This window comes from Camellia sinensis, chromosome 10 (assembly GCF_055761805.1).
Source record: "Camellia sinensis isolate YWXY chromosome 10, ASM5576180v1, whole genome shotgun sequence".
Taxonomy (NCBI): Eukaryota; Viridiplantae; Streptophyta; class Magnoliopsida; order Ericales; family Theaceae; genus Camellia; species Camellia sinensis.
The window spans coordinates 181,668,737-181,740,825 of record NC_138970.1 but is presented as its reverse complement, the minus strand read 5'-3'; the positions used below and the strand labels follow the sequence as shown (position 1 = coordinate 181,740,825).

At 35.2% G+C, this 72,089-nt stretch overlaps 3 protein-coding genes across 3 annotated transcripts; 1 reads left to right on the top strand and 2 right to left on the bottom strand.

Moving 5' to 3' along the window:
• Window positions 1-12,321: 12,321 nt before the first annotated feature.
• Window positions 12,322-14,541, bottom strand: LOC114283627 (uncharacterized). Its single transcript, XM_082890680.1, has 3 exons — window positions 13,807-14,541; window positions 13,467-13,518; window positions 12,322-13,367 (listed from the first exon to the last, which is right to left on the bottom strand). The coding sequence occupies exons 1-3, from the start codon at window positions 14,539-14,541 to the stop codon at window positions 12,322-12,324; spliced, it is 1,833 nt and encodes a 610-aa protein (XP_082746806.1).
• A 12,699-nt stretch (window positions 14,542-27,240) lies between these two features.
• Window positions 27,241-30,671, bottom strand: LOC114283545 (protein CURLY FLAG LEAF 1). Its single transcript, XM_028226409.2, has 2 exons — window positions 28,506-30,671; window positions 27,241-27,725 (listed from the first exon to the last, which is right to left on the bottom strand). The coding sequence occupies exons 1-2, from the start codon at window positions 28,722-28,724 to the stop codon at window positions 27,378-27,380; spliced, it is 567 nt and encodes a 188-aa protein (XP_028082210.2). The 5' UTR covers window positions 28,725-30,671; the 3' UTR covers window positions 27,241-27,377.
• Window positions 30,672-50,608: 19,937 nt separating this feature from the next.
• Window positions 50,609-56,457, top strand: LOC145801463 (leucine-rich repeat protein 1-like). Its single transcript, XM_082893065.1, has 7 exons — window positions 50,609-50,777; window positions 52,881-53,013; window positions 53,132-53,203; window positions 55,245-55,388; window positions 55,477-55,557; window positions 56,047-56,093; window positions 56,220-56,457. Exons 1-7 carry the CDS (start codon window positions 50,708-50,710, stop codon window positions 56,258-56,260), a joined length of 588 nt encoding a protein of 195 aa, XP_082749191.1. The 5' UTR covers window positions 50,609-50,707; the 3' UTR covers window positions 56,261-56,457.
• The last annotated feature ends 15,632 nt before the right edge of the window (window positions 56,458-72,089 follow it).

The window sequence follows — 72,089 nt, the reverse complement described above, 5'->3', positions numbered from 1 at the left end:
GTGATGCGCACAACATACAAGTATAGACTGGGTCGCCTGAATTGGAACAAAACATTTCATGTTTGTTTGTTTGAAAATGGTTTGATGGTGCTACTCGCAAGTAGGCTAAGACGTGGATTTGCCACCCTCGGGTGGGCTTAGAAAAACATGATTTTGCCACTATCTAGTGGGCTTAAAACTCACAATTAATGAATTGTTCCAATTCAAATAACCCAACCTTCACCCACAGGCATTCAGGCAGTTATATCACATAAGCAATTAGCCTCATGGTAAGCATGCTATTCATGGCAATCACTCACACGCATGCAAGGATGCTAAAACATAAAACTTACCAAGTACTCCAAGCCAAAACAGAAGCTCATTAGAAATCCATGCATGATCCTAACTATACAGAGATGCCTAATGCAACACATGCAAAAATGCAACTATAGCAGGCTCGGCTATTCTAAACATGGCATATGAGGTGCAACAGCTAACATGTATTCAACTTGAAATTGAAAATACAATGCAGTTAGTATGATGCGTCGAGCCCGGTGCATGCAAAACAGATGAATGAATGCAAACATGCTATCATACTGTATGCTAATTGAAACATGCCCTAATCTAACCATCATAAGCTGGTAAATAAAAGGGAGAAAGACATGGGGTTGGAAGACATACATCACACACACGCACACTTATTACAGTTGTGCCCTCGCTCGGAGGGTCCGAATAAATAATATAGTCCCAAATAGAATAATTACAGTCCCGAATATGTACAAAAATCCTAATTAAATAACAAATTTAACTAGGAAAGCAGTAAACTAGCATGCAAGCTAGGGACTGCCTCGACTCTGTTCCGAATGATGGATGATGCATGCTTGGGTTGCTTGGCATGGAAATCCACTGCGATGCCCCAATGAGCCTCTGTTTGCGATTGATGCCGGAATGCTGTGCAAGGCCTTTGAAAGGCTACTGATTCTTGATTCGCTGCAACAGAGAGCAGGAAAAGGGCATGGCAATGTATTTTCACAAATGTATGCATGCCTCGATCCTCGTGCCACCAATCACGCATATCGATGCATGATGGCCGAGGAGTCGAATTGCACGACTCAATATGAAATGAATGCACATATAAACACAACAAAACCTAAACTCCATCATGGATAATCCGGAGTGTCGGCGACTGGGAATTGAGATACGTTCCGTCACTCGGAGTACGAAACGTACCTCGTTTCCCGTGCTTGGGCTAGCACCTATCCCAAGCATGATGCAATATGCATGATATGCATGAAATGCAACTAAGATACAACCTAGCATAAACAATGTTATGAAATGGCATACACAATGCACGAGGTAACAAGGCATACACAATGCGCTAACATACAACCTAGCATACGCAATGCTATGAAATGAAATGGCATACACAATGCATAATGGACTTACACCAACATGAGTGGACCTCAGCCACACTCACATAAGAGGCCATTAGATGAAAATGAGACACTCGAGATGCGTACACACGTGCACGCAAACCGAGGACCGAACCTAAGACACAAATGCCACTCTAACAAAGCATGGCAAGGCATGAAAGATGGTATGCAAACATGCAAATTTTAGTACCGAAATATGACCCAAAACAGTCCTGAATCATGGAAACATGGCTCCCGATGCATGAAATGAAACCGAAATACAAAGCTAGGCCTATGTATTGGCCTATAGCTATACAAAACATGCACTATTTGAACATGGAATGTAAATACAGAGTCAAGACAGCCCAAAAATAAGCACATTCACAGTTCTAAGCAAGGTCAAACAATAAACACAAATAGGGCAAAACTAGCATGCAAAAATAGCCCTAAATGTGAGATAAAGAAGCAAGTCACAGATTCTGGCCTCAAACACGAGAGGGCCCTTCAACAATGTTGAAGAGGGACCCAAAACATGGCATTTTACAGTTGGTGGCCAGACCCAAAACAGTGTACAAGAATGCTCAAAATGCTATGCAAAATAAGGCCAAAAAGAGAGTTATAACACAAAGTCTAGAAAGGATGCTTCAAACAGTGAAATACCCTTAATGAAACATGAAGAGAGGGTCAAAATAAGGTCATTTGTAGTTCAGACCAGAGCCCAAAAATAGAAGCATAAGAGGCTAACAAATCATGTAAAAATGGAGCTAAAAGAGAGATAAAGGAAAGTGGAAGATAGAAGCCTCAAACAGTGATGAGCCCTTCAACAATGTTGAAGAAGGGATCAAAATAAGCAACTTTACAGTTTATTACATGCCTCAAAACAATTTATACATAGGCCAAAAATACTACACAAGAAAATGGCATACAAGAGAGGCAATGAAGCAAGTGCAACAAGGAGGCCTCAAACAGTGAGAGGCCCTTAAACAAACATGAAAAAACACCTCAAAATAATGCTATTCCCAGTTAGGGTCGGAGCCCAAAACAGCAAGCAAGTATGACTTAGAAAGGATACAAAAACAAGCTAAAAAGAGAGAAAATGGTGCTCACCCTTGAAGACTATGCCTTGACAGCCTCTTGGCTTGAGTTTGGTGGCTCCTTAGCTCTGGAAAACAGCTTCAAGTGGCTGCAATGGAGGTTGGAGGTATGGTGCTATGGGTTGGTGAAGAAATGGGGTGTAGGAACTTAAAGGTTTGGAAGGTTGAAGTGTAGAGAGAGGGAGATGTAATGCAAGAGGCTTGGGGGGAATTTTTGTAACCCTAATAACAGAGCTAGAGCTGCTGTTATATAGACAAAAGAGGGGGGGAAAAAGGGGAAAAAATGGAGGGAAAACAATCCAAGTTTCCCTAAAAAAATGCACCCCCCGGATACACAATCTGGGGGGAAAAGAGATGCATATTTGGAATGTCCCTGCAGCAAGGAGCATGGCCGGCCGGTTATTGAGGTTGTAGATGGCCGGCCGGCTACCTCCCATGGCCGGTCGGCTAGGGGTCAAAAGGGTCAAGAAGCATTAGTGGCCGGCCACCCCAAAAAGAGAGCCTCTGATGTGTGCACAACACAACCATGTACTTAAACACTGGAAATAGTGAACCAGGAGAGGGAACAACCCACTTTTCAAAGGGGTTCAAAAGGTTCAACAACAATTACTGGCCGGCCACCAAATATTGGTGGCCTCCCAGATATGTACATCACAAATATGGGGTTTAGGGTGCAAGAAAATGGCCCAAGGATGGTCAACATTGGCTTTGAAGTGAGGAAAATCGGGCGACGGAGGGCGATGAAGGGATAAAGTTGGCTGACAGAACAATTACTGGCCTCCCACCCTTCTACGACCTTCTTACCAATGAAACAGAAGTCCCTGCCAAAACGAATCAAAACCGATGCAAAACGAAGGTTTGGGGGCCGAAACGCGCAGCCCGAGGCCCTGAAAACTGACTTTTGGGCACCGGAAGTGGTGTTCGACCACGAAGTCGGTCTCTCGGACCACAGTGTCCCTCAAAAGGGAGCAAACAAGATGCATGCCAAAAACCGGAGCAAACGGAGGTGGTTAAGCGGTCCCGAACCGAGGCACACGGCCAACGGCTCCGAAAAATCAGAAACCGGACTCCAAACGGGCAAAATGGCCTACGACCACGAAACGTAGCCTACGGCCACTGAGAGATGATCTACGAGACCTCTCCCTCCCTTCGGGAAGAGAAATCAGAGAAAACAGAGCCTGGTTCGCAAACTGAGGCAAAGCAAGAAAGAGTCCGGAAGTTCGGAGACAAGGCTCGCGGCCAAGACTCTGAACTCTCTGAACGAGCACGATATGCAACATCACTAAGCGCTCAATCGGTGACGTCTGAGTCTTAAGGTCAGTCAAAAATGGGGTGTCTACAGACACGTGGCCTTAGGCACGAGTTATGATTTCCTAAATTTCCCCAAACAAAATATGTAGATGGTGACTCTGTATCTGGCAAAGCAGTCCATGTTTGACACTTCTTTCTAAAAATCTATTTTTCAAAACGATTTGCCGGATTTGGACTCTTTGGTGATTTATCAGTCTCGCATTGCACTTTGCGGGATTAGATTCAGAATCGTGACATTTGAGTCCGAGCTGTAGTAATCCCAAATGAACAGAACGTGGGATTCCCTCCTGGGACGTTCGGGGACGTCTACAATCATCAACAACAACATCTTTATCAACATCACCATCATTATCATTAACACATTTTCAGGAAAAAAAAAAAAACCGGGCTTCGATTTGAAAAAAAAAAAAAAAACGGGCTAAGGAGATCGGCGATCGGAGGCGGAGGCAGCGGCGGCGATCAACCCTCTCTCTCTCTCTCCATTCCCTCTTCCCCTCTCCTTCTCTTTCTCTTCCCCTTTCTTCTTCTCTCTTCTCTCCCTCTTTCTCTTTCTCTGTTTCAGACTGCATAAGAAGAAAAAAAGAAAAAAAGAAAAGAAAAAAAAACTGCCCAAAATGACGCCGTTTTAGGCAGTCGGGGGATTCGGGAAAGCGAGGATTTGAGCTACAAACCATTTTCCAAGATTTATATTCATATAAGTGATGAGAATTTGTATGAAGTTTTTATGCTAGGCTATTTAACATTTTTTTTTTCCTTCTTTTTATTTAAAAGATACTTGGCATAACTTATATAAATGTGCTTATTTAGATAAGTTTATTTATTTAAGTCACATCATATTTTTATTTTTTTACATATCTTTTTATAAAATATTAAAAAATATAATTATTTACATCATCCCAAATACTAGTTAGGCTTTGAATCAATTTTGTAGAATAGATTTTACGTTAAAGCATGATGAGGAGCTTTCATGGCATGAAAAGTGTCAAAATCGTCAAACTTTATCCCACCCTATTAATGTAGATTAACATTTTTAAGGATAAATTATAGTAAATTCTTTTGAACTCTGACTCATTTATAATTTGTCCTTTTGAATTTCAAAATTTGATAATTAATTATGCCGAACTATGTTACATTTTATACTTTTTCATTAAGATTATGTTGATTTAAACGAAATTAGGTACACATGACATGATTATTGATTTTTTAAAACAATAATACAATTTATTGATTTTTTTTAAAACAACAATATTCTTATCTCGTGATCTCATTTATACTTTATTTCTATTATTTTATTGGCAAAGTGTAACCGTAATTACTAAATAAAGGTATGATTACTTTAAAAATTCAATAAATGTGTCATATGTTTTACTCATAATTTGATTTTGTGTGAATTCTTAACACAATCTAAACAAAATGGGCTAATTGTAATAATAAAATACTTTGAAGTGATTAACTGTTGAATTTTAAAATTTAAATGGACAAAATACAAATGAATCATAGTTTAAGAAAATTTATTGTTATTTTTTTATATTTTTATTTTTAATGAAAATGTTAACTCCCTAAAATATTAGGGGTATAAAGTCCAACCCAAGGTACATTGTATAGCCCACCGTCAAGCCCAATCTTATCACACCTGTGCAGATACCTATCATGAAAAAGGGGAACTGACCCAAAGGTCCAAGCCCAACATATCATACCCTATTTAGGCCCAAAACAAATTTAATACTCCATTAAGTCCTCAAATTATCAATAAGATGAAAATACCCACAATATATCATCCAATTTACACACGCGCAACCATCACCCATGATCATCTCAGTCTGATCAGTACACTGTCACATCTCCGCCGCTCGAAATCGAATTCTCAGTCCTCCATCTCTCTTTTGTTCGACTCCATTCCCTCTGAAACCCTACCCTAACCACAAAACGAAACCGTTCATCTTCATCACCCACGATCATCTCAGTCTGATCAGTATACTGTTACATCTCCGCCGCTCGAAATCGCATTCTCACTCCTCCATCTCTCCTCCGTTCAACTCCATTCCCTTTGAAACCTTACCCTAACCACAAAACGAAACTGTTCATCTTCAACACAACACCAAGCCGTTCATATTTTCCAATCGGTGACTCTCAACAACACGAAGAACCATCACCACTCTGAAGAAATTTCATAGTTCCTGACTTCCGATTCACAGAAATGGGGAAAAAAAAGTAACATCTCTCTTCACCTATTCATTATTTTTCATTCAAATTTGTACATTATTCTTTCATATTTCATATATACACATTTTGCATACTTCAAAATGTATAAACCCTCTTTCATATATATTTCCCTGTTTTACAACATTCTAGTCCCCCGTTTTTAAACATTCTAATCCACTGTTTTTATACATTCAAGACCTTATTCTTATCACTACTAAAGAAAGGGCCTTTTGAGTCAGTTTTTTGAGTCGACAAATTTTACCGTCGCCAAAGGTAGCCTTTTTGAGACGGCATAGAGTTATTGACTCAAAAACCAAACCTTTAGCGTCGGCATCGTTGGCCGACACAAAAAATTAATATTTGATAGCATTACTTAAGTCGGTTCAATTTACCGACGCAAAAGATAGACCTTTTGAGTCGGCATAGACCTTTTACGTCGGCAAATTTGTGCTGACGCAAAAAATTATACCTTTTTGTGTCGACAACTGATGCCGTAGCAAAAAAAAAAAATTTATAGCCAAGATATATATATATTTACTTGATTATATTTAATAAATATATTTATTTATACATATACTTTTATATTAATATTGAGTGTATATACTATAAATAATATATATCTCATTTAATATCTGAAAGAGGTATGGTGGTCAAGTGGACTTAGTGCGGTGACTTCGGGTCAAATCGTCCAAATGGAGTGTGTTCGAAACTTGGGAGCCTCAATGAGAAAATTGTGAGTTAAATTTTTTTAAAACATTTAACCACTTTTTGAGTCGGCAATCTACCGTCTCAAAAAATTGAAACTTTTTGCGTCGGCAGATTGTCGACTCAAAAACTTTTTGCGACCCCACCATTTTCGTCCCTTGAGTTACCGTCGAAACGCCGTTGCAAAAATTTTTTGTGTCTGCAAATACGCTATTTGCGACGGCATGCTGCCGACTCAAAAGCCCTGTTTTCTAGTAGTGTATTCTTGTTGTTCAATATTAGCTTTTCTTATTGTTGTTATTTTTGAATACTTAATCTTCTCGTTGTTATTGTTGCTGTTTACAAAATACAATAGGCTGTTTCTATTGTTGATACTGTTTATAAAAACTGCAACATCATACAGTTTCATTTCATCACTCTACAAGTAACATATCTAAATTTATTCAAACTGCAAATGAAACTGCAAAATTACACAGTTTAATCACTACTCAAAACAAAAAGGTAACTTATTATAAAGTGCAAATCAAACTATCAAATTATACAGTTTCGTAACTGTTACCAACAAATACATATAACTTCATATTAAACTGCATATAAAACTTCAAAATTATACAGTTTTGTCACTATATTACTCATACCCTGCTGTCGTTTCAATTTTTCAGAAATAGCTGTTGGAAGATATTGGAAGAAACAAACCCATATGCCCAAAAATCCAATCAGGGATTTAAGTATCTCCCCTTTTGAAAGTCCGTCTCCAATATCCATTGAAATTCTACCAATATCTCCTCCTCCACAAAAAACCCAACCACCACAACCAAACACCACAGACCCCACCAAAAAACCCACAAAACAACCACACTACCTACAAGAAAAAGACTAAGAACTACACCACAAACCCCACCCATACAACAAACACCAACCACACCTCCAACCACAACAAAAACAAACAAAAGAAAGCCAACAAAAAAACAAGAAGCTCCTCCAACCAAAAAAAGAAAGCTCCAAGAAAGCCAATCAACTCCCATAACAAAAACCAAGGCATCAAAAGGAAAAAAAGCAGCAGTCCCTACAAAGAGAGTCCAATAATTTAATTACCGTTCCAACATTGGAACAGTAATCAAACTGTTAAAGATGGTCAAATTCACAAAAGCCCAACAGATAGAGCTGGAAAAAACTCATTTTTGGCCCATTATAAATGCTCTCTCCTCAACACAACTGAAGGTCTCTTGGTGCAGATGCTACGATTCCATTGTAGCAGAAATGACAACACTGTACAACAAAAGAAAAAGAACATTTATACTTGGTAAAAAGGAAACGAAACTCAGAAATAGTGATGTCAAGCTCATTTTTGGTATCGACTGTGGAGAACACAACATCACTATTAAATCCTATGCAAGACCAAAGGATTTTGAGCTTCTATTTTACAAACGAAGATGCAAATCAGTAAAGAGATTGGATGGTAAGTCTTTGACCAAAATATTTCAACAAACAAAAAAAGAAAAATCAACCAATGATCGTCAAGATCTTGCAAGGGTCATTACCCTTTACTTGTTCTTGAAACTTCTCATGCCTACAACAGGTCATACACTCAGTTGGAGTTTCCTCAACTATGTTGACAATCTCAACAACAGCAAGAAGTACAATTGGATTGAGGCAATAAAAAACACACTGATGAATTCAATGGAAAATGCAAACAACAACCCAAGGCATGTCACTAGATGTGTCATGTTACTCTTGGTAAACACATTACTCAACTAGTTCACACAAAAATATCAGACATCCACCTATTTCTAACTATCTAACATATTTCAAATTTTTTTTACAGTACTGGTACTGTGAGCACAGTAAACTCTCCGACCATCCAACAAAGAAGGCTTCCCAAAGTTTATGAAATGGAACCTTGGCAAAATGTACTCCAAGTGGAAACACATCAGCCTTGCTCACTTTGAAAAAGGTATTCAAACTCTTTTATACTATCATAGCACAAATCTATTCAACACTCATTTCACAGTCATTATAGTAAAAATCATGTTATGAAACTGTCAAATTCTTCAGTTTCAAACAACATATGTTTAACACTTAACTCACATTATTCACAGTACAAATCATATTATGAAATAGTAAAAGTTTGTAGTTTCAAAGCACACACTTATTTAACATCACTCATGTTATGAAACTGTAAAAGTTTACAGTTTAAACGCACAAATCTATTTCACATCACTCATATTATGAAACTGTAAAAATTTTCAGTTTCAAGCAACTTATTTCGACACTTAACCCGCATTACTCACAGTACAACTCATCTTATGAAACTGACCAATTTTACAGTATTACTGATATATGCCACATTGTTCCAATGCAGGTTAACCAAAATGCTTTAACCCCAACTGAACAAGAAATATAGTTATTGCATATCAATCAAAGCACATCAACAGACTCTTCAGCAAAGAAACATGACCATAAAAAGGACAATAAGCGAAAAAAGAAAACAAAAGCAACAAAAAAAAAAGACTTCTAGACAGTGATGAGGATGACTTTCTTGAAGAAGAACATCAATCAGAATCAGAATCAGAATCAGAATCAGAACAAGAAGAATAACAAAAAAAAAAAAAAAAGAAAGCAAAAATCACAAGAAGAACCGGAAAGTGATGAACAAGAAGAAGAAGTGATGGAGAAAAAAAACAAGTGACTGATGAAGAAGAAGAAGAAGAAGAAGAAGAAGAAGAAGAAGAAACTGAAGAAGGAGAAAAAGAAGAAGAAGAACCTGATGAACAACAAGATAATGATGAAGCAGAAGAAAGACAAGAAGCAAAAGGTGATCAACCAGAAGACACTGATAAAGAAGAAGACCAACAACAAGAAGTCAATGAACAAGAACTGACAAACTAACAAAAAGAACTCCAAGAGAAATTTGACATATTTCATGCACAAGGTAAACTATTGTCTGATACTAAAGCAAATTGCAAAATTTAATTAAACTAATCAAAACACAATCCAACATTTTTATAGGTCATGACCAACCACAAACACCAACCAAAGAGAACAACAAGGACAAGCTCATATCAGCCATGAGAGCACAAATGCATATGCAAGATATGGAACAAAAATTCATGGCTGAATTGTGTAAAAAAGAAAATCAATTGAAGGAAATGTCCACAAAAAAAACTGGCAGTCCCCAACAAAGATCAATGGTCAAGAGAATCAAACAAAAGTCAAGAAAACAAGCACATGACCCAAATTTTGAATACCAACCAATGACAAAAGTCAAAGAAGATACAAGGAACAAGACACAAATTGCTGCTGATGTACCCAAACCAACAGAGGGTACCGATGAAGAAAAAGAGAAGAAGAATGAAAAGAAAAAAGAAGAAATTGAAACAGAGACAGAACCTGCTACTGAACCTGAGCAAAAAGAGGGTGCTCATGAAGCAAAACAACAGCAGAAAGAAAAGATGCAAGAAGATATTGGCCAAGAAAAAGCAGTTGCTGCTGAAACTAACCCAAAAGAGCATGCTAATCAAGAGAAGACACAACTTCAAGTATTGGAAAGTGATGATGATTTCAAGGAAGAATCAATCCAAAACAAGCCACTCGTCATTTCTTGCCGCAAAACAAAGAAGGTTTGGCATAGCCTATCCAAAAAAGACCAAGACCAAATTAAACTCATCAACAACACACAATCAAGTGCTTGTGTCTGGTCTGGCAGCGAAGATGAAAATTGTGTATACTTTTCAGATATATGCAGATTGACCAACAGGAAACCCTTATATGGGAATGTAGGTCTCCAACTGCACAATTTTACAGTTTCTGTTCATATTCAATAACCTATTCCACAAACTTAACACATTCTTATATATAACATGTTTTAGGTCATTGATGCCTTCTCAGAAAAGCTATTGGCACTCCAACCAACCATTGAAGAATTTGAGAAAAATGATCTAGCCCTTGCAAGAAATCTATACGCAGGAAGATCTTATGTTTTCTCAACACTCATCAATGTAAGCAAAACTTAACATACCTTTCAACTGCAAAATTTTCTACTTTCTTAACGTGTCTTACTACATAGTTTTATAACATATTTCAAACATATATATAACTTATAGACTCCACTACAAAACCAAGATCAAGCACTGAGAGAAAAAATGATGGACAACCATTTTCCAGAAGCAACGAAAAACAGATATATCCATTTCCCAATCAACCACGACAACCATTGGTGTGGTCTTTGACAATGCTGATGGGATATGAAGACACTATGACTCTTTGAGACCAGCAAAAGATTGCCACAACAAGTACTTTGAAATTACAAAGGAAATTATAAGTTAAATAAAATTTCCTACTTAGTTTCATTCCTTTAAAAACATCTCAACTCATCACTATAACTAACAAAAACACCCACTAACTATTTTGTAGCAATAACATCAACTGAAATGGAATAAAGCATTACTCAGCAATCAATGAAACATGTTATCATCTCAAGAGTGCGAGACAGTAATTGCGTCAATTGAGGAATGTCCACAACAAACCCCACACTCGTAAGATATAAAATCAATAAACTAATCTTTCAATATGCTAAATTTTGCAGTTTTACCTAACTAATTAACTTCATCTAAAACTTTGCAGGAATGATTGTGCAGTCGCCGTCTGCAATATTATCAACCAACATATCAACTGGCAACCTGTGCAGAAATCACTTCGATCAACTGAGTGGGTCAAATTTCGAGCAGAAATCGTCAGTCAATTCCTCAATAATGAAATCTGATCTTGGAAACTCGAGCACTACCAAATGTTGACAAAACATATCAAACCATAGAAACAATGAACAAACTTCTTGACAATACAAATATTCAAGTGAACATAACTTTGTACTTTTTTTTTTAAACATGTGACAAGTACTTTATATATTTTTGGGAATGATCTTCTTCTGGTTATTATGGTGAAAATGATTGTTGTCATTGATGTTGTTGTTGCTCTTCTTCTTGTTATTATTATTGTGCTTGTACTTCTGATTGTTTGTGTACTTATTTGTGGTTGCATATATTTTCATATAGTAAAGGTTGTTTCTAATAATTCTTCAAACTGCAAAACTGTGTAGTTTCATCAGGTTGTTTTTAATAATTCTTAAAACTGTAAAATTATGCAGTTTCATCAGGTTGTTTCTTATAATTCTTAAAACTGCAAAATTATATAGTTTCATTACTAAAACAAAATTTATGCTACATAATTATGCATACATTTTCATGACTCAACAAATAGATAAACTACATTTCAAAATTGAAAATAAAACTGCAAAATTTTACAATTTTCTCGCTATAAAATATGAAATAAATGAATCATGTAGTAAAAATGCATTTCAATATTATACAGTTTCAATAAGAAATTTTCAACAACCTTCTCTGCATTCCATAAAAATAAAACCAACCAAACCCACAAAAAAAAAATAACAATAAAAATAAAACAAAACTGTTACAAAACAACTTCAATAACTAAAGAACACATAAAAAAAAAAAAACAATTCAACCAACTATATTCATTACTCCCATAATACCAAGTATCACATTTTTTGTTATCATAATTCCTCAAATTCAAATACAAATCCAAAAGAATAGACTATGGCCTCAAATAGCAGTCTTGCACGGCTTCTTATTGTGATTCCCATATTTCAAGCACCTCCCACACTTGATTTGCTTCACATTCTCACCCCTAGAAGGTATCATCTTCTTCTTGTTTCGCCTGGGTTGCTTCTTCGTTATAGGAGGTTTGATAATCGAACTACTAGCGCCATTAAAGTCAAATCTCTCACTTGAAGGCACTAGATAAACAGATTCCTTGTATGACTCTCTAAAACAATCTACATGAAAAAAATGATCAATGAAATCATACACATCTTTACTACTACTACGCAAAGCATACACAACATGACAACAAGAAAAACCATTCAATTGCCATTCATGGCAAGAACAAGTTTGTCTACCAGTATCAACATAAAAAGAAATAGAAGAATGAACCTCAAGCACAGTATCACTAGCAACAATCACATCCCAAGACTTAGCTAGCTCCAAAGAGTCCACCAACTTCTTTTCCATAACTGGACACAATTTCGTAGTCCATCTTTTAGATTCAGCTTTTCTATTCGACAATTGAGTCATGATTTGAACTCTAATCATATCAACTATACAAGTAATAGGCAACTCACGGGCCCCACCAATCCAATTATTGTAAGACTCGGCAGCATTAGATGACATCTCACCATATCGTTTCCCTCTAAAAAATGCATTCGCCCACTTATCATTTTGCAAACCATCCAACACACTATCAACTCTACCATTCCCAGCAATATGCCTCAATTTCTTCATATAATGTTGGAAAGAAGCAACTGTTGGCGCATAAGCACATTTAACTAATATTTTCATCAAACTCAGCTTATAGTTAGTTCGAAATCCCATCAATTTGTCAATCAAATTTCTCTTCAAATGATTTAAGCAATATGCATGATGTGCGTTGGAAAAAACCACTGAAAGAGCGTCTAACAATCCATGTTGACGGTCTGACACAAAGGTCAATCTCCGGCCTGAACCAACACCCTTTAACAACTGACTTAAGAACCACATCCAATTATCTTGATTTTCAACGTCAACAATCGTAAAAGCCGAAGGAAACAGACCTGCAAACAAAATAACATGAAACTGCAAAAATTAGCAGACTCACAATACAATAACACACTGACAAACCAAACCTATACTAACTGCAAATAAATACATACCTTGATTACCATCCTTTGATGTTGCTGCAAGCAAATGCCCCTTGTAACGCCCCTTCAAGAATGTACCATCAACAAACAACAATGGACGACAAAATTGAAAGCCATACAAACATCCATGAAATGACATAAACAACCTTCGAAAACACCCACTACTTTCATCCACATCTAATTTAAACACACTTCCCGGATTCGTTCTCATAGTCGTCTCAAGGTACCATCGAAGTTGGTCAAAAGATGTTGCAAAATCACCAAACAACTCACCTCTTGCCTTATCAACTCCTAACCATACAACCCGATAAGAAACATCTATACCATATTGCTTCTTCAACTTTTTTTTAACTTCAATAAGGCGAGTCAACGGATTATCACTAATATTATTTTGCACAATATCAGACACAAGTCTAGAACCAACCATTTTGCTACAAGATCTACGAACAACAACCCCACAAGTATGCACATTATCCAACTTCATTATAAAAAAAATACCGAAATTCATCAACACCCTTCCATGCACAAACCATTTACAACCCGTAGACGACTTCATCATACATTCAGCAGTTACTCTTATTGCATCGTTCTTCAAATAATTCACTGCAAAACCACACTCAACTACATACTTAGCCAATGCAATGCGGAACGCCGGCACTCCACCTTCAAATTCTTGACCAACACTATGTATAATCCCCTTCCAACTAGCAGACAACAAAACTCTCTCTGGTTCTGGATAAAAACTAGGCAACAAACCACCAAAATCATCACAATCGTTAACCAAAGAACTCTCACCAATTACAGAATCAATCCTACAAGAATTACCATCATCAATCTCCACAATTCTCTTATCACTCACAACAACATCAACAACATGACAACCACTACCACCTACCATTGACAGCATATTCCACAAATTATCATCACATTCAACAATACAATTAGAATATCCAGCAATAGAGAAAAACAAACAAAAGTTACCAACACTTAACTCCTTGAACTTCGCACATATTTTCTCAACAACTTCATCATAACTACATCTCTCACTAATCTTAATAGCAGTACAACAATTATTATATTTGCACATTAACATGAAACACCCCTCCATATTACAAAATCACAAACCAACAAATAATTGTTCACAGATTCCAAACTGCAAAATTATACAGCTACAACATATCAGTACCAACACTGCACAATTCACAATTCTAAACTGCAAAATTATACACTTACAACATGTCAGTATCAAAACACCAGAATTCACAATTCCAAACTACAACTTCAAAAGACATTACACTATACAACAAACAAAATCAACAAAATCAAAATCATTACACTATATCACATACAAAAATCAAATAAAATAAATATCAAACAAACAAAATTTATCACAAAACAAAGAACTAAAACAACATTGCCAAACACAAACCAGATATCACGCAAATTTGGTTATCTATATATACATACATATATACATACACACACAAAGATATATATAGATACATACATACACATAGATATATGTATCGACAGATACAAACCAGATACACAAAGAGAGAGAGAGAGAGAGAGTGAGAACATACGCAGAGATCACCTGTACACAGAGATTCAGATCGCACAACCAGTTCTACCTCATAGCACAATGAGATCGACCACACAGCACAATGAGATCACCATAACAAAGAGAAATCGAGATCGCAGAGACGAAGATTTGATTTTCTTTTTTGAACGGAGTAAAAATTTGATTTTTCACGTGTATATAAATTTCAAAACAAAGGGTAATACAGTCATTTACAAAATACGAAAATAAAAAATGGGACCTCTAGGTATAAAATTTAAAAAATTGTGGACCTATTAATCCATTCAAAATATATTGGGATTAGAAGGGAAATAGATCCCCTACATAAGACTACATAGTAATTTTCCCCATGAAAAACAAAGACAAGGCCGGAATCATGTGTCCCCTTAGGAAGCTCTCATATATTTATAGGCAAATCAAGTTTTCTTTAAAAAAAAATTGGTCTATTTTTAAAATTATAGTTATTGTTAATTTTTGTAAGACAAATACAATAAAATTACATATCTATAATTATTGGATCAATTCAATTTTTTGAAGTGAATGATTGATATATAAGACACCACAAGATGAATGGTTTAAATTATCGAAATGAGACCCTAATAATACCCTCCAATCCACAATGGACTAGAGATAAACCTCATTATAAAGTGCAGTTGTATAAGTTATTAATCAGTATTCTTATGATAAGAATTTTATATTATCTTCAGCCTAGTAGTTTACATTTTTAATTTGTTGGAAAATTATTATATATTAATAGGGTATAACATAACAATGTCACATTTTCTCTTAAATACAAATTTAATTAAGATGGACCTTATTATTAAAATCAATCAGATAAAAAATAAAGAGAGAGAGAGAGATGCTACCATGATCATAGCCCCTCAACATGTAAAAATTGCACTCATTAGGAGAAACAAAAAAAACTTACTATTTTTATAGTTGTACATGTAAAACTCACTCATTAGAGATATAGCTCCCCTTGGTAAAAAAATAATAATAAAATAAAATTTAAATTATGTACCTTTCTTTTGGTATTATGTTTTTAAATTCTTAGTTTTTTTTTTTTTGGTCTAAACCATCGGTATCCGGAAGTCCATAGGAGCCCGGCTAATCCGATTTGAGCCAGGTAGGACCACAAGGGTGATAAAGCTCTCCCAAGAAGTTTTTAACACAGCTGCGTTCTCCAGTTTCGAACCCGAGATCTTGGTTAAATTAGAGTTAAAAAAGCTATTTTGCTATTTTGCTATTTTAGAGGGGTTGTTTGGGGTGTCCTAAATAAGTGCACTTTTTGTCTTTTTTGACTAAAATGTTGAGGGAAAAAATATGGATGTTTGGATTAATTTTTTGACTTTATATGGAAAAATGTATATTAAAAAAATGTATAAATAAGTGTATAGGGGAAATTATAGATGGAATAGCCCGTACGGTCGGAAGCATAAGGGGTAGCACGACAGAGGGTATCGTGTAGGAGATTGATTCTCTCATTTTTTGGCAAACATTGGACGGTGCTGTTCGATTTTTGGGGGCCCACCATGGGTCTCGTTTTACTAATCGGAACCGTCAATATGTAAAACTCGTCAAGTACTATATGCTTGTAAAAAATCACGTTGATTGGATAACAATAGCTATATGATTGTGTTAGTTTTTCTTGTCAACTGTTAACTATAACACTATACATTTTTTATATAAAACTGATTTGATCATGTAGTTACCGATTTCCAATCAACGTGATTTTTTTCAGGCATATAATTCTAGACGAGTTCTACATATTGAGCGATTCGGATCATCAAAACGGGACCCGTGGTGGGCTCCCACGGGCCCAACATTTTTTGTCAAACTTAGTGATTTTATATATGTAATTCCTTTTTTTTTTCCCTCTCACGGTAGTACAGGGTCAATTCAGCCTCGAAAATTGTGTAAATTTTGTTTGATTAAAATATTATGTATATTAATTTTTTAATATTTTTAATTTGTAAATTGTGATAACTTTTTTACTTTTTTTGTAACTTTTTAGCTTTTTTGATACACCCCAAACCAGGCCTTAGTCACCTTTTTAGTATTTATTGTATCAAACTCTATATAATAACTTAATTTTATTAGGCCTCGTTTGGCAAGTGCCTCTTTTAGCCAAAATGTCCAAAAAAATCAAAAAGTCAACAATCCATATCAAAAAGTCAAAAATTTTATTTTCTCTCTATTTTTTGCACATCTTTTTGTAAAAAGTCAAAAAGTCATCCCAAACATACTAGTTTTTTTTATATCACATTTTAGCTAAATAGTCAAAAAGTTACTAAAAAAACATGTTCCCAAACGAGACCTTATTGTATTTGTTATTATTTCTTTTTTTTATTAAATTGATGAGCTGCCAACTAAACAATTCTTAAAAAATATCAAAAAAAAAAATTTTGTTGATCGGTGGACCAGTCGGATTTCCAGGTGGATATCTGATAACACTTAATCCACTTATTGTAACGATAAATAGTGGCTCGCTTCATCAGGGAAAAACTATAACATTGACAAAATAAATAAAAGGTATAGCGAGTCTGATAAATCATATATCTGATAGTGATGCTCTTTATAATAATTTTAAAATTATTATAGAGGGACTGATGCTGACACTCCAAGTGAATTACAAAAAAGTGAAGGAAAAAAAATGCAGAAGGACGAAAGGTGATTCTGCAACCCCACAAGAGCCGCATTGACAAAAAGATAAAAAAGTTGAACAGTAGGATCGGGGTGGGAGTGGTGGTTTACCCGCTCTCCTGTATTATTGTATATATCAATCTCTGTCTTTGACGAACTCATATATATATAATAATAAAAAGTTATCATAAATTTTTGTTTTAAATTTGATTTTAAAATTGTGTCTAGTGAGATATTAATCACATTTATAATAATTTGTTATTCATAAATATTGTTTTTCTTAAAAATTATTATTTTCAAATATGAAGTATTGGTGTATCTTTTTTCTGAATGTGAGTTGACTTTTTAATTTTTTAATTTTTTTGATTATTTTAATTTGAGATTAAAAAATTTCATTTTGAATAATTTTTTTGATTTTTTTTTAATTTTCATAAGAGAAAACATAAAATTATTATGGGTTAAATATCAAATTTTATTATATTTAATTAAAATAGTCATTTTTATCCTATACGGTTATTTGAGCCCAAAATAATATCCCCAACATAGCCTATATACAGTGGGAGGGAGAGAGCAAGTAGAAAGAAAATAGCAAGAAAAGGAACAAGAGACAAATGGGAGAGAGAGAGATTTGAAAATCTTTATGTATGTATATCCGTGGTGTCTCACTCTCTATTACCATCTATCTCTTTCTTTCTTTCTCTTGTGTCGTGCTCTCTCTCTCTCTCTAAGCCCCTTTCCTGCTTAGATTCCTTCTGCCACCCAAAAGAAAGGTTCCTTTGTTCTCTTCAGTAACTGTGTCCACCTAGCTAACCTAATACTCTCTCTCTCTCTCTCTCTCTCTCTCTCCATGGACCATTTACTTCATTCTTCTTTACAAACACCTTTCTCTCTCTCTCTCTGTATATATATATGTAAAACTCGAATCTTTAATGACGAAAGGACTCAGACTCAGACACCTAACAGTGGAATCATCGGTGATACAGAGCTCTGAGTATAAATTTTTAAATGAAGGTCTATACAGTTAGTAGTGAAAAAAAAATTATAAAAAAAGAAAAAAAAGACAAATCATAGTGAGAAAAAAAATAAATCAGTAATGATTTAGAATTCTAAATAGGGAGTTCTAAATTTACTACTAGTGAAGTGGAAATTAAAAAAGAAATAAAATAAAAAATATGGTACAATACACACTGTGGCAGTGGGTGGATCTACTGCCACATCATTAGAGCCACCACTAATTATTAGTCTAAAGTATTTTTGAAAATAAATTAGAACCCTTGTTTTAGAGTTCTAAAACATTTTCCATGGCAAAAATGATTGGAAATTCTAATTTTAGAACTTTAAGAGAAGCTCGAATTTTGGTGCCTTTTTTTTATTTATTTTTTATTTTTAATGTCATATTATTAAAATTCAAATTAGAATTATAATAATTCAAATTAGAATTATAATTTTAGAACTCCTTGATCACTACTCTTTCCAGGTAACCATTTGCCACTTAGGCTGCAAACTGCTCTTTCCGTGTAACCATTTGCATCCCATTTGGCTGCAAACTGCTTAGCCAGCTTTCTAGGGACTCTGAATTTGTTCCCAAACACACTCCCAATTTCACACCTTGTGGGACCATTCTCCTCGTTCAACCAATAAGAAGTGTGTTGTGTTAAAAAACCTTCCTCTTTGCTGGAATAATTATATAAATACAGAGTTTATATATAATTTCTTAGAAAGATTATGATAGATACTCCTGATATACTTTATAATTAAAAAAATGATATAATTTTATACTTTTTAAATCATAATTAAACACTACATAAGACATTTTCTCTTTAAAACACATAGCCTCTTTGAAGGATTTCTCTTATAGGGCTGTAGACGTCCCCGAAAGTTCCGGGAGGGAAATCCCCTTGTTTTATTCATTGGGCTCACTACAGTTCAGGACTCGATGTCACGGTCCTGTATCTAATCTCGCAGAGTGCAATGCAAGACTGATGAAATCATCAAAGAGTCCAAATCCGACAAATCGTTTTTGAAAACAGATTTTTTGAAAGAAGTGCCAAACATGGACTGCTTTGCCAGATACAGAGTCGCCACCTAAATATTTTATTTTGAAAAATTTAGGAAACCCTGACTCGTTGCCTAAGGCCACGTGTCCGTCATCACCAAAGTTGCCTCGGCTCGGGAACTTGGGTACGATTGGGGAAGGTCACTTCGTGAGCACCCCCGCTCGCCCGATCAAAGATCGGCCTCTACTAACCGTGATATCTAGTTTTGAAAACATTATGCATTCTTATTCCGGTTATTAGCCTAGATTTACTATGTGATGCGCATAGCATACAAGTATAGACTGGATCACCTGAATTGGAACAAAACATCTCATGTTTGTTTTGAAAACGGTTTGCTCTCGCAAGTAGGCTAAAATGTGGATTTGCCACCCTCAGATGGGCTTAGAAAACAAGATGATTTGCCACTATCTAGTGGGCTTAAAACTTGCAATTGATGAATTGTTCCAATTCAAATAACCAAACCTTCACCCACAGGCATTCAGGCAGTTATATCACATAAGCAATTAGCCTCATGGTAAGCATGCTATCATGGCAGTTACTCACGCACATGCAAGGATGCTAAAGTATAAAACTTACCGAGTACTCCGAGCCAAAACAGAAACTAATTAGAAATCAATGCATGATCCTAACTATACAGAAATGCCTAATGCAACACATGCAAAATGTAGCTAAGAGAGGCTCGGTCATTCTAAACATGGCATATGATGATGCTACAACTAACACGTATTCAATTTGAAATTGAAATACAAATGCAGTTAGTATGATGCGCCGAGCCCGGTGCATGCAATACAGATAAATGAATGCAAACATGCGAGCATAAGTATGCTAATTGAAACATACCCTAATCTAACCATCATAAGCTGGTAAATAAAAGGGAAAAAGACGTGGAGTTGGAAGACATACATCACACACACGCACACTTATTACAATTGTGCCATCGCTCGGAGGGTCCGAATAAATAATACAGTCCGAATGATAATACATTCCGAAATGAATAGTACAGTCCGAATAAATACAAAATCCTAATTAATTAACAAATTAATCTAGGAAAGCAGGTAAATTGGCACGCAAATTCATGGACTGCCTCAGCTCTGTTCCAAATGATGAATGATGCATGCTTGAGTTGCCTGGCGCGAAAATCTATTGCGATGCCCCGATTCGCCTCTGTTTGCAATTAATGCTAGAATGCTGTGCAAGGCTTTAGAAAGCTGCTGATTTCTAATTTACTGCAACAGAGAGCAACAAAGGGGCATGGCAAAGTATTTCACATATGTATGCATGACTACTCTTCAAGGAGTGTAGTCCTCGATCCTCGTGCCACCAATCATGCATATCGATGCATGATGGCCGAGGAGTCGAATTGCACGACTCAATATGAGATGAATGCACATGAAAACATAACAAGACCTAAACTCCATCATGGGTAATCCGGAGTGTCGGCGACAGGGAATTGAGACACGTTCCGTCACTCGGAGTACGAAACGTCTCTCGTTTCCCGTGCTTGGGCTAACTCCTATCCCAAACACAATGAAAATGAGATTGCATACACAATGCGACTAACATACAACCTAGCATACGCGATGCTATGAGATGGCATACACAATGCTCGATGTAACATGGCATACACAATGCATTAACACGCAACCTAACATACGCAATGTCATAAATTGAAAAGGCATACACAATACATAATGGACTTACACAAACATGAGTAGACCTCGGCCACACTCACATCAGTGGCCATTGGATGAAATGAGACAACCGAAATGCGTGCACACATGCACGCATATCGAGGACTAAACTTAAGGCATCAAATGCCACTCTACCAAAGCATAGCAAGGGAGGAAAGATGGCATACAAAGATGTAATTTCTATTGCTGAAACATGATGCTAAGTGGTCCCGAAACATGGAAATATGGCACCCGATGCATGGAATAAGCCCCGAAACTCAAAACTAGTCCAATGCATTAAACCACAAGTATACAAAGCAAGCATTATTTGATCATGAAGTCTAAAGACAGAGCCAAGGCAGTCCCAAAACATGCACATTTCTAGTTTAGAGTAAGGCCAAAAGATGCTAACATGATAGACTAAAATAGCATGCAACATTGGCTAACAAGCATGGTTTGCATGGCATGTATATGAAGCAAATGAGAAATCATCAAACCAGCCAAAAACAGTGAATAAAGTATGCTAAAATATGCCCAAATAATCACTGAAATGCAGCCAATGCATGCAAAGATGAGGGGCTTCTTTGGAAGGCCATTCAAGGGGTTGTTAAGCACATACAAGATAGACACTTAGCATGACCAAAACAACGCTGTAAATGAGTTATGAAAGCCCTAAAACTCACAAAATTGGCCCTGAAATCAGTCTAGGAAACATGCAAAGAAAGGCCCCCTCAAAAGGCCTTGAATGGAATTGTTCTACACATGCATTGTAGACATAAAATATGATCAAAAGGGGCCCGGACAGATCTAAGGCAGACCTTAAAACCCAAAAATTTGGACCTGAAACAAGACTTCAATGCATGAAAAATAGAGCCCTTTTGGAAGGCCTAAAAGACCCCCAAATACGACAAGGAGAGAGGGGGTCACCCCCCTCTAATTTTGGCCCTCAAAAATGCATCAAAGCCACTGAAAATCTATTGGATTTCAGTGGCTAAGAGGCCAAACCATGGCCAATGCAAGTGCTCTAATGCATAGCCTTAATCATGAAGAGATGAAGCATGCATAGGGGGAAGATGACCCCAAACAGAAATGGGACCTTAACAAAACTTGAAGAGGAGCTCAAAATAAGAACTTTTTCAGTTTATATCAAATCTTTAAAATGCTCACAAGTAAGGCAAAAATATGATGCAAAAATAGCCCTAAAAGAGAGATAAAGGGAAAGAGGCAGTAGATGGCCACAAACAGTGAAGAGCCCTTCAACAATGTTGAAGAGGGGTTCAAAATAAGATACTTTACAGTTTGGCTCAAAGCCCAGAAATGCTCAAAAATATGGCTAATATATCATGCAAAATAAGTCCCAAAAGAGGGATAAAGCACAAAAGGGGAGTAGAAGACTTCAAACAGAGAAAAGTCCTTAATCAAACATGAAGATGAACTCAAAATAAGACTTTTTTTAGTTCAGGCCCAAGCCCAAAAATGTAAGAAAAAGGGGCTAAGATATAGAACAAAATAGTGCAAAAATTGGGGAGAATAGGAGCTTACTCTTGTAGCCTAACTTTCCAGCAGCCTTTGGTCCAAGGAAATGAGCTTTCAACCTCTGTAAATGACTTTGAAGGGGCTGGAATGGATGATGGTGGTGTGGTGCTATGGGTTGTAGTGTAAATGGACCAAGGAAGTTAAGGTTTTCGAGCTTTGGAGAAGAAGGCCATGGAAGGTGGAGTGCATGTGCCTTGGCCAAATTTTTCTAACCCTTGCAAAATAAGGTGGGAGGTTGGTTATATAGAGGGAGAGAAGTAAGGCTTCTTGGAGAAGCCATGAGAGGGGGTCAAAGCTTCTCAAAAAAGCTTTAACCAAAAAGGTCAAGCTTCTTGAGGAAGCTAGACCAAAATGGTCAAGCTTCCTCAAGAAGCTTGACAAAAGAGTCAAGCTTCTGCAAGAAGTTAAGCAAGGGGGGCAAAACCAATTAAAAAGGATCAAAAAGAGGTTCAAAATCTCGGACAGTGGGTCAAGTGCTTCACAGCTGGCATAGCTGTGTTGCACTTGAGAAGAGCAAAAAGCAGAAAGCTGGCCGACCAGCTAAAGTGGTCGGCCGGCCACTCCCCATGGTCGGCCGACCAGGGGTCAAAAGGGTCAAGCAAAATTTCTGGTCGGCCTACCCAGAAAGGTGGCCTCCCAGATAAGTAGATCACAATGGTGGTATGAAAAGCCAGAAAATGTGGCTCAAAAGTGGGAAAAACCAGCTTTCTGTCAGAAAAATTAACTTTTGGAAAGAGAAAATGAGAAAACTAGCTTTTCAGGAAAATAGGTGGCCGGCCACCATTCTACCACTTCCCTGATAGTGAAAATAAGGTCCCTACCAAAAATGACAAAACGGATGCAAAACGAAGATTCGGGAGCCAAAACGCACGGCTCGGGGCCCCGAAAATAGGCTGCTAGGCACCAGAAGTGGCGTATGACCACGAAGGTGGTCTCCAGGGCCACAGTGTTCCTTTAAAGGGAGGAAATAAGATGTGTACCAAAAACCGGAGTAAACGGAGGTAGTTAAGCAGTCTCGAACCGAGGCACACAGTCGACGGCTCCGAAAACGGGAAACCGGGCTCCAAACGGAAAAAATGGCCTACGACCACGAAACGTAGCCTACGGTCACTGAGAGATGGTCTACAAGACCTCTCCCTCCCTTCGAGAAGAGAAAACAGAGAAAATAGGACCCGGTTCGTAAACCGAGGCAAGGCACAAAAGAGCTCCGAAGTCCGGAGGCAAGGCTCACAGCCAAGACTCTGCAACTTCAGAACGAGCACAACATGCAGCATCACCGAGCGCTCAACTAGTGACGTCTGAGTCTTAAGGTCGGTCAAAATGGGGTGTCTACAAGGGCTTCTGCTGCTGGAGTGCCACTAGGGTACGGGAGGGGGTTTCGCTCATTAGCCTCATTTCTCCTCCCTCTACACCTTTTTCTTTTTTCTTCTTTCGTTTCTTCAATTTTCTGCAAATAAACTTGGAAGCTTGTCGTTCCATTTCTCTCTTTCCTTGTGAGGTGTGGTTATATCGGAACTACTTCAATCTCCTCCTCCGTCTCTTTCCGACTTTGTCAACACTACTATCACTAGTTTTGCCTTCTCCTCGCCTCCACAGTCTCACCCACTTCAGATCTACCTTTACCCTTTCTCCTCTTATTTGCTCCACCAGATCTACCCCGGTTGCCGGTGTCGTCGTCGTCGTCGTCCCTCCGCATGCGTGTCTAAGGTCTGAAGGTAGTCTCCTAGTTTGTTTTATTTTTTGGTGTTTGATTGTGTGGTTAGGTTTCTATCAGTGTTTGATTGTTGCTTACCTATCTCTGTGGATGTAACCTATGATTGTTTTTTTCGACTCGCCTTATTGTCGAACTCTTATAATCGACTTTGCTTTGCAATACAAGATTAGCGTCGTGTTTTTCTCATAACTAGCTATTCGTGCTTTCTTTTGATTATTTTTTCTTAGTTTGGGGTATGTTTTTTTGTTGGATGGATTCCCTGTAAGTGCCGTTTAGCTTTCATACTTTAATGAAAATTTCTATTGATAAAAAAAAAAAAAAAAAAAAACTTCACGAGGCATAACTAAACATATCAAAATAATATCATAACTAAAGAAGAAAATTATGGTTCTAAATCGCAGTATCGGGTAACGTAATGATATCGATCGCGGAGTATCGATATTGGCAATATTGATTGGTGCGTATCGGGAATCGGGTGTCGCAGCGGTGAAATTTTAAAAATCATTTCACAGCTTTTTCTTTCCTGTACTGGTTCGAACCGGTGAGTATCGGCCCGTCGCGGTTTGTGTAATGACTTGTGAACAGTTACAGACCAATACGTATTGGGACTCGGCCGATATGCCTGTGATTTTCAATCTCAATGGTATATCGGCCTGTATCTGTCGCGGCACCCTATTTTTCCAATACGTATTGGTCGATACGTAGTGCATCGGCCGATTTTTAGAACTATGAAGAAAATTAATTATGACTAAAATAAAATTAAAATAACTAGAAGTACATGAAATAACTAAAGGTACGTATGATAACTGAAATTTCCTTTGTTTTCTGTTTGCTTTTGGTTGGTTTCTCATCAACCTGGGACTTTGCTAGCATATGATTGTGCTAGCTCTGCGGTCCCAACTTATTTGGGATCGTTGAGTTTAGCTATGATATTTATAACTTTCCCCTTGCTTTATTGATGTATGTTTGATTTGTATCCTCTTTCCATCAATAAAGTCTTATTTCTTTGTTGATCAAAAAAGTGTGTGAACTGTAAAATTTTCCATAATTTTTGCACACATGATTTTATACCTACTCGAGTCCCACTTGTTTAAACTTTGGGATTCATTAATTTAAATATCTTTTACAACTTTCAAACAAAATATGATAAATTATAGTTTTCACTTTTTAAAGTATTACTTAATTCTCACCTTACTCCTTAGACTTAGATTTCTACAATTTAATTCTCCAAGTATTAAATTTTTTTTTAATATGGCACAACTGGTATACGTCGTTTAGTTTTCTGAAGAAAAAAAAAAATGAGAATTTTCTATTTACGCAATACTTCCATCTCATTATTATGATTTTAAATAAGAATATCAAGATATGTATCATGATGAATAATATATTCATATATCGGTTGATATCGGATAATAACGACCAATATATTAGTGAATAATCATATCCAAAGTCTTAAATTAAAACTTTGCTCCATATCACATTTTCTAATTACACACTTTCAAAATTCAAAATTTTTATTCATTCTCATTACACTCTTCATAATTCCAAATATATCATCCACCATAACCTTTCTTTCTCTTTCTAGAGTTAATGTAAGCTTTTTGGGGCCAAACTGTTGAATTGAATGAAGGCATGTGTCTCTACCGCTAGAATCTCAATTCTTGTTAATGGCTAGCCAACAACAGAATTTAGTCCAAAAAAACATGTTAATAATTTTCAAAATCCGTTTAGGTAGTGACAACCAATTTCCAGTAACGACAATCATCTTTTTGAACGGTAAGACGATGCACTTTCACCTTGTTTGTTCAATGTTACATTAACTCTAATTATACAATATGCCAGCTATAAGTGTTAAGATTAAACAACCATGAGGCATCATTGACCACTTGCATAGTTAAAAATGATCCTAAAAAGTTTTTTATTTTTTATTTTTGGATTAAACTAGTTTTTCTTTTCAATTAAAGATTTTGTAATGAACCTGCCCAGATCATGACAATGTGCCCAAGTGATGACTTTAAAAAAATAAATAAATAAAATAAAAAAACAAAGTAAACAACATTCTATGGTTTCCAAGTTCCAATTATGATATGCAAATGTGAGTAATGAATGTTTTTATCAATAATGTCATGGTGATCAAATATGAGTACTAAATTTTAAATATCATCTATATTGTAATTTATTTATTTTTTTTATAAATATAATCTAATATGTTATTATTGGTATTTTATTATGATGGCAATGTAAAATAAATATTTACATATTCAAAGTTCAAACATAACAATTATCAGGCTCCTCGTTGAAGACTCCAAAAATAAAATAGAATTTGCAAAGATTAAAAAATTAATATCAATTAATTATGAAGGAAAAAAAACAAGAACAAAACAAAAGCAAAACTAAAACTAAGGAGAACCGTGGCAACACGTCCAAATTATCACCCAAAAAAAAAAAAAAAAAAAAAAAATACATGCTATTATTCATCCTTTCTTCTCTCATTGACCTTGTTGCTAACCCTCAAGAACTCATTTCTGGCATTACTCAACAAATAACAAAAATAAAAGGCATGAAATTAAAGAAGAGAACACTCATATAATAAAAAGTAATATTCAAAACTAATCATTTGTCTCATTTCATCAATCGTCCACAATGAAAAACATAGATGAAAAGATAGACAAAGAAATTTAAATAAATTTTAAAAAAAATAAAAATAAGACATGTATCTGATAATCAAGGAGAGGCATTTTCGGATCGATCAAAATGAAGGAGTTGACCGCAACATTTGGGGCAATCTTCAACCTGTTTGGGAACCATGAAATACATTAGGCAGCTCTTGCACCCAGCCACCACCAGTACATGGTTTTTTCGATCATCGGACGAGGAGGAGCTCCGATGATCATATTGTTGGTTTCTTGAAGAAGACGGTGAAGACTCGGACGAAGATTCTTCGCTATCATACGAGCTATCGTCTTCTTCCGAGTAAAAATCACCGCCACCACCACTGAAATCTGCCATCGTTCTCGGATCCTCTTTTGCTTTCATCCCTGTCCTCCAGTTTATGTAATATATCTCCCCAGTCTACACCATTTTTACAGAAAAATGATTTACAAACAGGATTTTTTTTTTTAAATTAAAAAAATTAATTTAGAATAATATGAGAGTGTGATATTTGAAATTATAAACCGATGTTTTAATTTAAATGAAACAATGATAAAGCCACAATCATTCTATTTGTATAATACTACCCAGTACTACATATACAAAATTGACATCATAAAGATTAAGAAAAAAACTAACATGCTTTTTTTTGTTTTTTTTAGTTTGGAACTAACAAGTTAAAAAGGGAAAAAAACAAGAAAAGTAAAGGCTACTATACAATGTAGCGTTGCTAGGGAAAAGATTAAGGAACAAGAAAAAGAATTAAAGAAAATAAACAAATATGTACCCATCAAAGAAAAAGTATGAAATGGATCAACCCAGAAAAAGTCTTTCTTTTTCTCTGTTCTTTTCTCTTTCATTTTTTTGTTTTTTGTTTTTTTTTTTGTTTTTTCCCCTTAGGGTGAAAGAAATAGTTTCTGATGGAAGGAAAAAAGCCTCTGGGCTATTTTAGGGTTTGCTCGTGTGGTGAAAAAGGAGACAGGGATTGCAATGAACACAAGATAATCAAAAGACATCATTCAAGATAATAAAAAGATTGTAATTTATAAAGAGTAAATGAGTAATGGAGCAATCAAGATCTATCATGGCAATTGAATTTAATGCAAGTTGAAACAGAGACAAATATATAAATAGTACATAAGAGAACAGAAAGAGAGAGCGAGAAAGTAAATATTGGGTATAACGGTAATGGAATCGAACCTTTAGATCGAGACACTGTTCCCAATGGTAAGGGAGGGAGATTTGGGAGTGAAGGTCTAAGGTGGCATCGGTGGAGTTATGATGATGTCCCGGCGAATCGGAGGAAGAAGAGATGCCAATTCCGGAGGGTGTGTCGCTGCTTGTGGTTTGGTTTAGAGTACAGTTTTGCAGAGATCTCTCCAAGGATGCTGTGATTGTTGCCATGTTTGGAGATGTCATCACTATTGCTACAAACCCCCCAAAATATGTAAAAATACACAACACCCAAACCCAATTTGAAAGAGAGAGAGAGAGAGAGAGAGAGAGAGATATTAAAGGGAGGATTGATTTTATAATAAATGAATGAACTCAAAATCAAGTGAAAGGGCTATTTGTTGTTGTGATAAACAAATAGTATAAAACAAGGGAAACAATAGAAATAGAAATAGAAATTTGAAAGTTCCAAGTTCCACGCTCTCTGAGTGGGTTTGGTGGGACCAGACGCGTCCGCACTGTCTATTTTTTAAGGGGTAAATTATAAATACACTTATTTGAATTTCTTTAAATTTGTCTAAAATATAAATTATTTTATTTAGGTTAAGTTTGAGAAGTCTTAAAAAAGTTAAAAAGTCAAAAAGTTATTCAAAAAGTTATTATTATTCACAAAAGTCAACAATTACGGCTACACAACTCTCAATATTAATTTTTCCCTATACATTAATTTATACAATTTTTAATATATATTTTTCCATAAAAATTCAAAAATTAACCCAAACATTCATATTTTTAACCTCAACTTTTTAGTCTAAAAAGACAAAAAGCGCACTTATTTAGGACACCCCAAACAATCCCTAATAAAATTAATTGAAAAAGTAAAATTTTTAACTATTTACCTATACAATAATAAAATTATTTAAATTATTAATTGAAATATGATTTTAACATTATTAAAAACTATTAATAATTAACTTGATAATTTATTAATAAAATGATTTATTTATTATAAAATTAGAAACCTTAAGAGGCATAATGTAATTTTTAGATCCACAAGAGATAATTTTGTAATTTAAGTAAATCTCAAGAGGAGTGTTTGTAATTTATCTTTTTTTTTTTAAATTTTGAAAGTTTGATTTTTAATAGTTTAAAAATAAATTATTCATGTAAAAATTTATATTAATTATTAATATTCACATATTTTAGAATATATATACATTAATTTTGTTAACATAAATATAATCAAACATATAACTATTTATATTAAATAACTTGTTAGGTTTCGTAAATAATTTATTTCGAAAACACTGAAAATTGAACCATTCATTATATTGCTTGGATTCCGGTATTCCAATCATGTCACGACTCCGTTTATAACAAACTTATCTAGTTTACCTACTTGATTTCCGGGAGCTGAAACAGATATTACAACAGAATTATCCTTATTCTGATTATTATTATTATTTAAAAAACTTTACAATAAGTAAAAGAGAAGTAAAGAAAGAAAAATTACATAAAGCAATTGCCAACTACTTAAAAAAAATGTAATGAAATTATTTAATTATGGTTATCAGATTAATTTATGTTTTTTTTTCATCTTTTTTTCCTGTAAATGATCTACACATGTAAGATTACAAAATGACAAAATTTGTATGTCAAATTTTTTTTTTGAGGGACTTAGGTGTTAAATTGACATATGTAAATTTGATATCCCTAAAAATAAATACTCCATACGCTTTGTCACATTTATTAATCTATTATTTTTATTTTAATATTTTTTAACTCTTGTATAGGTTCTTATCATCAAAATAATAAAATTAAAAGAATTTGACATTTAATATGTCATTGCTGAAAACATCTCAATTGCTAACTCATTTTACAAGTTTAGACGCAACTAAATTGCATGCCAAATTCATTATCAAAATTGTTGCCTCAAAGAGGTCAATTCTAGGGAAAATGTAAAAATATTCTTAAATTTTTAAAGTAAAAGTCGTGATGAGCCAAACTGAACGAGATAATGCTTCCGGAGTGAAGCCTGTCCTTAATAATTACCCGTTTCATATATATGTAGTTAGAAGATCTCAGCTGCATAATTTAGGAGTTTATCTTGATGGCAAAAGAGTTCTATAACTCAACCATAACAAATAAAAAAAAATAAATAAATAAATAATTAGAAGTTATAATAAAAGAAAAAAAAAATAGAGATAGTGGACCTGGCGAATGTATTGGGGGAGCCGCCGAGAGAATATATGTCTATGGAGAGAGAGAGAGAGAGAGAGAGAGAGAGGGGTTCACGAGACAGTGGAGATGGGGGAGCTTTGGGGGGAGGGTGAGGGAATTCAAAAGAGAGAATATAAATTAGTAGTAGAGTAGTAGTTTTCCTGATTTCAGGAATCTAATCTGAGAACTTCAGAGTCCTCTTCTCTCTCTCTCTGTCTCTCTCTCCTTCTTTTCAGTTTCTGCATTGCAGTGAGTGACCCACCCCTCCCTCCCTCCACTGATCCCTTTATTTGTATACGGGCGTTTTGGAAAAGCAGTTAGAAGTCAATTTTTTAGTCTTTTAATTATTTTTAGATCTTGTTATTTCTTTATTTTTTTATGTAAAAATTAAAAAATTAATTTTTTATCAACTTTTCAAAAACACCATATAATACGGCTGCCCCACCCGATTATTCCCTTCTTTCTCTCTACCTTCCCTCCCTAAATTTTATTTTAATAATTGGTGTTCAAATTAATTTACACACATTTCGATTAATCTTCAAAATCAATCTTTCTGTCTGCATGCATCCTATTTAAAACCATAGGAAACGTCTTATATGAATTGATTCCAAAAAACTTAATGTAACTAGTGAGTATTGAAAATGAGATCCAGAAAAAACATATCTCAAACCTCAAGTTGTTCCCTTCCTAAAATTTTATGAATTCAATAACAATTTATCTTTATTAAGTAAGGGGCATTTATATACAAGTCTCATTTTGTGAACTTATAATTCATTAAGTCCTAAATAAAATTATTTGCTCCTTTAAGTCCCATTAATTTTTAATAGCCCAATTTATCCTTCCAAGACCTCCTCATAGCTGCCAAACATTATTGTTGTCTTTATTCTCTCTCTCTTCACAATTGCAATTTGAAGTTCTACGCAACTTCAGTTCGGCGAATCCATGCACAAGAATCACAGTAGCCAAGCTCATGGACAATTCATGGTTCAAGAAAGGATTCAAACAAATGAAGTCCCATTGCCCATTCAAGACGAACACGACAACACACCTCGCAGCCTTCTAGACTTCAACGAAGCATTTGAATTCGACTTAGAAATCATAGAGAAGAAGAGAGGAGAGGCGACAACAAGTTCCATGATCATGAAGCCAACTTGCATGAATGCCTTTGATATCATCTCTCTCTCGCAAGGATTTGATCTCTCGGGCTTGTTTGAGAATGACAACGATCGGAATCCAAATCTGGATCCATTTCGGATCTCCCATGAAACCTACCCAAGTTCCACCCAATTGAACCAAGAACAGGTCAAGAAGTACACAGATTACACCAGGGCTTCGAATCGAACCCCAAAACCTTCCAAGTCAAAAAGTTTACCAGATCTAAAATTGTAACCCTATGTACTCAACTACATTGTTATTTTGAATTCTAATTTGAAATTGAGAATATTCTCAGTTTATAATATTATCAATTTTAATCATGAAAAAAATTGAGAAATTTCGCAAAATTGATAATTATAAATTTCTTAGTTTTGATAATATTCTTAGTTCATACTAGAAAAAAATTGAGAAATTTTTTAGTTTTGATAATTATAAATTGAGAACATTCTTAGTTTTAAAATTGAGAACATTCTCAGTTTTAGAATTAAAGGGCAAAACGTCTTTTTACTTATAAATGAGACTTAATGGTTTAAAATTTTTTTGACAAGATCTAAGCTACCACCAAATATGTAGATATGACTTTTTGGTAATTAATCCTATATAATTGAGGGACTATAGATAATTCAATAAATATATTTTCCGATTTCTCCTTTGTTAAGTCAATAACATATAGCACTCTAATTAGCTAATAGTTTTCCTCATCGCACATTAACTTGGACTTGCATTGAGTTTATTTTATGTAACTTTTCTCAAGTTAAAAGATAATAATATGCAACATGAAGTAAAGCATCTTCATTTTTTCTAACTTTCAAATTATCAAATCTTTTCACGTTATTTATGATTTATAAATTGTAAATAAAGCTCCACCAAGCAGGCTAGCACAAACTTTTTTAATATTGCTTGGGTGTGCATCAAAAATCTTTGGAGAAATATACAATGTGCACCAAATGGAGCACATTATAAAAAAGGTTATGATATTTTATAATGATTGTTATGATTGTTTGTAATATGTGTTATGACATTTTGTAATAAAATTATAAATATTGAATTTATGATGTGCACTTTAAAATTAGGAATGATAATGTTATGACATTTTGTGATTTTTGTTATGACACTTTGAGATTTTGTTATGACATTTTTCAGTGAAAAAAAATTATGACTTTCGTAGTGAAAAAGTTATGAAATTTTGGGTTTAAGTTATGAAAATTTGTAAAAAAATTATAAAAGGCATACCATATGCACCTTTTTGAGGGTGCACATCGTAACATCTCCCAAAATCTTTTAATATACTTTTAGTAATCAATAAAAAAACTAAGCTGTGTTTGGTTAGACTTTCAAAACTTAATTTTACCCTTTGCTTTGTGCGTGGTGTTTGGTTAGCGTTTTCAAAAATTGATTTCACACCTACTTTTTAAAACATGTCTACTTGGTCGTCTCTTTGGATGTCCGGCCGGTTGAGTGAAACAGTGGCCTTTTTTTAATATTTTAAATAAAAAATATTTTTAGAATTTTTTTTATGAGTTTTGAATAGAATTTAGGATTGTGTGTTTGGTTATAAGTGGTAAGTTTTCGAATAAAATATCATACGTCACATTAAAAATTTCAAATTTAATACAAAACTCTTTTTAAAATTCTTTTCAAAACTCATAACCAAACAAATTTTCTACACTCAAATCATAATTTCAAAACTCACAAACTCAAAATACAACTCTATTATCAAATTATAATTCTAAAACTCTACCAAATGCTACTTTCATTTTTCCTTCTTTCTTTCTTTCATTTTCTTTTCTTTTGTAATTTTTTTTCTTCTTTCCTTTTTTGAGAGGGATCCTTGGCAACTCTACTGGATGAAGAAAAAGAGAGTCAAACATCCTAATATTCAATAAAAATGGTTGTATTTGTTTTTATTAATTGACCAAGTAGGAAGTTTTATCAAGCAACGCAGATAGTGATAGACAAGAAAACCACATATGCATCAACAACTCACATTAACCTCATTAAAGTACTACAAAAAATATAATAGTGTTATTGGTAATAAAATATTACAAAACTAAAATGCACTATATAAAACTCAGTGACTTTCTCATTTTTTTAATAAATTATTACTATTATTATTTTTTGGGGGGATTTTGTGAATTTCCCAATTCATTCCCTTTCACATTGCACGACGATGAGGTTTGAGGTTCTGCGCATGAAGGGAACATACCCTAGTGGCCTCGGGCATGCCCTTCCTAACGCATGCATTCTATTGGCTTGGCTGCCCAATTTTATATTTTATGTTTATTTATTTAATTTTATATATAATAATTTATTACAGGTGTACCTGAACAAACCTGCACGACGCACCCAAAGTTGTCCTTGGGCTGTATTAATATAAACTAATAAAGAATAATACACTTGATTAATTAACAACTACATTTATACGATTTCTCTTTCACAAACTCTTCAAATAAGTAGAAGGTTTTGAGGGAAGAAAATAGTGTAATTAATTTATTTTTTTCTTATCATATCATTAGGAAAATTTCGTGACGGAGAAATTTTATGTATACAGATTTTTTTAATCACATAACCAAGTTGTTCTCTACTCCAATTCTTGGAGGGTTCCATTTTCATGGTTGTGTCCACTTTGAGTCTAGGTGACTCTTGAATCATTCAATTTGTAAAGTTGGTTAAATAATTATTAATGCAAAAAATTAAATTAATCAAATATTAATAGTTACATAATTGTTTATAATTATATAAAAAAATGATATATTTTTAAAATTATATTTGTTATTTCAAAAAAATGATCCAATCAAGTAAATGTTGATATCTAATCAATAATACATATATATATATATATATATATGGGTTTTTTTTGCACGTATAATCTACTCAGAGAATTTTACAAATTGAACAATGGACTGGACTTCTCTCTTGAAGGATATTGTCTGGGCTTATAAGTACATTACGGATCCCATTTTAATGATTCGAAACAATTATTTTATAAATACATTTTATGCATATCATAGACACACACAAAAAAAAAAATAATAATAATATATTCAATTGATCACATTTATTTTTTTAAAAAAACAGACCATATATTTTGGAATACTCATTTACAAAATGATTCACGCCCACGCGTCTTTGACTTGATCATGGCCACACATTTACTCGCAAAAGAGTGTTTTAAGGGTTCATGCTTCTATCCAACAGTTCAAAGACTAGCTAGCTAGCTGCATTCGTCAACTCTTGATTGGAACCATTTTGTTTGAAATTTTAAAAGTTGCTTTATGCTACATTCAAGTTGGGTATAGAAGCCAACCGAGGTTGGTTAAATGGGTAAGATCGGACTTTTTGTATTTAGGTTAAGTTTGGCAAGTTGAAAAAAAATTAAAAAGTCAAAAAGTTACTTAAAAAGTTAAAAAGTTATCACTATTCACCAAAAATTAAAAATTATGACTGTACAACTCTCAATCCTAATTTTCTCATACACACTAATTTATACAATTTTTTAATACACATTTTTCCATAAAAAGTTTAAAAGTTAACCCAAACAGTCATATTTTTTTCTCAATTTTTTAATCTAAAAAATCAAAAAATATACTTATTTAAGATATTCCAAATAACCCGTTAAAGTTTACGTTTGATTTTTACTATTAGCAGTACTCTTTAATGGATGATTTATAAGTCTACTGTAACTTATCGCTGAGGTTTGCGACTTATCTGGATCCTGGACGGGGTAGCTTTCCTCACCTAAATTTTTTAATACCAAAAAAGGTTGGGTACAAAAGTTTCTAAACTAAATTTAGGATTTTTTTTTTTAAATTTATTTTATTGCCGTGACTTAATCTATGTCAATGTTAATAAGTTTTAAGATAATATTTGATTTGTTGTACTTCAAATAGTCCCCTACCCAAGAGCATCACCAGCAACACTTTCGCCTCATAGGTTTCGTTTGTTTTTAGAATTAGATTGAATAAAATTATTAATGTGAGAATTATTAATAAATGAATTAATAAAAATTGTATATATAAGTTTATATACTACTACTAGTGTGATGATATTAGTTAGTTATAACTAAATATATAAAATTACGTAAAAATCCTTATTATATAAAATGTAACTTTGCTATCTTTATAAAACTAGCGGTGTAACAAAAAATGATAAATAATGTTGAACATGTTAAAAATTAATAATTAAATATTATGATAGTAATTTAGATGGGTATTGAAATAATATAGTTAGTGATCTTACTATATTTAATTAAATAAATTTTAGAAGAAAAAAAAGTTCTATTGAAAATTAAGAGTAAGAGTGGATTTTAAATTTGAAGATAAACTATAAATAAATATATATATATATATATAAGAAAATTAGACAAATCCTAGAAAAATGAGGTAGAGAGAAATTTAGTAATTGAAAAAAAAAAACAAAGTTGAAATTTAAAATTAAAAAATAAGATAAGACAAATTTGAAAAGAAAAATAAAATCTAATATAACTCTAATAACAGAAGAAATGGAGAGGGTAATAATTAAAAAATTAGATGGTAATAATTAAAAAATTAGATGAGAGTGAAATGCCACTTATAATTTTTTAAAATTTGTAAAAAGAAAACTAAAATAAAATCGAGGTAGTATGTTAAAAATCAGATAAGATTTAAGTGCCACTTATAATTTTTTTAAATTTAAATTTTGTGTAGTTAAAAAATAAACAATTATGTTATCTTATTATACAAATTTTAACTCTATTTTGTGTCTACTACCTATAATTTAATCAAATTTTGTCTTCTAAAGCTACTTAATTGAAATAAGAAAGAATAAAAAATTATAAGAATATAGAAAATGAAAATCAGATAAAAATAGAATAAACTTAATTGAATATCAAAAGCAAGAATCGATCCTGTAAATATAAGATAAAAATTAAAAAAAAAAATCAAATGCAAATTTGAAGATAAATTATACGAATATAGAAAGAGAAACTTAGATAAATTGCAAAAGTAAAAGAGAGCAAAAAACACAATATGAGATTTAAAACATGTGCTTCTTTTCACATAAGATGCTAAAAATCTTGCATAATTAGTTAAATCACCCGTTTAATTTCTTTAGAACGTTATTTTTGTTCTCCAATCTTTTTGCCTAATTTCATATTGTCATAGAAGTGAGTTTTGAGATTTATAAATTTATTTATTTATTTATTTCAAATATCCTTGGGTAAGACATAAATTGATGAAGAAATTTGAATTAGAGTCAAACTTTCTTTTATTTTTAAATATTTTGAAAATCTTTTATCTTTAAATATTTTGAAAATCTTTTATATTCATGCCATAAGTAATTAAAAAGTGAAATAAAAAATATAAAAAAAAGATAAGAAAAAATAGGAAAATAGAATGAGAGAAGAATGGATGTGCCACGTAGGAAAGAGGTTCATGAGATGTTAGGATTGAGAGTTTTGATGAAGAAATTTGAATTAGAGTCAAACTCATCTTCTATTTTTAAATATTTTGAAAATCTTTTATGTCCATGCCATAAGTAATTAAAAAGTGAAATAAAAAATATAAAAAAAGATAAGAAAAAATAGGAAAATAGAATGAGAGAAGAATGGATGTGCCACGTAGGAAAGAGGTTCATAAGTTGTTAGGATTGAGAGTTTTGAATTTTTTAAGAGATCACTAAAATATAGATAGTATAGATGGAGGGAAAATTTGTGTTTTCTCCTTCAATTCTCCAATTGCATTGGACTAGAATAACAATTCCACCTCCCTCATCTGATTGTTAATCCCCTCCTTAAAGGATATTAGCAATCCCAAGTGACTATTAATCCTAAAGCTTTTATTGTAAACAAATACAATTTTTGTAGGACCCATGGAATTACTAATCCAATCCAGTGCCCCTTAGGGTTTGATTTTTTCAGAGTTAGGATAGAGCATCTCCAATAGCAAATGCTATAATAAATTGTCAAATTATAGCAATGGTGCTCTAATGGTCAAATGTTATTTTAACAAATCTCAATCAACTTTCCCTTCAATTTTGTAGGTATTGTTTGGATATAGGTTTTTAGTGATTTTTTATTGTTTATGTTTTGTCTTTTGTGCTATTTTTCGAACTAAAAAAAATTAAATATTATATTGTATTCGACTAGACAAATATAAAAAATTAAACAAATTGAAAAAATTGATTTTTTATTTTTTTATTTTGTACAACTCACCCCCACCAAAAAAAATACGACTATAAAATTTTAAAAATAAATAAATTATTAACCACATTAAAATTACATGGACCACTACATTACATTACAAAATAAACATTATATTTAAAAAGAAATAATCAAAATTACATTGACAAATAAATGATATTGCAAAATTAAAAAAAATACATTCTCCCATAATTATTCATCAAAAGGCAGGGAAACATAATAATTTGGATTGTTAACATATGCGGACCACTTGGAAAAAATATCATTTTTGCGCAATATGTAATACGCTTTCTTCTAAGGGTTCAAATGAGAAATGTCCCTAATCATTATCAAATGTTCTTCCTTTTTTATCTTAAGTTCTTTCATCTTCTACAAATGTAATCTCAAGTTCTTTCATCTCTTGCAATACTTGAGCCCTTTTTCTTCTCTTTCAATTTTTTTTTTTCATTTCCTTCTTAGTAAGGTGTTAGTTAAATGTTTCCAACAAATTGTTAAATTTGTGGACTTTAGCTTCAAGAGCTTGACTTTTTCGAAACAATTCTTTTGCAATTTCCTACCCATAGGCCTTTTACCCCTTGTAAAGACACTACCCTTACCAATTGGATTATTACCAACAATTGGATTGTTACCAACACTTGGACTGTTATCGTCTTCAAGAGAAATGCAGTTATCCACAGGAGATTCGGGGACTAAATCAGGGAAAAATAGTATATGTATCCTTGATTTCACTATGTTCGTAAGAGTTACATCTTGCCACTTGATATTGTTTTGCAACACTTACCAACAATATTCAAAAGCAAAATATTTTTTTTTTATCTTGATGGTATGAAAGTTTTACTTGAAGTATCTATATGGATAAAATATTAAATAAATTAATTGGTTAATTTTTATACAACACGAAATAAAAAAACTAACATAATAAATGAAGATGAAATCTTAGGTGTCGTTTGGTAACACTTACGTTTTCAGTTTTCTGTTTATATTTACAAAAATTTAAAAAACTCAAATAAAAACTTGTTTGATAAAATTTTTGATTTATAAATCAGTGGTCTCAGTTTATAAATTGGGCCAAAAAATGAAAACACAAAAAATGTGTTTCCATTTTGAGTTTTGAGTTTTTTTTTTTTTTTTTTTACCACCCAACACTAGCCACCACCCGTCACCATTTTCCACCACCGTCTTCCACCACCACCACCACCACTCACCACCCACCTGCCACCACCACCCACCACCCACCCCTCGCCGTTGCCGCCGCCGCCGCCGCCACCACCACCACCACCACTACCACCCACCTGCCATCCACCCGCCACCACTGACCACCCGCCACTACCATCTCCGCCATCTACTTGCCGCCACCTACCTGCCACCACTCACCATCCACCTGCCACCACCATCCACCACCTGCCACCACCATCCACCACCTGCCACCATCACCACCACCACCACCACCCACCACCACCCACTCGCTACCACCTACCACCCGCCACCGTCACCCATCTACCCACTACCACCACTACCACCCGCCACCTACTCGCCACCACCCACCATCCGCTACCCACCGGCCACCACCACCCACTCGCTACCACCCATCACCCGCCACCGTCACCCACCGACCCACCATCACCACCCACCACTCACCCACCGCCATCCGCCACCCATCTGCCACCACCACCCGCTACCCGCCACCATCACCACCACCACCCCCACCCACTCGCTACCACCCACCACTGTCACCCACCCACCCACCACCACCACCCGCCACTTACCCGCTACCACCACTCGCCATCCGCCACCCACCTGCCACCACCACCCACCACTCGCCACCACTACCACCACTACCCACTCGCTACCACCCACCACCCACCACCCGCCACCGTCACCTACCCACCCACCACCACCACTACCACCCACCCGCCACCACCTACTACCACCAGCTACCCACCACCCGCTGTCACCACTTTCTACCACCGTCTTCCGCCGCCACTTGCCACTACTTGTCATTTCTCACTCTTTTTTATATTTTTAAAATTTTTTAAACATTTTGTCAATTATTACCAAGCGCGTTTGTAGTTTATGTTTTTCTAAAAATAAACAAAAATTAAACAAAAACCAGTTTATAAAATTTTTGTAAATATAAACTGAAAACGTAAACGTTACCAAACACACCCTTACTATATCAACTTAAGATATCCCACTTGGGTATAGATTTTTGACTTGCGCTAAACATTCTTGAAATTTGTTGGAACATTTCATGATTGTACCATATCAAGATTGGATAGACACTTATGTTCTTGACTGGTCATTCTGAAATAAGCAATAATTTTCATAAATTTTCCTCTAAAAGTGAGTATAAGATTGTGAATTGCCAACAATTGGGTCTTCAGAAGTGTGATACCAACCTTTACAAAGCGCCACATCTTCATCAATGGTGAATGATTTTCCTTTATTTGTTTTTGATGAACCTTCCATAGTGATTATGTGAAAAAACTATAAATAGAAATGTAATTTGAGAGGTTTGTTGTGAAATGAAATTGAGAAAATGAGAGGAAAAAAAGAAAAATATAATTTCTGAGGCTTGTTGTGAAATGAAATTAAGATTGAGGGTTTGTATTTATAGAATTACAAAATATGACCCCTTTTTTTTTTTTTTTTTCTAAATGTGGCCGTTGAGAATTTAAAAAAATATGGCCGTTTATTTATAGCCGTTGTGCTTCTGTTTTGTGACAATTTATTTATTTATTTTTATTTTTTATGAACAAAATAGCACAATTGTTGGCGATCTTAGCTGTTGATTAACAAACAAGATCTCAACCGTTCAGATGAGAGCTCTAGAATGATCTATGCCTATTTACGAGAAAAGCCATTTCTCTCTTGCTCTCATTCACTATGCTCGGCTGAGATGAGAGCATTTTTCTCTCTCTCTGGTGTTCCATCTTCATCCACAACAACCACGACCCCCCTTTCTCACCTTCTTCATCAAAAATCCCTTTCTAGCATCTCTCTCTCTCTCTCTCTCTCTCTCTCTCTCTCTCTCTCAATATATATAATATACATATATGGATATATATGAATGTTGTTGTTGAATGGCTATTGTAGTGGTTTGTCTGATCTTTGCTTTTTCTTTGTAGTTTTCGGTGAAGTGCCGGAGGAGCCAGTGGTTTTGATGAAGTCTGGACTTCTTTATGATAAGCAATTGATTAAGAGACACATATCCATATGTTTGCTTCCTCTCTCTTTCTTGATTCTAGGGTTTCAAATTTTTTCTATTTGTTTACTGAGAGAATGGTACTGAGTAAATAAAATTGAAAATTTTGGATTGTAAAGGTTTTAATTTTTTGGTACTTAAGAAATTTTAAGCAACAAAGAAAAAAAAAATCTGTTGATATTTGAATGAATTCGGTTTTTTCAAATATGTTAGGAGGTTTTTCTAGTGAATGAATTTTGTTTTTTCAATTGAATTTGGAGTCAAAAATCTGTTGATATTTGATGATGTGACATGTTTGGCACCTGCTATTTAACTTGCCAAATTTGAGAACATAAATGGCATCTGCTATCTTTGGCAAGAAGAATAGCAAAGCCATTGGAGACCATTTTTTTTACTCTTGCCAAATTTTAGCTTTTGTAGCTCCTTTGACTACTCCATTAGAGATGCTCTTAGGTAAGATTGTTACTGTTGAGATTGTTAGTAAAGTGATTATTAGTGTGGGAATTGTTAGTGAAGTAACTAAGAAAATTTGTGTTTGTTTGTGATATATTTTAGTGAGGGGATTAACTATGTAAATTACTATAAACACCCTTTGATGTTTTCAATATATTTTAATATTGAAAATTATATTTTATAAATATTTTTGTGTACTATATTATTTTAATATTTATATATAATATATGTAATGATGTAATACCCCCCAAAAAAAAGAAAAAAAAAAAAACCACACACATACAAATATAACATTTGCAAAATAGTCTTTTTCCAAATTAATCCCCTCACTAGTTTTGAAACCAAACTCCTGGAGGCCTTTGCTAGTTCCCTCCTTCAAGGCCTATGTTAGTCCCAAAGGACTACCAATCTCAAACTCCATTTGAAAACAAACATAATTTTAGCACTCCGAACTCACTAATAGTTCAACCTCAAGCTTCTACCTCTAAAAACAAATAGGTCCTTGAACTAAAACAAACAAGCCCAAAAAGTGAATGGGTCGATCAGGTTGATTTTGTTCGTTTTGTATCTAATTCAACTCAATATCCTTAAACCTATTTATTAAATGGACAAGTTCAAGTAGAATTATTTTGATGCATAAACTCATTTTGACTCGCTTGACCTAGTTGTTGCCACCTCTAGCTTTGAGGGCGTGAGGCCTATCCAAGCAGAAATTATCTAGTCATTTGAGAACACTTCGTTACTATGTGTCAAACCAACAACATTTTGTGATTTTCTCGTATTGTTCATTTTTTTTGGGTGATGTACGTATATAATCCCTTCCTATTGGACAGAAATACTACTACATGAAATTTTTGAAAGACTAGATAATTACTCCTATCCAAGTGTGCATTTGTGGTCAATAGAACGCCCAAATAGGAGGGGCTTGGATGACAATTAGTTCTTTGTCCCTTAACCTTGAGTAATCATCTTGTTTTTAGCAATTTCACGTTAGTGGTGTGCTCAACTAATAGTAGGAGGCCTAATAATTACATGACCCTAAATACAAGAAAGATGGGGAAATGACAATATCCCATTGGATGAGCACATGATCATTTGATCTTCTTTACTTATGTGATAATTTTTATTTAATCTCATACTTTAATTTTGCAAACAAGTATTATTTGGTCACTCTCATGTCTAAGAACTCAAGTGGGCTAGTCACACTTGTGAAACCATCACATCTCTTAGATCAAGCTTGTATTATTGATGCTTGACTACTTGTTGTTGGACAATGGACCAAGTTTGGTTGGGTTGGGCCAAAGTGGACTTTGGACTGTACTAAAATGATCTCCCAAGAATGAAAGTTCTGTAAGCCCCAGAAAATTAAGTTTGGGCCAATCCATGTTGTAAAATGGTCAAGTGTTGAAGCCAATAATATGGGCCATTGGTCCATTATTAATCCACCTGATTGACCGCTACATTATTATAATTATAGTTTTATTATAAAACTAAAAAAATAAAGAAGAATGAACCATAATAAAAGAGGAAATAAAATATTACATATGTAATATACAATTTTTCTATATATTCATTGCCATGCAAACTCACATATTTATAGTTGATAAAATTTTCACTATACACCATTATTCATCACACCATGTGATTTATCACATGGCATACCACACTTCCCACATGGTAAAACTTTCTACTATTTCCACTTTGGTCCAAACCTCATTAGAATTTCAATTACATCTCTTTTGATTGTTATCCAAATATTTCACAACACTTCTTGGATAACCATATACTAAGAATATGTCTCGTTAAAACCTTACCAAGGAAAACTCAGTGGGAAAAAACTTTGGTGAAGGAAAAGAAGTACGATATTCTTGTATGTGATTTGTTTAGATTGCCACATTAAAACCTTGCTAAGGAAAACCCAGTAAGAAAAAAACATTAGACGAAGGAAAAATAGTACAATCTATAAATCTACTAAAATTGATAACTCCCCCCCTCAATGTTGCATAATAGGTTTTCATGTCGATGCATCCCAATAGTATGCACTAGCTTCTTGAATGTTGCAATCGGTAATGCTTTAGTAAGATTATTACTTGAGCGTATTTGTTGAACATCAATATCACCATTCTTCTAGAGCTCATGTGTGTAAATGAATTTTGGTGAAATGTGTTTAGTCCTGTCACCTTTGATATAGCCTCTTTTGATCTGTGTGATACACACAACATTATCTTCATATAACATGGTTGGACTATCTTTTGTTGAAGACAATCCACATCTTTCTTGAATATGATGGATCATGAATTTAAGCCAAATACATTCTCGACTTGCTTCATGAATTGCAAGTATCTCTGAGTGGTTTGAAGAAGTAACAGTCAATATTTGTTTTACTAATCGCCAAGATATAGCAGTATGTCCATAGGTAAAATCATATCATGTTTGTGATTTGACTTTATGTGGATTAGAAAGATATCTAGCATATGCGTATCCGATTAACTGCGCCTTGGATTTATTTGAATAAAATAAACCTATATCAATTGTTCCATGAAGATAACGTAATATTTGATTTACTACATTCCAATGCCTTTGAGTTGGTGCGTGAAAAAATCTAGAAATCCCCTAGATGTTGATTTGTGATTATGTATTAATTTAAAGTAGTACATAACAATCCTAATCAAATAATCAAGACAAATCGACACAATGATTTTACGTGAAAAAACCACAATTGGACACCTCTAATTGTGATAAAAAAAAATCACGGGCAACAGCCACAAAACAATCCACTAAGAAGATATAAAGGAATTACACAGGTATACTCTCAATTACCTAGCGAATCTACGCCCGAATTGAACCAACCTCTATGTGCCTCTTCCAACCCCGTCTTCACCTCGGAATTGTCTTGACGATGAGCCACTCCAGAATCCACCAAATCTTCAGGCTCGAATTCTTCAGAATCCACCGAAGAACAAAATCTGGGGGGAAACAAAATATACAGCTGGAACACACTTGGAGAGGGGGTTCAGGCCGACCAGGTTCAGAAGGTTCAGGTGGCCGGCCGGCCACCTCCCATGGCCAGCCGACCAAGGTTCAAAAGGGTCAAGCACAATTACTGGTCGGCCACCTCAAAAAGGTGGCCTCCCATGTGTGCACAATACAACCATGTAGTCAAAACCCAGAAAAGTGAACCAGGAGAGAGAAAAGACCATTTTTTAGAGGGGTTCAAAAGGGTCAGGCACAATTACTGGTCGGCCACCAAATATTGGTGGCCTCCCAGGTGTGTACAACACAAATATGGGGTTTAGGGTTCAAGAAAGTGGCCCCGGGGTGGTCAACATTGGCTTTTTAGTGAGGAAAACGGGCGACGGAGAGCGATGAAGAAATAAAGCTGGCTTTTCAGAACAATTGCTGGCCTCCCACCCTCCTACAAGTTTCCTAACTATGAAAATAAGGTCTCCACCAAAAAAGAACCAAAACGGATGCAAAACGGAGGTTCGGGGGACCGAAACGCGCGGCCCGGGGCCCCGAAAATGGGCCGTTAAGCACCGGAGGTGGCATTCGACCACGAAGTTGGTCTCTCGGGCCACAGTGTTCCTCAAAAGGGAGGAAATAAGGTGTATACCAAAAACCGGAGCAAACGGAGGTGGTTAGGCGGTCCCGAACCAAGGCACACGGCTGTCGGCTCCGAAAAACCGGAAACCGGGCTCCAAAATGGGAAAAATGGCCTACGACCACGAAACATAACCTACGGCCACTGAGAGATGATCTATGAGACCTCTCTTTCCCTTCGGGAAGAGAAAACAGAGCCTGGTTCGCAAACCGAGGCAAGGCACGAAAGAGTCCGGAAGTCCAGAGGCAAGGCTTGCAGCCGGGACTCTGAAACTTCTGAACGAGCACAATATGCAATATCACCGAGCGCTCAACTGGTGACGTCTGAGTCTTAAGGTTGGTCAAAAATGGGGTGTCTACAATAATCCTCTTCGAGTGTGTCAAAAATGAAACTCGTAAAGATGTATATTTTTTTTTTAGGCGAAACAGATCACACCATCGAACTAGGAATATCGAAATTAGTCAACAGTGATTAAATGAAATTTTTCTTGAGCCAATTTTCGGGCAGCCCGGATGTCCGCGTACTGCGTTTTATCCGAGCAGTGCAATTTGTGGTGGTAAAATCAGCCACCATGGCTGTAATTTCTTGGTGAGGCGAAAGATATATCTGCCTCACTCCCCTTTTTACCACATACTTCACCATTCAATCCTAGCCATTGATCCTACCTACCCCTTTCTTCCAATATATATCCTATATGTGCAGAAACTTCATCTTCTTACTGAAAATCTGTAGATTTAAGAGAGAAAATCAAACATTTTCATGTTTGTTCTTCAAGCTTCAAGACTACGCAAATTCCTCTCTATATCTACTTCAATTCCATAAGTTAAGCCTTCATTTCTTTCCTTTGATTTCATGTTACAATATACCATGAATCTAAATCCTAAAATACAGATTTAGACTTTATTTCCTCCCATTGATATCATGTTGCAATGAACCATGAGACTAAAGCTCAAAACAAGGATTTTACCCAACAAACAGTTTTTTTTTTTTTTTGATGAACAGACCGTCTTCTTTGAAAATTCATCAAAACAATATTTAGGCCGCTTTAACGGTTGAATTTTGGAGCAGACTTAAATTAGAGTGTTATCTTTCCAACTCAAGTTGTTTCAACTCGATCCAACGGCTAGATTGTTGTGGAAATGATTTTTTAGAAACTGCAACGGATCTGGACCAGTTTTGTTTTACTGCCATTTTACCTTGTTTATGAGCATTTTTGGGAGACAAGTCCCATGAAAAAGTTTCATAACATCTTGATTGATAAACCTGTAAAATTTCAGAATATTTTAAAGTGTTTTGATTAGGATTTTAGCCTCTGATCTAAAATGCTGCAAACTAAGAATTTCTGGATCATAAGAGAAGGACCCCTTTTAAATTGTACACTTTGGGATTATGGTTTGAATATTTATTTCATGCTTAGAATTAATTCCTAGACCTACTATAATGTATTTTTTCATACGTTGTGTTTAGATCTCGGTTCCGGTTGATTTTACCAAACTTCGTGTACATTTAGGTGAGTTCATGCTTACGCTTTTTACATGTATTCGAATATAATGACATGCTTTGATCGATGAATTATTTTGGAGCATGAGATTGCATTGATTTATGAATAACCGCATAGACATATGATTTTGAACTTTAATAAGTATGCCTATGATTGGAAAAATACCTTGAATACATTTTGAAAATCATGTTATGTTTTAGAAAACGTGAGCTAACGGGATAAGCCGACTCACACGTATTGCTTATATACATATTGTTTTTATGAAGCCATGGTTAAGACAAGGTTATAAAACTCTTGCAAATGTAATAATGTACATTAGAACGGAACATCCCGGACGTTGGGGGAAATTAAAGATACCAACGGGTGAGGTGCTATAAAGGTGGTTGTTGGGACGCGGCCATCGTCCCTTGGCATGATCATGACCACTTGATATTAATATGGGTAGCTTTCTACTTCTCTGGTAACATATCCAGTCAAATGGACATATGTATGTATATTTTGATATATATATATATATATAAGAGCATTTATTTTGTCTTTTCAGCCATTGGGCTTTTGAACATGAACAGTTTTGCTTGAAACTTGAAATATTTATGTTTGAACTGTGGCAAAGTTGTAAATTGTGTAAATATGTTCTTACAAGCTTTATAGCTCACGGGTGTGTTACTAACCCATTTCAGGTAAGGAGAATGCTTAGTGGATAACCAAAGGCCTATTTTGTGGTGTTTCGTGGCCTGGGATGGATTCTAGACCTATAGTTTTATATAAGTCATATATACCTCTTTTGTTGGCATAGGGCTAAGTTATTGTTATAACTTAACTTTCCTTTATGACTTGTATGTCTTTTATAGCAACGCTCTAGTTAAATGTAATCACCTAGTATTTGCGATGATTTATTTATTTGCTCTTTAAACTAGTTAGTAGTAGGCCTAGGGTGCGAGATGAGGCGCTGGCCGGTCGCGATTCCGATTAGCCCCTATTTTGGGTCGTGACAGTAGTACTTATTTTTACACAGCACTTTGCTCCGCACAGAACAGAGGTCAGTGGATCCATGATAATAGATGGCCACAAAGTGACCAAACAGAAGCCGATGGTTATTTAAGTCCTCAAAGACGTGGGACTCCCGTGGTGGTACTTACAAAACGTAATTGTTTATAAAGTTATAGTCAAATATTCTTTAAAATATAAACAAATATATCCATGTGTTTCATTTTAAGCAAATAGGGTTCATAAAATAATCTATGTAACTAAAATAATAATATAATTTATAATAACTTATAAAACATAACTTGTATAAAATAAATATGGTAAGTCAAAACATACGTAAAATATATTATGGTACTTCAAGGTATAATATAATTCACATTAACTTTAATAGCTCACTCTTTCTTTCCACTATTAAAGACCCTCTAGACTTTCATTTTTTTTTTTCTTCCTTTTTTTCCTCTCTTTCCCTTCTCCTCCCTCTCTTTTCCTTCCTTTTTCTTTCTTTCTCCATTCTTTCCCTTTTCTTTCCCATACAGCACCAAGGGAGGGAAGATCATTGACGGGCCGACGCGTGGCCAGCGAATCATCCTACATATTCGTTCATAAATTATATGGATTGATACTTTCATCTAATTTTCTAATATAACTATATAAATAAATTAATTCTTAATTAAATTACACTCTATACACTAATAAAAAATTAATTATTTATTTTACTACCACACCCATTATTATTATTATTATTATTATTATTATTGTTATTTTTATTATTGTTATCAATATTATTATTTATTTACTCTTACTTTTATATTTATTTATTTATTATCTTTAACTTTAATTTGACTCAACTAATATTATAATTCCATATTTCTATTAATTTGGCCCTAAATAATAATCTCTAATTTAATTACACTTTATCTTATACACCCGTAACATTTAATATTTTACTTTACTCTTATGGAATATTTAATTAAACATTTAAGATTTTTCTCATTTAAAATTAAATAATACTAATATAAAATTTAAATGACAACTTAAATTTTCAAGTTGTTACAGTAATAAACCCTATTAAAAAATGATGATTGATAGATAAACAAATAAAAACAGTGCACTGTTTAATTTGTTAGGTTAATTGTATGCATGATGTCTCGTATTTAATTTTTTAAAATATTATTTGAAGTTGACTGATTATATAAATAAGTTGAGTTTGAATAAATTTTAAAGTTTGAGTTTTTAAGTTAAAATTGAGTAATCTATTGCATGACTTGACTCCTTGATTATATGTATTATACAAAAATTAATTATTCGTGATCAACTTGAAGGGTCAACAAACCAAATTAAATACATTTCAAAACTTGTAAAATTTTCAAATCAAGCCTCAATAGTCTATTACTTGAGTTGACTTGAAATCTGGAAGTTATGTTTTAAAAACATTACTCCCTCCGTCCCATAATATTAGTCCCTTATTCCATTTTTCATTGTCCTAAAATATTAGTCACTCTTCAAAAATCAAGTACAAAAATAATATAAATTTTCTATTTTGCCCTTCTTTTAAATTCATAAATAATATAAAAAGTACAATTATGACATTGATATTCTCAAAAAATGTACTATCAAAGGGTAATTTTGGAAAATCAACTTTTTTAAAGTACAATAATTGTACTACCAAAAAAAGTTGGATTCCCCAAAAGGGACTATTATTTTGGGACGGAGGGAGTAGTTACAAAAAAAAAAAAAAAAAAAAAAACTTTTAAAACAATTCATATCTCAAAATTTATTCAAAAATGGCATGAGTTTAATAATGGGTAATGTTAAGAATATCAAATTTTCTATCAAATGACTAAATGTCTCACATTGATATGGGGTCCGTAATTTTGTGAACCCCACATCCATATAAGACATTTGATCATTTATTTGATAAAAAATTCATGACCTATAATATCTTCATTTAATAAATAATAACTCCATAATCATCGGTAATTATTTTGACTTAAAAGCCAACTATATCTATGAAATTACACGGAAAAAAAATAGAATTAAATAAGAACGGTCTTTCTACGAAGCCACGGTAAAAATTACCTTCATTCCAAACCAAAGGACTTTTCTCACACCTCTAAGGTCTCGTTTGGGAATTAGCTCGTTTAGTTAAAGAGTTAAAAAGTTATTAAAAAAATTAAAAAAACCAACAACTCATATTAAAAAGTCAAAGATTCTCTTTTCTCTCTACTTTTGCACATCTTTTCGTAAAAAGTCAAAAAGTCATCTCAAACATACTAATTTTTTTTAACTCATATTTTAACTAAATAATTAAAAAATTATAAAATTAGTCTGTTTCCAAACGAGTCTTAAATTTGGAAGAGTCTTGATTTTTTGTTAAATATAAAATAACATAAATTAATGTGATTTTGAGATAGACATCATGTTTGGTACAATTTTTAAGAGGTAATTATAATTTATTTTAATTTAAAAGTTTGTGCCAAATTATTTGATACATTTTCTGTTTATAACTTATTAAGTAGAAATAATTTAAATAAATTAATTATTTGAAAGTTAGAAAAAGAGTATTTTTAATTTTTATTTTCTTATTATTAATTTTTAATTTAAGAAAAGCTCCACCAACCGGCCAAGAGTCTTGGTCACCAAAACAAATTCAAATTTCTTGGTCCTATTTTATTATTATTATTATTTATAATTAATCAGCTGTTCTAACAAATATTTTTCGACAATAAAAAACAAAAACAGAGAATTTGTTTTTTATTTTTTTGGGTAACAACTGAAGCGCCACCTCTTTTGACCCCTTCAACACTACTCTCCCTACCTCCCTCCCTATATATATATACCCCACATCTTGGATGCATGCTAAAGCCAATTGAGAAATATTACTTTGATCTTTCTGTATAAGCTTATAAGTTATACTAGTTAGTGATCCATGAAGTCTCCAACTCTGGTTTTCCTTTTCTTTGCTCTTGCTCTAGTGACAGTGGAATGCAACTCAGAAGGTATCAAAATTTAATATCATGCAACTTTGTTTTCCTTTCAAAATTTACTCAAATCACCTTGTTTGATCTTTTATGTTGTGTTTGATTTTGTATTCGTGGAGAAAAAGAAAAATGAGAGGAAAATTTGAGGGGAAAAAAAAATATTCTTCATTTTTTTCTTGGGGGATACACAAATCGTTTACCAATTCAATATCCAAATCCAGAGCATCTCCAACCCATTAGGTATATAATGTTTGTTAGTTAAAATATCTAGTATGACTTACTTTTTTCAACTCCAATGCGCTAGGTATATGATTAGGCATTTTAGTTCAACTCACATTCACTAGTTACATGTAGCTAGTCTTCAAGGTAGGCAAAATACATTTAATCATCATGATCATTTTCCTCCATCTTTGTTGCTGATGTGATATTCTATGAAGTTAATAGTATTTCGATGAATAGCTAAAATAAAGAATATGATTGGAGTAGAAACATAAAATAGTTGGTAAGCAAAATAAAATGTATACTTTATAGTAATGTTTATACGTAAATACCTATTACCATTGAAGATGCTCTATAACTTTATTTATTTATATTTTTGAGATTCTAGTTAGATTATTTGACATAACTTCTAGTTACAAATGATGAGGTAAAATAATGTAAGCAAGCTTAAAAAGAACCCAAATTATCTTGAAGTTGGAGGAAGAATAGTTTTAGATTTGGGTAAATTACCATTGATTCTTCTTAAAAAAAATTTAAAAAATACAGTTAGTCCTATACTTTAGACATAATTATACTAACATCTCTTTTAGTAAGATTAAAACAATCAACACTTATACAAATGGTGGGCAAATACTAAAATAAACAAAATCAAATATACATTTTAATATAAAAAGAGATGCTAATCACTCTGTTTGCTTTTCATTTCTAGAATTTACTTTTCAGAAAATTTTACTTTTTCGTTTCCGTATTTTTTTGTTTTCACTAATTTTTTTTTAATATTTTAAGCAATATTTTAATTTTTAGACACACCTAATATAAATACATTGAAAAAGTATAATATTTGTGAAAAAGATCTTTAAAATAGTTCACTAAATATCAAAAATACAAATATATATATATATATATATATGAAAATTCAATACATTTTTTTGTATTTTTGTGTATTTATTAATTTTTTAAAAATATTTTTTCACAAATATTTTACTATTTAGATACATCTAAGTAAGATGCATCTAAAAAAGCAAAAAAATTGCTTAAAATTTTAAAAATATTTACTAAAAATAAAAAAAAAACGAAAAATAAAAAATTCAATTTTCAAAAAATTAAAACCAAACACACTGATTTTTTTTTTGTCCATATATAAAATTAACAAATTATTGATGAAAAAAGGGCACAAATGTTATGCGAATTAAAATATTGAAGGAAACCAGAATAATTATGTCAAAAGTGTGGAATTAATTATATTTTCTCTAAATGTCAAAAGAGATGAGTGTAATTTCTCCTTTAGATTGTGTTTACAGATTATTAGCTTTCAATTAAGAATAAGGTGTGGCAAACAAATCCAATATTTGGGAGGTGTGTACCATATGCTCTTAGTTGCAATGTTTGTAATATTTAGTTATGATCTATTGGAGTGTTGATTATAACTTTCTTACATATATTGTAGTGTTAATTATGATTTATTGTTATGTTGGTGATTTTGATTATAATCCAAAAGATTTTTTGTTATACTTTATTTGGAATAACTCAATTTTGTTAAAAAAGTTATGACTGATAAATAATTAAATTATGACATTTGTGTTAATGAACTCCATAAATATCGTAACTTGTATATAATATGTATTTTTTTTTTTTTTGATCGGTAAAAGTGAAACTTTATTGATGAAAGAAGATTTACAAACGAAGATTTACTTGCATATAAAATGTACTATAATATGACCCCTGGAAAAAACTTAAATGAAACGTGATATATATATATATATATCATCATTAACATATATGTCATTATTAACCTATGAGATCTCCAGCCAATAATAAAATGACAAATAGAATGGCTGAATCCCAAATATTTGTTAAAAATCCAAAGCAAGCCTTTACATTTTGCTTATGTTTCATTTACAGTGGATGCTCTGTCTGCCTGGAAAGCCCAATTGGTAGACCCATTCAATGTCCTAAAGAGTTGGAACTCAACATTTGTCAATCCTTGCACCTGGTTTCACGTCACCTGCAACTCTGAAAATAGTGTTACTAGAGTGTAAATTCTTTTTTTTTAAATTGATTTCTGTATTCATAATAAAATTATTTTAATTTCTATCTTCCTAACATAGTTATTAATTTATTTATTTTTGTTAAATATGATTTGGTTATTGAAGGGACCTTGGCAATGCTGGACTTTCGGGAGGTCTTATACCTCTTCTGGGAAATTTGACAAATCTCCAATACTTGTAAGCTATCCACACTTGCGTCTCACATCATGACACTAGGGTGATCTCTCTATATGTGAATCGATTTCACTTATTCCAAAATAAAACTAAGTCATAAACATCTCTATGGATATGACAATGGTATTTTCAAAAATGCAAAATTATATTAGGGTTGAATACAATTTTAATCTTTGAAATATGTCATACACAGAGGCGAAGCTAGAGAGGAGCCAGGGGGGTCATGTGCCTCCCCTGGGTTTTGGGCTTTTTTTTTTTTTTTTTTTTAATACCAAATATAAAAAAAATATTTTTTTAAAATTATAAAAATATTTTTTAGAGTGAAATGTTTTTAAAATTATGAGAATAATAATGGTTGTTTTGATTGAAAATTAAAATATTACAATAAGTTATATTATTATCTAAGAAAATTTATAATTTTTTTTAATGTAATGGTGATGTCTATTATTATTGGTATGCAATCATAATTAATCTTACGATGAAGATATATAATTTATCGAATTGTTAGTTACATTTGACATATGAGGTTCACCTTCCATGTGTTTCTTTATTATTGGTTAATGATATCATATGTCAATGATGATGTGATATTACCATTATATTAAATATTTACTCAAATTTTATGTAAAAAATTTACTTTAGCATTATATTATTTATTTTAAGAATCATAACTTTTTTTGTATTGTCCATGATAGATTAGTTACAAATAATATTATTTTTTTGATCTTTCTTAAAGTCAATCGTAAAAATTTATGTGAAATATTTTTATAAAAAATTTCAATATTATAATTAATAAGTGTCTCCTCTTATTTAATTTTCTGGCTCCGCGCCACTGGCCATACATGTCATTTTCGTTTCTAATATTTCAATCATATAAATTGATTTATTGACTAAAAATAAGTTATCAAAAAAAGAAATATTAAAAGATGTTAGTTGATTAGACACTAACCTTTTAGAGCGATTAAAGTTGACTTTTTAAGCAAGAAATGTGTATGATCTAATGAGTAGGGTGTTTATTTTTAAGTAAAATAAAATAGGCTTTTGTAGCCAATAAATTGGCTTTTAAGACCAACCAAAATACAAAATGTCTTTATTTGCTTGCCATAATAACAGTGAAAGTAGGGGTATTTTAGACATTTTAGCTTCAAAACTGAGGGGATTTCTTCGCATCTCCCTTCCTAATTCCTAGGGCTGAGTAAGGAATCCGTGAAATCCGTAATCCGATCCAGTCCAGTCCAATCCAGTAGGTTTGGATTGATTTTTTGAATCCGTGGTTCGGTTCCGGATTAAAAAATTAAAAATCCGTAATTCACAGATTGGTTCCGGATTGAACCCCACAGTTCCGGATTGGAACCGATCCGGACCGTATACAAATAATCTATATTTTAATATACACCCTCCTGTATAGTATCTTCTCTTATTTTATATAAAATTTAAATCCAAACCTAAACTCGCATAGTATCTCCTTTTATTACTTTTGTTTGCTAGTTTTTAATATTAATTTGTAATGATCTAAATACTTATGGTGGAACCAGTTTTCTTATGATTGTTTAAATTCTAGAACAGTATGTCACTATTATGAAAAGACATGTTATTGTGAAACTAATATGATGCTATATTTATATTTTTATGAAATTAAGTGTTAAATATTTTTTTTTTGTTATTTAATTATGTAAATCTGTGGTCCTAAACCGATCCAATCCGTGTTTAAATGGATTGGTTCGGATTGGTTCCACGATTTAAACGGATTGGATTGGTTCCAATTTTTCAGGAACCGTAGATAACGGATTGGTCCTGGTTTTACCTCAATCCGGTCCAATCCGGACCATGCTCACCCCTACTAATTCCATCATTAATGTTGACCGGCATCAAGGTTAAGGATAGAATAAAAATACATTTTGTATTTCTGTGGAGTAAATTGATACAATTGAACGGTTATGGAGTAAAATGAAAAATTTCTTATTTAGGCATCAATTAGTTAAAAAGCTTTAAAACTATTGCACATGAATAATTATGTATCAAAGATATGTGCAATAAATTGCAGGGAATTATATGCTAACAACCTCACTGGATCAATTCCATCAGAGATTGGCATGCTAAGCGGATTGATTAGCCTGGACCTCTATAACAATCAACTTTCTGGGTCCATCCCAGCAACCCTAGGCAACTTGAAATCCTTGAGATTTATGTAACTCACTCTCTCTCACTCTCTCTCTCTCTCTCTCTCTCTGATATGATGTTTTGTCAATAATTTTTTCTTTATATAATGATTGCAGGAGATTGAATAGTAATGTGCTAAGTGGACAAATACCAGACGAGGTCATTCTACTCATTCAGCTTGGCAACTTGGCTATTATGTGAGTTATTTATTCCCCATTGTGTCTTCTCAATGCCCTATTTGGTGCAACTTATGACAAATTTTTTTTTTTTTATTTGTTATTTTTTGTAATTTTGAAATTATGCCTCAAAAGTATTGTTGCAACTTCTTTGGTAAAGATAAACTTAGAAAAAACTTGTTTGGAAGAGAAGAGACACTTTAGAATTTTATTTTCTTACTCTCGAATTTTAAATTGCAAGAAATTGCATAGAAAGAACGGGGCCAAAATATGTAATAGGAAGGGTCCTACTCAAGGATTTGATTTTTCGTGTTCTTCAAAAAATTTATGATACAGCATAATTTCCATAAAATAAATATAAAAAAAAAAAGAGTTTGATCCTAGTATACTTCATCCCCAACACAGAACAATGTTCACTTATCCCCGATTACTTTTTTCTATCCAGTTTTGCTCAATAAATTTACTAATGTCTTGGTTGATCTTACTCATTGATGCAAATTAAATTGTCAGGAATGTATCAGACAATCAATTTTTCGGGAGAGCAACTAACAAAACAGGTATTCCAAGCTTAAGCACTAATGAGCCAACAGATTTCATTTTTCTTACTGTGTATTGGTAATTAATTGACTAATCTGTTCTTAATTCTTACCCTTTTTTTTTTTTTTTTTTTTTTTTGGGTGAAGGATTTGCAGTTACAACAATAATACAAGACGCAAAAGCATAGAACTAGTTGAAACCTTAATTTCAAATAAAGTGTTTTTGTTATTTCCTTCTGTTTCAGATCAGATGTGAATCTGGAAGCACATTTCTTTGCGTCAAAATAAATGAAAACCCATATGGGTTAATTTACATATGATCCTTGTATCTTCTCTACATTGCTGATTTATGAGTCTTCTTCGAATATATTTCTTTTCCAAGTGATATCAACATTGTATTTTTTTTTCTGTATTTATTATTTCTACCATTGTAGCGGATAAACAGATTAGGTAGAGCTTTTGAAATTTCTCATTTATCTCATACCTAGGGCATTCATGGGTCGGTTTGATTTGGATTGACATTGAAACCTTGTTTGGAGTGTACTAATAAGTACGCATTTTTTATCTTTTTATCTTTTTTAGGTCATTACTTCTCTATTTTTCTGTACATCTTTTTGTAAAAAGTCAAAAAGTACGCTTATTTAAATCATCTCAAACCAAAATTTGGAACAAATCCATATTTCAAGTTTTTAAACTCAAAACCAAACCAATCATGCACTATAATCAAGCTCAAGCAAATGTAGCTCGGGTTAGTTTGGGTTGGGACTACAATTCCACTACATAAAAAATAATAAATAAATAAAAATGAAGTGAATTAATCAATAATGAATAAGTTTTTAACATTTAAATATAATAAAATATTGTTTAATACATGCCAACAAGTGTCAACAGTAGTATAGTAAAGTTCAATTCAAATTAAACCACAACCAATACAAATTAAATCCAATAATATTTTTTTTACATAAAAAAATATAAACGCAATCAAATCGACTATGATAGTCTAATTAGGTGAAGAGATGTTAAATAGATTTTTACATAATATATATTCGGTTTAGACAAATCCAAAACCAAGAATTAGTTCAATCCTAGCGTGTTGATGATTCGAAGATCTGAAACCAAACTAACATACTCAAAAACTAAACCCAACAAACCTAAAGAGATCAAATTAGTTCAATTCTTCAATTTACGTGGTATTTTGCACAGGCCACCTGGCCCATAGTGACTGCCTGAAACTAATTAAGAAATTCGTTGAGCCCAGAACACATCAACTAGGCCAGACTCGTGTGGTCATGCCAACTTCTATGTAGTTGGGCCTGTACTCTCCAATGGTTATTGATAAAGTCAATGACAACCCTAAGTGATTTTTTGTCTTTTTTAAATTATTATTATTATACATTTTTTTTTTTTGTAATTGCGAATATTTTGCCTTTTTGAGTTTTCATTTTATCGAAAGTCTTGCACACTAAGGTCTCATTTGGCAAGTGTTTTTTTAGTTAAAAAATTAAAAAATCACTAAAAAAAATTAAAAAGTCAACAATCAATACTAAAAGGTCAAAAAATTTCTTTTATCTCTACTTTTTTCACATCTTTTCGTAAAAAGCTAAAAAGTGATTCCAAACATACTAGTTTTTTTTACATCATATTTTAGTTAAAAAGTCAAAAAAACACTAAAAAAAACCTAATCTCAAACGAGGCCTAAGTGATGCTTTTAGTTAATGTGATTCGAGTTTGGTGGTTTGCTCCACTCTAATTTGATATTATTTATTATCAGTAAAAATCCTAACTTAAATACTTGGCCTATTTAATTAGTATAACTTTTTGTAAATTAAAAGTTGATAATCGAAAAATGAAGGTCAAAAGCATAATTTCTCAACCTTTAAATAATTAGTTTTTTTTATTTTATTTAATCTATTTATGCCTTATAAATGTAAGTAACAGTTGTACCAAACGATCTAATTCATATTTTTAAAATTTAAAAAAGAAAAGAAAAAATAACTCATATAAATTGTACCAAACAGTCTCACTATATCCAATTTAATAAAAAATCTAGAAGGTTATTATCACAGATGTTTTCTTAATTTCTCCAGCTTATTCAAAAATATATCGCTATGCATCGATGCATCATATTGCTAAGAGGTTGGAATATTTTCATTTTATTGATATTTTATGGGCTCAAGATGCATGGAGAAGACCATCCGATGCATCAACCAATTGCTTCATTATTCAAGCCCATGAAGCATTTATTCTTCTTTTCTTTTTCTTTTTTTGCTTTTTTCCATGCAATTTACAGTAGCTTATGTAAAAAATCTACTCTTACCTTAGCACAAAGGATCGTGTTAGAAATTGGACGTTCATGTAGCTTGATCTTTCTTTAAACCTATTTGGATAATCACTCAAGATATCCGCATCTATTATATCAACTGATATGGATAGATGTGATATTATCATATATATCTGATATGATATGAGATATGGGTGATTAAAAGAGAAAAACAACGTATGTCGTATGTTTTTTCCCATCTACTGACTTTCTCTCAAAATACAACGATCAAGAGCCATTTTGCACTGTGACTTGTATGGGTGATATTCATTCTGTAATATCACTCCATTACTGGGTTGATTGATCAGATTCAGGAAGCACATGATTTACCCACGAGATTTTTCAATTCAGACTCTGCAGAAAAAAGGTATGACCATAATTTTTCATCCGCTGTGTTTACCTTTGATTTACATTGGTATCAGAGCTTGAATGTGTATTTTCGTGTTTTCTTTAATCATGTGTATATTTTTATGTATATATGTACACATTATATACATGAATGTTTATAAAGGAGGAAATGTCTACTCTCATTAGATTAAGAGCACAAAAACCTATTTTTTATGTTCATTAATGTCTTTTTTAATACCATAAATGGTTTTATTTTGAAAAATGGAGTCTGGCAGTACAAAAATTGGACCAAAAAACACCCTGGAAGGCGGCGCGTGGTCCGCATGCGCCACCTGACGCCGTGAGCTGCTTACACGAGCCGCTATGCGCTGCCACGCGCCAGACGCGCTTCCAACGCGCCATCACGCGCGCATTAGCGGCGTTGTCCACACGCGTGCCCTCCGCCGGCTTAGCTAGCTTGTTTTGTTTTTAATTTTAAATCGTGTCAAATGGTCATAATTAATTCGTTATAGTTTTGTTTTATGCGTGGTTAGTACTATTAGACTCAGAATTAAATTTTTCATGTTCTGTAAAATTGTGAAAATTTTATGAAAATAAAAAGTATTTTTTCTGTGATAATAATTCATTATTTATGCTTTAAAATACTTCTGGTATTGCATAAATAATTTTCTGGGGTTGAAATTTTTATTGTAGACTTCTGAAATATTTTACTATTTACTGGTATAATTTTTTCAGTTTATCAGATTCTGAAATTTTTTATTTCTAATTTTATGTCGGTTTATTAGTTATTTAGAATTCCAGAAAATTTCAGAAAAAATTCTAGAAAATTTCAGAATGATGTACTTTTTATTGTAGCATAATCTAAATATTGAATACAGCATATTTTCTGGGTTTGTAATATGTTGCAATTAAAGAAGCATAATTAGTTTTTTATTTATTTATTTGAATTCCATTATTAAATGAATATAGCATCAGTTATTTGTAAATTTACATTAAGACGCTATTGTATGGAATCTATCATACTTTGTATATGCCATAAGTAGTGGGAGATTGATTTTTTTTTTTTTTTTTTTTTTTTTTTTTTGCGCATGGAATTAAATTAAATTTTGATAATTATCACTAGAGGCACAAGAGATGATTACGAGCATAGCAAATTTTCGATCTTGAGACATTCGTAAAATTATCATTATTTAATTTAGATTTTTTTTGCTGCAAAATAATTTTTTGTGTTGCTATCATTAATATCCCCTGCGCATTTGTTTACTCTGTATGTAGAAATGACTGCTAAGACAGTGGTGGCAGACTTAACTAAGGGAGAGAAATTGGATGGCGACAATTATGATATATGGCGCCGTAAGATCCAATACCTCCTCAATGAGCAAGAAGTGTTAACCACACTTGAACAAGTGATGGTTGAGCCAGAGCAGGGCAATACAGCTCAACATCGTTGTGATCTTGAAGTCTTTCAGACTTGGCGTAACAAAGATCGGTGTGCGCGCTTTACTATGTTGAGCAGCATGTACAATGACTTGATTAGTGAGTTTGAGCATTGCCCTGACTGCATTTGAGATGTGGGAAGCTTTCAAACAAAAGTTTGGTATTACCTCCTTGGCAAAGCTACGTGGGCTGACTATGAAGTTTGACTCTTATCAAAAAAAGGCGTATCACTCGATGAAGCAGCATTTAAAGGTCATGTCAGCCATGATACGTGAGCTTGTGGCTGCTGGGCACAATTTGACTCAAGAGCAGCAAGTACAAGCTCTGATTCGCTCTTTGCCAAATTCTTGGGAGCAGATGAAGCAGAACATGATGCATAATGAGAGTGTGAAAACATTCGAAGACATATCGCGTCATTTGGAGCTAGAGGCTGAGCGCCTTGAGGCAGCTAAGTCTGATGGTTCTGCTGTGGTGGTTGAGTCGAGCTCACATAGGACTTCTCAGTTCAAACGTGGAAAAGCAAAAGGTGCCCCTAAGAAGCAAGCAGCAGCTGCACTAAAGCCCAATGGCGCTAGAAATTTCAAGCGTAGGGGCAAAAGAGGTGGCAAGAAGGTAAAGGCTAAATTGACATGCTTTAACTGTAACAAAGAAGGACACTTCGCTCGGGATTGCCCTGAGCAGAAGAAGGTACTCCCTTACTTAATTTCTCGTATTCAATGCTTTGTGTCTAGTCGAGCATTAATTGTTCATTCTCCTCATTTTTGGGTTGTAGACTCCGGAGCAACCTACCATATCGCGAGGGACAGAGTAAGGTTTGTTGAGTATCGCCGAGTACCTGTTGAGAGCAAAAAAGTTTACATGGGGAACGAGACCAGTGTGGAGGTGCTTGGCATTGGCACATACAAGCTGGAAATGTGACGAGGGCGCACCTTGTATTTTCATGATGTTCTTTATGCTTCGGATATTCGGCGAAACTTAGTTTCATTTATTAGCATGATGAGCCTTGGTTTTAGCTTATATTTTGAGAATAATGGTGTTTGCATTTATTTGGGAACAATTTTTTATGATTTTGGTTATCTTTCAGATGGTTTTTTAGTTTTGGATGTAGATGATTCTAGTTTTAATAAAAGTGCCAATGGCTCTGTTTCGAATATTGCATCTTTTTGTGATAATGATTCTATGAGATGGCATGCTAGATTAGGCCACATAGGGCAAGACAGGATGACTAGATTGGCTAGAGAAGGTCTTTTAGGCCCACTCGCTAAAGTCACTTTGTCTACTTGTGAGCACTGTTGTAGACGTCCCCAAACGCCCCAGGAGGGAAATCCCGTTTTGTTCATTTGGGCTCGCTACAGTTCAGGACTCAAAGTCACGGTCTTGTATCTAATCTCACAGAGTGCAATGCAAGACCGATGAATCATCAAAGAGTCCAAATCTGACAAATCGTTTTTGAAAATAGATTTTTTGAAAGAAGTGCCAAACATGGACTGCTTTGCCAGATACAGAGTCGCCACCTAAATATTTATTTTGGGAGAATTTAGGAAACCCTGACTCGTTGCCTAAGGCCACGTGTCCGTCATCACCAAAGTTGCCTCGGCTCGGGAACTTGGGTACGATTGGGGAAGGTCACTTCGTGAGCACCCCCGCTCCTCCGATCAAAGATCGGCCTCTACTAACCATGATATCTAGTTTTGAAAACATTATGCGTTCTTATTCCGGTTATTAGCCTAGATTTACTATGTGATCTGCACAGCATACAAGTATAGACTGGATCGCCTGAATTGGAACAAAACATCTCATGTTTATTTTTGAAAGCGGTTTGCTACTCGTAAGTAGGCTAAAATGTAGATTTGCCACCCTCAGGTGGGCTTAGAAAACATGGTTTTGCCACTATATAGTGGACTTAAAACTCACAGTCAATGCATTATTCCAATTCAGATAATCCAACATTCACCCACAGGCATTCAGGCAGTTATATCATATAAGCATTTAGCCTCATGGCAAGCATGCTATCATGGCAGTCACTCACACGCATGCAAGAATGCTAAAGCATAAGACTTACCGAGTACTCCAAGCCAAGACAGAAACTAGTTAGAAATCAATGCATGATCCTAACTATACAGAGATGCCTAATGCAACACATGCAGGAATGCAACTACAATAGGCTCGGCTATTCTAAAGATGGCATGTAAAATGCTACAGCTAACACGTATTCAACTTGGAATTGAAATACAAATGCAGTTAGTATGATGCGCCGAGCCCGGTGCATGCAATACAGATGAATGATGCAAACATGCAAGCATAAGTATGCTAATTGAAACATGCCCTAATCTAACCATCATAAGCTGGTAAATAAAAGGGAGAAAAACGTAGGGTTGGAAGACATACATCACACACACGCACTTATTACAATTGTGCCCTCGCTCAGAGGGTCCGATTAAATAATACAGTCCGAATGAATAACGAATTACAATTAATTATTACACAATCACTAACTAATTAACAAATTAGCTAAGTAAACAAATAAATGAAATGAATGTGGCTGCCTCAGCTCTGTTTTGGATGATGATGGATGCATGCATGCTCGATGCGCTTTGTCGGTAAATTCCATCGTGATGCCTCGTCTCGCCTTTGTTTGCAGCTGATTTCAGAAATTTACACAAAGCTCCAGAAGGCTGAAACTCCACATTGGGAAAGCCACCGACCAGGTATTGGCTTGGAAAACCCTTGCCGACCACCCCTTATGGTGGAAACCAAAAAAGGTGGTCGGCGACCAGGCCAACCACTTTCTGCCCCTAGACTCTAGTTTTTCTGCAACAAAGGCAATAAGGAGAGAAAGCAATGTATTTTCAACATATGTGTGCGTGACCACTCTTCCCCGTCCTTGCACAAGCTCTAGGGAGTGTGGCCCTCGGTCCTCGGGCCATCAACCACGCATCTCAATGCATGATGGCCGAGGAGTCGAATTGCACGTTTTAATGTGACATGAATGCACAAATACACACTTAAGGCCTAAACTCCATCATGGGAAATCCGGAATGTTGGCGACCGAGAATCGAGACACGTTTCGTCATTTGGAGTACGAAACGTCCCTCGTTTCCCGTGCTTGGACTAAACCCTACTCCAAGCATAATGCAACAAGCAATGCATGGCACGTGCAAATGCGACTAGCATGCAATCCTAAATGTAATGCAACCAAGTGATGCAAGCATGCAAAGGATAAAATGCAAACATGCACCTAGCATATACAATGCTAACACTACATGGCATGCTCAATGGTCGTGAACTAAGGCATACTCGATGCGACTATCAACCTAGCATACACAATGCGGGGAATGGCATATCATGGCATGCACAATGCTCCTAACAACCTAGCATACGCAATGCAAAGGCTAAACATACAACAACAAGAACTACATGGCATGCTCGATGCAAGATGGACTTATACCAATGTGAGTGGACCTCAGCCACACTCACATCAGTGGCCATGTGATGAAAATGAGAGAATCGAAATGCATGCACACATGCACGAATGCCAAGGATCGAACCTAAGGCATGAATTACCACTCTACCAAAGCATGGCAAGGGATGAAAGATGGCATACAAACATGCAATTTACAGCTCTGAAATATGATGCTTAATGGTCCCGAATCATGCAAACATGGCACACAATGCAAGCTAGGGGGCCCGGGTACCGAAACTAGTGAAGTGCGTTACACTAGAGGTACCCAAAGCAATGCACCAAAGGAAAAACCAACCCCAAACAGACCCTAGGCAGGTCTGAAATAGTGGGAAATTGGCCTAAAATGATGGCTCAACAAGCATGAAAATGAAGCTCATTCAATGGTCGGTAAATGAGGTATACAAGCCCGACTCTCAAGCACACTTAAAGAGATGAAAACATGGTAACATGGCATTCATATAGGCTCTGAAATGTGATGTAAAATGGCCTCAAAACATGAACACAGCTCAGCACATGCATGCAATGGACCTCAAATCTCAAAGTTAAGCATGGGTATTGAACTACAAGCATGCAAAACAAACATCATTCAATCATGAGACCCAAAAACAAGGCTAGGGAAGTCCAAAATAAGCACATTATCAGTTTAAGACATGGCAAAAAAGTGCTAAAATCAAGGGCCCACAAAGCATGCAAAGAAAGCTAGTGAACCATCAGTTGTTCTATAACTATATGAAGCATATGAAAGCTCATTAAACCAGCCAAAAACAGATGTATTCCATGCCAAAATATGCCCAAATAACCACTGAAACTCAGTCAATGCATGCAAAAAATGATGAGCTCCTTTGGAAGGCCATGCAAGGGGTTACTCTACACCTATATGATGAACACATAAAAGGTCAAAACCACCTCTGGAAATGAGTTATGACAACCTTAAAACTCACCAAATAGGCCCTGGAATTGGTCTAGGAAGCATGCAATGAAAGGCCCCTGTGAAAGGCCTTGAATAGGATTGCTCTACACATGCATCATAGACATAAAATATGGCAAAATGGGCTCTGGACAGAGCTAAAGCAGACCATAAAACTCACAAAATTAGTCCTGGAATGTGACTTCACAACATGCAAAATGGAGCTCCTTTGGAAGGCCAACAATGCTAGTAAAGAGAACAAGGGGTGAGAGGGTCACCCCTCTCTGATTTTGGAGCTCAAAGACACATCAAAGCCACTAAAAATCCACTAGATTTCAGTGGCTAAGAGGCCAAAGCAAGGCCAATGTAAATGCTCAAATGCATGGCTCAAAGCATGAGGAAATGAAGCATGCAAGGAAGAAGATAACCCCAAACAGAAAAGAGTCCTTAAACAAACATGTTTAGAAGATCAAAATAAGACATTTTATATTTTATGGAAAATCTCGAAAATGCTCACAAGTAGGGCTAAGATATGATGCAAAATAAGCCTACAAAGAGGGATAGAGCATACAAGGAGGTAGATGGTCTCAAACATAAAAGTGTCCTTAATCAAACTCCAAGAGGACTCAAAAGAAGAAACTTTTCAATTTATGACAAAGCCCAAAAATTCTTGCAAATAGGGCTAAGCTATCATGCAAAATAAGGCAAGAAAATGAGAAATGGAGGCTTACCCTTGAAGAGCAGGTTTCCAGCAGCTTTTGGACCAAGAATGTGAGCTCTCAACCTCTGCAAATAACCTCCAAGGTGAAGGAATGGATGGTGGAGGTGGTAGGCTATGAGGTGTAGTGCAAATGGTGCAAGAAAATTAGGGTTTGGAGCTTTGAAGAAGAAGGCTATGGAGGGTGGAGTGTATATGCCTTAAACAAATTTGTTGAACCCTTCAAATGGAAGAGGAGGGCCTCTCTTATAGAGAAGAGAGGCCAAAGATTCTCATGGAAGCTTCAAATATCCTCCATACACGTGTATGGAGGATGGTCCAAATGCCTCCCAGCTGGCACAGCTGTGATGCATTCAGAGAGAGCAAAAAGCAAGAAGCAGGCCGACCAGTTCAAGTGGTCGGTTGGCCACTCCCCCTGGTCGGCTGACCAGGGGTCAAAAGGTTCAAGGAGAAATGCTGGCCGGCCACCCCAGAAAGGTGGCCTTCCAGATGAGTGCAACACAGCTGTATAATGGAAAACCAGAAAATGTGACCCAAGAGAGAGAAAAACCAGCTTTTAGAAAAGTTCAAAAGGATCAGGAAGAATTACTGATCGGCCTACCCATATTGGTGGCCTCCCAGATGAGCATGACACAATGGTGGTATGAAAAGCCAGAAATTGTGGCTCAAAAGTGAGAAAAACCAGCTTTTTGTCAGAAAAACTAGTTTTAGGAGAGAGAAAAAGAGAAAACTGGTTTCCAAGAGGAAAAGGTGGCCTCCCACCATACTACCACCTCCCTAATAATGAAAATAGGGTCCCTACCAAAAATGGACGAAGACGGATGCAAAACGAGGGTTCGGGGGCCAAAACGTGCAGTCTGAGGCCCCGAAAACAGGCTGTTAGGCACTAGAAGTGGCGTATGACCACGAAGGTGGTCTCCCAGGCCACAGTGTCCCTCTAAAGGGAGGAAATAAGGTGTGTGCCAAAAACCAGAGCAAACAGAAGTAATTAAGCGGTCCCGAACTGAAGCACACGGCCGACGGCTCGGAAAATCAGAAACTGGGCTCCAAACGGGAAAAATGGCCTACACCACGAAACGTAGCCTATGGCCACTGAGAGATGGTCTACGAGACCTCTCCCTCCCTTCAGGAAGAGAAAACAGAGAAAACAGGACCCTATTCGCAAATCGAGACAAAGCACAAAAGAGCCCCGAAGTCTGGAGGCAAGGCTCGCAGCCGAGACTCCGCAACCTCAGAACGAGCACAATATGCAACATCACCGAGCGCTCAGTTGGTGACGTCTAAGTCTTAAGGTCGGTCAAAAATGGGGTGTCTACAGTTGCCCTTCTTTGACAGAACTCAAAATTCGTAATTGACGGGAGTGAATGTCAAAGCCCAGAGACGACCCATTTTTGACAAGGCCGAAGACTTAGACAAACAGGCAAGATAACAAAGACGTGCCCGCAGGCAGGGGGCAAGATGCAAAATGATATGCACAAAGCCGGACATAATTCATGATCATGCAAAGCAGCAAGTTGCAATGAAACGCACACGCAACAATTTTAAGCAAGAATGCAAAGCAACAACTACATTTCATGCAGTTTAAGAATGCGGAGAATTATTCAATTCTCGCCACGTCTCACACGGAGAAGATACAATACCTGCACGATTTGTCTGGTTGCACTAGCTTCAAATGAACCGTACATACAATATCGTGCCTGCAAAAGAGAGAAAATTAACAAGCATAACATAGTTAGCAACACATGTTCAACGCTATATCGAACGTAGGCAAACAGGGTGCCGATGGGAAAGTGCATCGCAATGCGAGAGACACGCGTGCGTCAACGCAAGTTAAGCGTGAGGGTATGACAATACCCATGAAATGTGCACAACAATGCAAGTGGTGTGCATGAGAATGCAAGTGACGTGCATAACAATGCAGGATAAGTGCAAACTCGAATGCATGTTTGACACGAAACAACGAGCAGAGAAATGCAAGTTTTGACGAGTGCGACTCAATCGCGACCTCCAGTTTACCTCCCGGAAGGGTCACAACGTGCTGAAAAAGGATACATCTTGCTCTTGACGAGTGACGATGAAACACGCATCGAAAGTTGGAGTTGAAGTTCCCGCGGAAGGATTTCGCGACAAAAAGTGCACTTTTCTTGTACTTTCTCGGGTGCCGGGGACTCCGATCACTACCAAAATTTGAAGAGACCTTGGAGACCATCTTGGGAACACCACCGACCAAGTTTGGGGTTCACTGGAGGCCACCGACCAGGTTTGAGTGCAGGGGGTGGTCGGCCTACCAGAAAAGGTGGCCGGCCGACCACCTAGCCTAAATCCGGGGCAATTTGGTACTTTCACACTTGGATCTTTAAGTATACTCGGCCAAAGCTCTTTTTTCTCACATTTTCAGATCCGAAATCACCTTCTCCTCCTTCCTAAACTATTTTCTCCCTCAGATTTGCACTCTATACGCGTTTTCCAATGTCCCACGCAAAGTTATTTCGCGAAAACTTTCAGTTCTCTTCACTTTGAACCGATTAAATTTTGATTTCGGAGCTTCTTTTCTCATTTTCACCACTTGAGGTAAGTTTGTCTCAATATTCGGAAGATTTTCTCAGGAGTTGACTTTTGTTGACTTTTTCATTTCCCAAGAGTTGACTTTTGTTGACTTTTTCCAATTTTGGCTCATTTTGTTTATTTTTGCTCCTTTTTGCAGATTTCTTGAGATGGTGGGTCATTTTCCCCATGACAGAGGTTCTCCAGGTGCCGGAGGCGATCCAGATATCATGTTTCTGTCGCCGAGGATTCGCCACTTTATTCCCGAGAGGTACAACCCCTCGACGCATATCCTCCTACGGGCAATTTTCTATCTTTTTACGGACTTCGATAATCGAGCCCCCGTGGATTTGCTATTGCGGGAGCCGGAGTCCCATCTCTCCTATCAGGCACGGGAGGTATGTACTTCACTTTTTTTTTACATTTCCTGCCTTAATTCTGCATTTTCCGTGTATTTTATGCTGCGCATGCTTATTTGCTCGCTCTGAACACATTCGCATGCCATACTTCTACTCATTCTAGCACACAGCTTGTTCTAAATGCTTAGTCTATAACACAGTACTCTGTTTGCATTTTGAACACACAACTCAATCACTTGAATTTCTGAACACGCAGCTCATATTTGATGGTGAACACGCAGCACACACTATCTCTGAAATCTTAACACACAACTCATATTTGTTTGTGAACACACAACACACATTTCAATTCTAAACACGCAGCCCATATCTTGATTGTAAACACGCAGCACACACTATTTCTGAAATCTGAACACACAGCCCAAACTTTGTTTGTGAACACGCAGCACACATTTGTTGAAAGTTGAACACGCAACCTAAACTTTGAATTTCTGAACACGCAGCTCATATTTGATGGTGAACACGCAGCACACACTATTTCTGAAATTTGAACACACTGCCCAAATTTGTTGAAAGTTGAACACTCAGCCCAAACTTCGATTTTCTGAACACGAAGCTCATATTTGTTAAAAGTTGAACACGCAGCCTAAACTTTGTTTGTGAACACGCAGCACACGTTTCAATTATGAAATCTGAACATACAGCCCAAACTTTGAATTTCTGAACACGTAGCCCAAACTTTGAATTTCTGAACACGCAGCCCAAATTTGTTGAAAGTTGAACACTCAACCCAAACTTTGTTTGTGAACACGCAGTACACAGCATTGTATTTGATTTGATTTGCACACAGCTCATACATTTTATTTGCACGCAGCTTATTCATTTCATTCTGAAACTGAAGACATGTGTTCATTGTGAATGCAGGTGTCCTCCCGTGTTACACGGGGATACGGCTCCATTGCTGCGAGGGAGTGGTATGCAGAGCTTCTAGAGGCCGTCTGTGATTGGGTCAATTAGGTAGGGTTCGGGCCTTTCTGTACTGGGATATCTCGCTATCCCGCCAGCAGGACGTTGATGGGTGCCCTTGTGGAGAGGTGGTGGGACACCACCAATTCCTTTCATTTCTCAGCTGCCGAGGACATGACTATGACCCCATTCGACTTTGCTGTATTGACAGGCCTCGACGTGGGAGGCTGGGCGATCCCTTATGATGAGGACATGGGCGAGTGGGAGGCTGCCTGGATTTATCTATTGGGAGCTCGCCCACCGGTCGACCGATCCTCGGGCCGAGTTCGGTACACCTGGTTTTCTTCATATTTCAGACAGAGGGAGCCCGAGACTCCCGAGGAAATAGCACAGTACACCCGAGGGTTTCTGATGTTCCTCTTCGGGACCACTCTGTTCGCCGATAGGGGGAACACCGTTGGGCTATATCTGCTGAGTGCCCTGGTAGACCTCTCGCAGGTCAGTCAGTATGACTGGGGTGGCGCCGGCTTGGCTACTCTTTATTGCTACAAGAGCGCGACCTCCCGCGGATGGGGGAACATAGTTGGCGGCTACTGGAGAGCCTGGGAGGTACCTTTTGCTCTCTTGATTTACATTTCTGCTTTTCATTATCTATACATTGCATGCACGGCACACTTTACATTCTGTACTCACATTCTGCACTCAGCATTCTTTATTCTGATGACTTTTGCCCTGTTTTCCACAGTTATAGATTTTTGCGTACTTCCCGACGCTAGCCCCAGAGCTTGAGGTGGAGGCGCCCCTCATGACCCCCTACTCGCTCGTTTTCGAGGGCCAGTACCGGCCGCAGGCCCGGGAGACTCTCCCTTAACTACGGCAGTTTTTCGACACAGTGCAGCCGACAGAGGTAATTCAGAACTCTCAGTCCTCCATGTTTTCATCTTTGATTTATTTTGCACATCTACGATTTCTGATCGGCTTACACAATGGTTATCTGCAGATCACCTGGCAGCCCTAGGTGCCTTTAGGTGGGGACCTCCGATTTCAGCTTGCCGGAGGATGGGCCGTCTCTCGGTATAGGATCTTGTTTGAGGGGCCGGTTGGTAGGGCCTGGTTCTTGGGGGAACGCTTCATGCGCCAGACGATGGGCTACCCTCATCAGGACATCCCCTCAGTACCTCCGGTCGACATGCGGACTACCGGGAGGCTCACTCCCCAGGAGGTTACTAGTGCCATGCTGGGTACTGATGTATTGCTACATTTGGAGGAGGGGGAGTACGCGACCTACCGTCACACATACTTGATACCCCCGTTGACAGGCGTTCGTACCCCCACGAGGAGATCCGCTGACATACCATCTTCGAGTCGAGCTCGGGCTACAGGTACTCCTTCCACTAGTAGAGCCGATACGTCGAGAGATGGGGTTGGGCTAGTCACCCCAATTCCTCCGACTTATCATCATGCTGGATGGCCAGATATCCCGACTAAGTTAACGGGATGGTGATACGGGACTTCCTACCCGATTCCGATAGAGCCTCTTATGCCTGATCACCGATACGTCAGTGACCCTGACTCACCACCGGTATGCTCCACTGCTTTTCATTTATCACCCAGATACTTAGGCATTCATTCAGTCACTGATGATCTGAGCTTGTATTTGTAGCCACCCAGAGAGTACATTGACGGGATGCTCGGATTGGTGGCCTCGCTCGAGGGCATGGTCTTGCGGAGAGAGGCGCAGCTGTCCATCCTCGGTTTTCAGGTACTCTTTAATTTTCTCGCATTTATCATACTTCTGATGACATGTTGAACTTGAACATCTTACCGCATTGATTAATTGTATGTGTAGAGCACATCTGACACGCACAACATTCATGTACTGTATTTGCCTGTACCCACTTCATGTAGTTTTCTTGTATCTGTATCTGATATACATATTTTGGCTGATGTATTGCATTCTTTCTTTTCAGATGCCTCCGCTACATACCGGACCACAGGCCGCGCCATCTGGGCGTTCCCGAGGAGCTGGAAGAGGTGAGTCGTCTCGCAGACGAGCCGGACGCAGAGCGCATGTCATAGATGAGGGGTCCAGCGAGGAGGAGGAGCCTGCGCATCCCCAGTCAGAGACATCTGCTGATAGAGAGGGTGGTTCTGGTTCCGGTTCCGGTTCCGGTAGTGGAGATGAGGCCGAGGAAGATCCCAAGGATGACAGTTCTGACTCAGATGACGCTGATGGTGCTAAGATTGTTCCGCAGAAGAGGACGAAGAGGGCCTCTTACTCCTGTGCTTAATAGCATTGATGCAGCTGTTCCCTGCTTTATTTGCCTTTTTAACTAGTAATTGTAGCACATTGTACATTTATTAGGTAGTTTTATTTTTTGTAAAACTTGTACCCTTGTTGTAAAATGTTGTAACAAAGGAAGCATGATGGAATGAAACAGCTTTTGTTCAAAAAGTGTTGCATTTTATGTTCTTACATCGCATCGCATCATTTTGCACAAAATAAGATTGAATGGAATTGTGCATTTGAAAATTGCCAAGTCAGATAGTGAACTGACGCAACAAACAAAGCAACTTAACTTACTAAGAAAGAACAGGACCTTAGCAAGTTTACAACTCAATAAGCAAGACACAACAATGTTGATTAAACAAAGAGTAACAACTCGATATACACAACTTGTCAACTCGACAAAACTTAATACCTCGATAAACTAAACAACTCGATAAGCAAAACAACAACTCAATAAGCAAAATAACAACTCGATAAGCAGGATTTAACAACAACTCAATAAACAAATGCATTTCGGACGATCTGGGTGACGGAACGCATTCGAAACAGAGGAAAACTCGCACCTTCAACACCCCCAATGCATGGAAATCTTAGGAACTTTCTTCTAGAAGCTAGAACAAGACCAAAGCCACCTTCCTCTCTATGGCCAACCACCTAAGGGAGCT

Bases quoted from the DNA above. Each gene is read 5' to 3' on its own strand.
- LOC145801463 (XM_082893065.1), top strand. From the start codon at position 50,708: ATGAAGTCTCCAACTCTGGTTTTCCTTTTCTTTGCTCTTGCTCTAGTG. The intron at 53,204-55,244 runs GTAAGCTATCCA...AATAAATTGCAG, and splicing joins TTGACAAATCTCCAATACTT to GGAATTATATGCTAACAACC. The intron at 55,389-55,476 runs GTAACTCACTCT...TAATGATTGCAG, and splicing joins TTGAAATCCTTGAGATTTAT to GAGATTGAATAGTAATGTGC.
- LOC114283545 (XM_028226409.2), bottom strand. From the start codon at position 28,724: ATGACATCTCCAAACATGGCAACAATCACAGCATCCTTGGAGAGATCT. The intron at 27,726-28,505 runs GTTCGATTCCAT...AAAATGGTGTAG, and splicing joins AACAGTGTCTCGATCTAAAG to ACTGGGGAGATATATTACAT.
- LOC114283627 (XM_082890680.1), bottom strand. From the start codon at position 14,541: ATGTGCAAATATAATAATTGTTGTACTGCTATTAAGATTAGTGAGAGA. The intron at 13,519-13,806 runs GTTAAAAAAAAG...ACATTCTTGAAG, and splicing joins CGTTGACTCGCCTTATTGAA to GGGCGTTACAAGGGGCATTT. The intron at 13,368-13,466 runs GTATGTATTTAT...TTTTGTTTGCAG, and splicing joins ATCAAAGGATGGTAATCAAG to GTCTGTTTCCTTCGGCTTTT.